At 47.8% G+C, this 72,089-nt stretch overlaps 1 protein-coding gene across 2 annotated transcripts; it reads right to left on the reverse strand.

Annotated features, from left to right (window-relative positions):
- Window positions 1-6,163: 6,163 nt before the first annotated feature.
- LOC119977633 (mesenteric estrogen-dependent adipogenesis protein-like) lies at window positions 6,164-28,532 on the reverse strand. Of its 2 annotated transcripts, none has more exons than XM_038818785.1 (5): window positions 28,107-28,532; window positions 20,345-20,454; window positions 11,950-12,062; window positions 10,037-10,193; window positions 6,164-7,575 (listed from the first exon to the last, which is right to left on the reverse strand). In XM_038818785.1, the coding sequence occupies exons 1-5, from the start codon at window positions 28,349-28,351 to the stop codon at window positions 7,421-7,423; spliced, it is 780 nt and encodes a 259-aa protein (XP_038674713.1). In that variant the 5' UTR covers window positions 28,352-28,532; the 3' UTR covers window positions 6,164-7,420. The 2 variants fall into 2 exon arrangements, with proteins under 2 accessions (XP_038674713.1, XP_038674712.1); XM_038818784.1 differs by having other exon boundaries at window positions 10,037-10,325.
- Window positions 28,533-72,089: the final 43,557 nt, after the last annotated feature.

Consider the following 72,089-nt stretch of genomic DNA (forward strand, 5'->3'; position numbering starts at 1 on the left):
TAGGGGGGTCCGACTTTGTTTTGTTATAATTTAAATGTAAATGTAGGGGGGGTTAAAATGTTTGTATTTTGAAAAATTCAATAAAAATTATTTTTAAAAAAAAATAGTGTTGTGTATTTCCGGGATCCTACAGTCTTCCTTCGAGTGTTAGCTAAACTGTTACAGCTGGGCACTATACATTGCATCCATCCCAAACGGCACAAACCTATGGTCCTCACAAATTGGTGACAGAAATTATATTGCCCCAATTGAAAATGCTGCCTGAAGTGGTTCCAAATTCTTGAGACACCACCACCACCAGGCTCGTAGAGAACCTGGCCGGAGAGAACGGAAGAGGGGCCGTAACCAACGCGCTTAGACATAAACCGACACAGGCCTCCTCCATCGCCCCCACCTTGGCCCCAGCTCCTCCATCCACCCTCACATTTTCTCGATGCGAGCCGCCCAGCAATAGAACGTCAGATTCGGTAACACCAACCCTCCCGATTACCACTCTCTCTGCAGGAAGTCTCTTTGAATCCTGGGAGTCTTACCTGCCCAGGCAAAGGCCGAGATTAGCTTATCAACTCTAACAAAAAAAATATTTAGGGACGAAGATCAGGAGAGACTCGAACACAAATAAGAACCTCGGCAGAATGTTCATTTTAACCTTCTGCACTCTCCCCTCCAGGGAGAGCGACCCGCCTCTTAAAGTCCCCCTTCACCCCCTCCACCAGACTGGCCAGGTGCAATTTATGCAGCAAGACCCAGTCATGAGCCACCTGAATCCCTAATACCTAAACCTTATCTTGGCCAGCCTAAATGGCAGCCTCCCCAAGTCCACCTTCTGCCCCAGGAGATTCACCGTGAAGATCTCACTCTTACTCATGTTGTAGGGAAAAATCCCTTGTGCCAGTGCATTCAAGAGGTCGAGTCTCAAGGCAAGGTTCAAAGCGTTTTTACTGTATTGTACAAGTTCTGAAGTCCTTCAGGGAGACCCACGCAGCCAGCTCCTAACAATGGCTTGACCACGGTGATCTCCCCGATATGCAGACGAGGTTCAATATTTATAGAGAGTACAAGCATTTGCAAGGTTTTGGCGGGCCTTTGCCGTTTAACATTTGAATAGTACAGATAAATAGTACAGATACATGATTTCCCGGGCTTCCTGACTCTGACGTCAATGTCTCGTTATCTGCTTGGTTTTAATAGATGTTCCCTTGACTTACAATGGGGTCCCATTATCTCTATGCTGTACCTTGATTAGGTGTTGAGTGTGGTTCCTGAGTTAACCTGGGAATATATTGTGTCAGCCTCCTGTTTGATAGGATTTGTGTCTGTGTGTAAAACTAGTCTAATCAATATATTTAATCCTTAGGTTTCTTTTGCCTGCCTGGGTCATTTTGGTTTTACATTTCATTTTATAACATTTCATTTTATAAGTCTTAGTTTTAATCAAAATATATATATATCTGCCCCACTGTCAGGGTCTTGACTCGCAGATATCCCGACCTTCTGGCCATGGTGCCGTTTTAAGATGCAGCTTCGTGCTGTTGCTAGGCAGATTATAGATTCTCCATTTTGTTCGAAAAAGGTTTCTCAGCTGTGCAAAAATGGGATTCAAACGAATGCCCATCCCTTTACATCATAAATGGTGCCAATCAGTCCAATAAATGAAGAATGCTTTGATGATGTAAATATTAATACGAATCCAATATAGCCTTAAAAAAATGTCCTACTTCACTCACATTCAGTTTGTACCGAGAAGGACCCAAACTTCCTCAACAGCTCCATTATCCTCCCCACACTACAGAGAGGATCTGAAACGGATAACAGCAGGTCGTCCGTGCAGAGGGGCACCCTATGCTCCTTGCCCCTTCCTTATACCCTTCCACCACCTGACAACCTAAGCACGATGACCAATGCTCAATCGCCAGTGCAAACAACAGGAACATGGGGCATCCCTGTTTTGTGGCCCTATACAATTGGAAGGACCCTAAGCTTACTGAGCTGGTCCGAGCACTAGTCGTGGGAGTGCTATACAGCAATCTCACCCAGGAGATAAACCCAAAGCGCCCCAAAGTCTCGAAGAGTTCGAAGAGATACCTCTACTCCACCCGATCAAATGACTTCTCTGCATCCATGGAATGATTACCTCTGAAACAATAGGACCACATTTAAAAATCTCTTGATATTGGCCGACAACTGTTGACAAACCCTGTCTGGTCTTCAGAGATCAACTCCGGCAAGAATTTTCCAGGTGTGTTGCCAGCACCTTGGCTATTACCTTTGCGTCGGCATTCAACTGTGGGATAGGTCTGTAAGACCCACATTGCACAGGATCCTTGTCCTTCTTCGGGATCAAAGATATTGATGCCTGTGCCAACGTGGCCCACAGCACCTCCAGAGACAGAGAGTCATTAAACATCCCCAATATGTGTGGTGCCAACAAGGCTACAAACTGTAGAAATCCACTGGGAAGCCATCTAGCTTCGCTACCTTCCCTGACTGCTTAGAACCAATACAGTCCGTAATCGGCTCCAATTCTAGCGGTGCCTCCCTCTCTCTTCACCCTCTCCAGTACCAGAGAGTCCAACCCATCCAAAAATTGCTCCATCCCCAAGTCATCCTCTGGAGGCTTAGATTTGTACAGCTCCCGGTAGAAAGCCTCAAATGCCCCAATAATCTATCCGGAACAGTCACCAGCTTTCCCCCTCTCATTTATAACCATGGGCTATCTCCCATGCAGCCGCTTGCCACCTCAACTGGTGAGCCAATAACCGACTGACCTTCTCACCATACTCATAAAATGCCCCTCGCGAGCGATGAAGTTGGCTCACCGTATTCCCCGTCGATTCCAGCTCAAACTCCACCTGCAGCCTCTTTCTCTCCGCTAACAATTCCACCATTGGGGCCATGGAGTATTGCTAGTCCACCTCCAGAATGGAGTCAACTAACGTCTGCCTTTCCGTCCTTCCAACCTTATCCGTGTGGGCCTTATATGAAATGATTTCCCCCCCTGACCACCGCCTTCGACGCTTCCCAGAATGTGGAAGGTGAAACATCCCCATTCTGGATAGCACAGCGGCGCAGTTGTTAGCACTGCTGCCTCACGGCGGTGAGGTCCCGGCTTCAATCCCGGCCCCGGGTCACTGCCCGTGTGGAGTTTGCAGGTTCTCCCCCTGTCTGTATGAGTCTCACCCCTACAACCCAAAGATGTGCAGGTTAGGTGAATTGGCCACGTTAAATTACCCCTTCATTGGAAAAAAAATATTAATTGGCTCTAAATTTATTTTTAAAAAAGAATCCTCCCTATTCTTGTTAAAACCTACATAGTTCCCGATGGCCGAGGCTACTCTTTCACAAAACCCCTTATTTGTAAGGAGCGCCATATCCGACCTCCACGGGGAGGGGGGGGGGGGGGCAGCGCTGGGTTTGGCTGAGCTCTAGCTATATATCCACGTAATGTGGGCTCTGGCCTGATATTACAATCCCTGAGTACCCAGCACCTCCATCCCGGGAGCAACGATTTCCCCGCCACAAAAATATGAGTTTGGGAGTACACCCGGTGCACGTGCGAATAGAAGGAAAACTCCCTCTCCCTCGGATCTAAACCTCCACAGATCCACCTCCCCCCCAACCATTTGCTCCATGAACACTGCCAGTTCCATCGCCATCCCTGAAGTTACAAAAGAATTGGCACTGGACCTGTCCATCCTCGAGTTCAATACTCAATTAAATTCTTCCCTCCATGATTAATTGGCACAAAACTAGCTCGGGATGGCCACCAACACCTTCTTAATAAAGTCCGTACATCCCAATTCGGTGCACATATGTTCACTAAAACCACCGGTGTGCCTGCCAACACCCCACCCACTATCATGCATTGCCTCCCGGGATCCGTCAAAATACTGGCTGCTGTAAAGGCCATTCTCCTGTTATCAACACCGCCGCCTCCCTCGTCATCGCTTCAAAATCTGGGCGGATCATCTGCCCCGCCAATCCCTTCCTTAGTCTGATCATGAACGCTCAAATGAGTCTCTTGCAAAAAGACTACATCCGCCTTCAAGCTCTTCAAATATACAAACATTTTAACCGGACTGTTTAACCCCCTCATGTTCCACGTAACCATCCTAACTGGGGTCTCTGGACCCTCCCCCACTAGAATCAGCCATACACCCTCCATGAGGAGATCTAACAGGGCCCTATTCTACCCCCATTCAAGCCTACCCAAAATGGCCACCGTCACCACCCTCACACAAACCCAGAAACAAAGAGACCTTCATTGCCAGCACACTAACCTTCTCCCACCCCCCCTCCAACAACTCTCCCCTGTCCCCATCCCTCCCTCCCCCAACAACTCTCCCCTGTTCCCATCCCTCCCTCCCCCTTCAAACTTTAGATAACCAACCCACGCAGCTCCAAAAATGCCCTCCCCCCCATCCCAAACAAAGAAAACCCAGCCAACCGAGACTCATTATCTTACCCCACTGCAAAACAGAACCCCCACCCCAGGTAACTAGCCGCAGCCCTCTCCCCCACTTCGCTCCTGTTGAATAGCATATCTGCTAGCAGGGTGACCCTCACTTGAGGAACAAGAAAAGAACCAAAGAAGAAAAATCTAAATACCGCCTTTTCCCAGTCCCTCATCTAAAAATCACACATATTGGGAAGAAAGAACCCGTACCCCACTTCAATGAAACAAGCAATCCCATTCTACTGTGGGAAGAAAAGGAACGAAAAACAAAATAGCAAAAACACAGAAAAAGGCTCGAAACATGAACGTAAACATGTAAAATTCAAAACTCCATAACATCCAACAACCACAATCAGATCCCCCTCACAAAGAAAGCTTAGGGCCTCTCCTACTGCGGACCCAGGTCCCATTTCCCAGTCGTGAGATCCTGCTAGCAGCCTATCCCACCAACGTGCTTGGTCTCAGCGGGCAGGTTTCAATACCCATTGTTATTTCTCCATTTTCCCAGACGGATGTGAAGTCGGATGCCAGTTTCTAAATGAAACCTGACAGTTTAAAATCCATTGCAGGGGAACTCGCCAGCGTGGGTTTCTGCTAGAAACACATTAGGTTTTGTTCTGCCAGCAACCTCGCCCTGAGTCCAATTGTCACTCAAACCTCATGTAGAGATTTAGGTTTATAATCTAGGTTAACGGGCAGCACGGTGCAGCAGTGGTTAGCACTGCTGTCTCACGGCGCCGAGGTCCCAGGTTCGATCCCGGCTCTGGGTCACTGTCCGTGTGGAGTTTGCACATTCTCCCCGTGTTTCCGTAGGTTTCGCCCCCACAACCCAAAGATGTGCAGGTCATTGGCTCCACTAAATTGCCCCTTAATTGGAAAAAATGAATTGGGTACTCTAAATTAAAAAAATTATAATCTAGGCCAGGGGTGGGCAAACTTTTCTGTGCAAGGGCCACATTCAGAAATTCACAATTTTAAAGGGCCGCATAGTATTAATAGTCCCGGTTGTAACCAATTAGCGTGCGGCATATACCTCAGCGCTTCCCCCGGCGGCATCCTGCCTTTAGCCCTCTTTATCTCTACTTTTCAAAAATGGCGCTTCACCCGGTTATGATTCTGGGCGCCTCATATAGAACATAGAACAGTACAGCACAGAATAGGCCCTTCGGCCCTCGATGTTGTGCCGAGCAATGATCACCCTACTCAAGTCAACGTATCCACCCTATACCAGTAACCCAACAGCCCCCCACATTAACCTTATAAAAAAAAAAAAAATTATTTAAAAAATTTAAAAAATTTTTTTAATGGCTTGATCTTGGTGGGCCGCATAAAGACCTTTGGCAGGCCGCATGCGGCCCGCGGGCCGTAGTTTGCCCACCCCTGATCTAGGCTGACACTCCAAAGCATTACGAGGGCACACTGTTCATTGACTGTGCCATTAAAATATGGTCATGTTTACCTGTCCAGGTAGATAACAAAGATCCCATTGCTTTGAGAGTCTTCTGAGATGTACTCGGGCACAATGTAAATACTAGTCTCACTTTCTTCTTTCTCGTTGTGCATGCTGTCAAGTGGAGTGTGTAGGCAGTGTAGGGAATGTCATTGAAAAGCTTGCATCATTAGGACCAGGCTCTGTATTCACATGATTCAAGGCCTTGTATTCGGTTTCCCCAAAGCTTGCACACAAACATGTAACTTCCATTTGGCAAATGTTCGACTCTCGTTTATATTCCCAATTGAATTTTCAATGTAGAAGGTGCGACAAAGATAAGACATACATATGTACAAACATACATCTGAATTAGGAGCTCTGCCATTCAATAACATGATGGCTGGTTTGATTGTAACCTCAACCCCACATTCCTGCTGACCCCAATAACCTTTCACCCCACCTCCTGTTAACCAGTAATCTATCCAGCTCTGCCTTTAAACTATTCAAAGACTCTGCTTCCACTACCTTTTGAGGAAGAGAGTTTCAGAGACTCGTGACCTTCTGAGAAAAGATTCTCCTCATCTCGTTCTTATACGAGTGTTCCCTTATTTTTAAACAGTGACCCCTAATTCTGGATTTGCCCACAAGAGGGAACATCCTCTCCAAATCCATCCTGTCAATACCCCTCAGGGTCTAAAAGGTTTTAATCAAGTTGCCGCTTGCTCTTCCAAACTCTAGCGGGTACAAACCTATCCTCTCCAATCTTTCCTCATAAGACAACCTGTCCATTCTTGGATTTAATCTAATAAACCTTCTCTGAACTGCTTCTAACGCATTTGCATCTTTTCTTCAAGGAAAGAAGTGCAAATTCATTTATGGCAACCCTTGGAGTTTCTTTCCTTCTCTAAAGTAGTAGAATATATTGTTCGTAAAATGAGCATAGTTCCTCAGAAGCATAACATTAGAATTTGTAAAACCCTTACTGTCCCTTGACTGATTCCATTGTTACCGTACGGTCAGTAATACAAAATGAAAACTATTTTTTTTAACCCACAGTGAAAACATATTGGAGTAACCTTTTGTCTCCATCACCTTGTATTAATCTGGCAACAGATTTTCCGTCTATTGTAACACTCGTCCCTCACTTATTCCATTGATTGCAGTGGAATGAAAATTGGGTAAATGCTAAAAGAGGGCAGGTGGTCTGCTCAGTTAGATTACTGCCATGGCAGCAAGACTGAAAACCTACTCCCTTAGAAACCACAGAACAACCATGTATGACGACAATGTAATGGTTAGTGAAAGATATGCCATTATCATATCAACCAACAGTGCTATACATTCCTCAAACCACACTAAATAAAACACTTACAAGAGATATACAAACAACCCAGGCTAATCCAAATATTAGGCAGTTTGAAAAGAGGTATATACACATCCTTTCCAAATACAGACTCTTTCAAGGTTATTGATGCGAGACTTTTCTTCTCAGTTGAAGGACTTGTAATTTGCTTTAATTTTCTTAAAAGCATTCATTCTATATATTTGGGCAAGTTTTGTGTAAACTGCAGCAAATATGATTTCTCATTCACTGCTGGCAGTTGTGTTGAAGACATTTTCTTGACAGGAGTCCTCTTAGCATCCGGTGGTGTACAAGTTGAACTGAACACTTCTTTCCCAGAAGAACCTGTTTTTTTTTAAAAAGAAAATATGATTTTATTTTGAATGCTTAGTAATTTGTAAAACATATGTTTATAAAGGAACAAATGCTGGCTGTACCCAACAATTAAATGGATAGGTCAATGTAATTATACAGTCCGTGCGGAAAGGATTTTTGGGACTGGGGTTAATCATTTAATTGAAATGGATTGTGGTGACTAAGCTGCTGAAATATTTCGGCATTGTAAACTAGATATTAGGAACTGAGTTCCAAACAGTGCATTGCTGCCCTAGTCTGGTACATTAAAAAGGTGTAATCAATAATATAATCTAGATAAATGCTTCATTTTAATTGTTAATTGCCTTAAATTCTGGTCAAAACCAAATACAGTGATGTTATAAAGGAAGGGAGAAACAAAGTTAATGTAGCGAGCTAGAAAGATCGAATTTACATTGCATTAAGTGCTCAATTGTTTAAAATGCTTGGATCTCTTTCACTTTCACTGTTAGGTACTCATGAAATACTTATCCATTCATTATCCCTGCTTCACAGTACTTTGCTCTAGTGCATATAAGATTTCACCTACTTTTCCTCTTCTAATTTTAATATTTTATCTGCTCATTGTGTAGCTTCCTGACTGTCTCCTCAGATTTAACTGTTCTTCAGTTTAACTTGATATCGTTTGCAAATTTGACCCGTTCACATTATATGGTATCTATAAAACACTTGAAACGCTGTAATAGCACAATAACGAGAATGTGAAAATGACGGATCGGAGACTGGACCATACATTGGCTGCCCTTGCATTTCCATTGAGGACCCATTGCTCAGATAATGTGAGTCAAAGCTTACAACACTTCACTTTCAACTTACTTGCCTCAGTGTTAACTGCCTCTGAGTCATAAAGTTATAGGTTCAAGTCGCTCTAGTCATGGAAAAATGGAAAATGGGCCATAGAAGTGGTTGATAGTAGGGTCAGGAAAGGGTCAAAGGCTGAACTGGGGGCAGAAGTTAGTGAAAATTGGAAATGGGAAGCCAAAGGGAAGTAACATTTTCATGGGGTAGGATTCAGGCAGTGGGACTTCCAGCAAAGTTGGCTAATGATATAGAGGTGAAAATAGGGGGTTTTAATGATTGTGCAAATGTGAGATTGGAAGCTCATTTCGAGGTCAAAGATGTCTTTTTCAGCCTCAGAGTGACCAGGGAGAGGGATCAAATCGATGGCAAGGGAGTGGAGTTTGAAATGGGGAATGAAACAATGGTTTTGATTTTCTCAACATTTATTTAGAGGAAATTTCTGATCAATTTGGATGGTGGATCAGCAGTCTGATCACCCAGAAACAGTGGAGGAGTTGAAAGAGATGGTGGTGAGGAAGACTTGCGATGTCATCAGCCTCGTGTGAAAACTAAGATTGTGCTTTTGAGGGCTGTCACTAGTGGTGTAGATGAGAAATAGGAGGGGGATTGATGCGACCATCAATTCAACCAGAGACACGAGTTGGAGTAAACTGTGGCTTTAATCGGCTTACAACTGAGCCTGCTTGTGACTATGCTGAACTGAAGGCGGACTCGCAGGACCGCAGCACTTATACTTCCTGAAGGGGGTGGAGCCGAGGGCGGAGCCCTGTACATGATCCTCATCTCCCCCTGTGAGCAGAGCCGCGCAACGGCTCACAGATGGAGCCCACAGGGACACAGTAATGTACAGTGTGAATTATAGTGGTTACACATTCACCACAGGGATAAAGATAGAATCTTGGGACATCAGCGGTAACAGTGCGAGAGCAGGAAGAGATGACATTGCAAATGATTCTCTGGCCATGATCAGGCAGGAAGGAAGCTGCTGAGTGCAATCCAAGTCAGCTCGAAGACTGTGAAAAGACTTTGGGCAGATTGAGATGGATGAGAAGGAAAGGTTTATCCTGGTCGCATTCCCGTTGGATGTCACTTCTGACAAGATGGGGGCTGTTTTGGTACTGTGGAAGGGCGGAAAACTGATGGAGGGATTCAAACATGGAGTTTCAGGGAAGATGGGAATGGATTTGGGAGTGCCAACAAGTCTGAGTACTTTACAGAGGAAAGGAAGCCTGGAGATCTGGCAATGGTTTGAATAAAGGGCGGCACAGTAGCACAGTGATTAGCACTGTTGCCTCACAGCGCCAGAGTCCCAGGTTTGATTCCCGGCTTGGGCCACTGTCTGTGCAGAGTCTGCACGTTCTCCCTGTGTCTGCGTGGGTTTCCTCCGGGTGCTCCCGTTTCCTCCCACAAGTCACAAAAGATGTGCTGTTGAGTAATTTGGACATTCTGAATTCTCCCTCTGTACCCGAACAGGCGCCGGAATGTGGCGACTAGGGGCTTTTCACAGTAACTTCATTGCAGCCTACTTGTGACAATAAAGATTATTATTTTTAAAAATGTGTCAAAAATATAATATACAGGATCTGTTTTATTACCGATAAAGCCAATATTAAACTGGATAAGTACATACCTACACAAAGTGAGGAAACTGCACCAAGATCCTGCTCAGATACACTGCCTATTTGAATGTTAGGCTCACCCAGCTTGTCCAGAAAAAATTTCACTTTGCATTTCTCATCTTCTGTTATGCAAGACAAGTCCATAATCTTTCCATTCAGTTCCTTAGTCTTTGAAGTGGACAAGTGGGAAACATCAAATGAATCATATTTAAGTTCACATGTGAAATCCAAACCAAGACCGTGTATCTTATATCCCTCTTTCAAACTGAAGAATGACTGGACTGTTTTTTGCAAGGTGAACTAAGAGAGAAAAAAAAAAATCACAAGCTAGTTAACCCGTTTTTTAATTACAAATTTGAAACCAGGATTTAAAATGCACCCAAGATTTAAGGGAATGAGTGAACACTGATGCCATACAAAATCCTTACTGTATAATCCATGAAACCAATTTAAATCAAAAATACTAAGTCATCATGCAGTTTCATCTTGAATATAAACCTCACTTAGGGGCTGCCATATTTTGGAATGTGCTCTACTTCTTCAACATTCTGAGCCAAAACTGCTGTTCCTGTTACTGAACAGTTTATGTGACACCAAATGCAATTGGCATACAGAATTTTATACTTCCTGTGCATTCAACCCAAAAAAATGGTTGGCAAACTTGGACCAAAATCCCTCTTGATCGAAGATGATTTATCAAATTTCAAAGGAGCTTGCACACTTGGCATGTGTTAATTTACCAAAAAAACGACCTGCATTTCTAGAACATGTTTAATGACCACCGGATATTTCAAAGTGCTTTTTTGCCAATGATGCACTTTCAAAGGGTGGTCACAGCTGCAATATAGGAAACACAGACACAAATTTGTACACAGCAAGTTCTCATAATGCAATGTTTGTGTGATATTGATTGAGGAATAAATATTGGCCAGGATGTCAGGGATAACCGCCCTGATCTTCTTCAAAATAATGCCATGGAATCTTTTACTTCCATCTGAGAGAGGCAAATAGGTCATCAGTTTAAAGCCTCCTTCAAGACATGAGTTAAGAACATCATGTCATTCCTCAGTTGCTGCCGTTTCCCACATCATATGACTTTAGATCTACACACAGTCTCACTTCCAATGATTTCTCATCAGGCGTGAAAACGTGAAATTGGGCGGACATTTCCTGCCCATCCCACCGGTGGGATCTTCCGGTGCTGCCCATGGCGACCCCCGCGACAGGTTCCCCGGCAGTTCGGCCGCCAAGGAACGCAAAACGCTATAGATATTGGTGGGACCAGATGATCCTGTGGCCAGCCAACGGCGAGCTGCGTCCACCACTGCGAAACATGGACCAGAATATCCCGCCCTGTCCACTGTATAGATATTGGGATTATTAGAAACATCTCTTTCAGCAAGCTTTTGGCCGCTATTCCACCATGTGTGTATATAAAACATCTTGGGGTATTTCTTTACTCTAACAGTTTTACATAAATTGTTCTCATTATATCTCATTTCACAAAGCAGAATGGACTGTCTCACAAACTCTTGGGAATCACTAATTTTAATATGGAACCAGTTGGCAGTTTGCCCACTTAACTGGAGGTGTATCTACCTGAAAGAAAAGTTACATGCCATCCCTTTGTGGCTTCCTTGTATCAGTACTGCCCAGTGTCTCTGTTTCTGATCAATTGCCAATCTGAAACCACTTTGTAAAATATCATGGAATTTAAACAAGGCCAAATTTCTACCAAAAAGATGTCTTATATTCAATCACACCACAATGAAGGCTACAATTACAGAGCACTATTATTGTGCAGAGTGGGTGATATTATCCACTAATAAAATCCTGAATCCAAATTAGGAAGGGGCTGGGGTATTTTCGGACTCCTAAAACAAAATACTGTCAAACTCCTCATCTCTATCGGAATAGAAATTACCTGGAGGACATAGGTTGTCCCCGTTCCTGGTGCAGTGACTTTGTTCATACTATCTTCAATTTCCTTTCTCATTCTGGGGTGACGTGTGTTCACAATGACTGCATAAATCATGTCTGCAAAAGTATAAACAAAACACATATTTGAGTACTTGTGAAAGGACAACAGGCTCGTTGCTAACGCTGTCTTGTTCTGGTAACATGTTGGTAAAATAGGAAGCAGATAAATTTTATATCAACTGCATTATGATAAAATATGCTATTTTGTTCATGGTTTACCATTTTCGTTCAATCTTTTCACTGTACTCATTTCCAGAAGCTAGTTTCCTGAACTACTCAGCCACAGGGACAAAAGTCATGGGGCACGATTCTCCGGAAAGATTTCTAAGTGTTGTAGCAAACGGGAACTGCCACGAGCTTCCCGGCACTTGGCCCAGCGAGGCCGGCCAACGCTATTCAAAGTTAATCGGTCAACTTAACAAGGCCTCACGGGCTTTCTGCCGCAAATGAAGGCTGGCCAACCGATTCGCCGGGACCGCGCTTGCCAGCCCCTCCCCCGGCTAACAAGATCGAGCAGCACTTAAGCTGCACTTACTCAGCCAACTCCAGCCAGCTCGCAAGAATAGCACCGAGGAGACCGTCCCCAAGATCCGGGGATGCTGACCTGGGGCGGCTCCTGGATGGGTAGAGGCCAGGAGGGATGTCCTATTCCCCCGAGGGTCCTAGTAATCTAGTCTAGTCTTTATTATTATTGTCACAAGTAGGCTTACATTAACACTGCAATGAAGTGACTGTGAAAATCACCTAGTCACCGCACTCTGCCGCCCGTTCGGGTCCTGGAGGGTGAGCCACAAGGCAGGCAGTGGGACGAGATGGTGTCAGCATTCAGCTCGGGGAGTGTGACCAGGAGAACTAGCCTTCAGTGCAGGAAGAAGGTCAACGACCTACATCGGTGGCAGCACGAGTGAGTAGACACCAATGTTGCCCCGAGACCTCCCCCACCCTCTCACAGGGCATCCACCCCTCCTCCAACTCCCGAACCCTTCATCCACCCGCCCCCCCCTTCAACACCCCCAACCCCTCCTTCACACCCCTCCCCCCCACTACTGCAACCACGAGTGTGGCTAACAATGCCCCCTCTGTGCCCCCTCAGGAAAAGTTCTGCCATAATCGGCGGGAGGGGGCCCAGACTGGCGGTGGGGTGCCGGACATCAGAATCCTCACCTCCTTCGAGGAGTGGAACCTGGAGGTGACTGGCGTGGCTGAGAACAGGGTGGTCACCAACGTGGAGGCTGGCGGACGTCGCAGAGGTGAGGAACTACCAGGATCAACCCGGAGGGCCTGTCAAACATGAGTACTGATTGCCATACTGACTGACCCATTCCGCCCACTGACAGACCTGCTAATCTTTCCCAACAGAAATCAGTATTCCAGATACCAAAAATCTGTATTTTGGCAGTAAAATCAGTATTTTAATTTGAAAGCAAAAATGCCGACCAATCTGAAGTGCAGCTTTACACCTTTATTGCAAAATTTAAAACACAAATGGAAAATACAAATCAAATGCTTTTACATATTGTACGGGCACGTCGATGCGAGACCGCGTGAAGGATCATAGAACATACAGTGCAGAAGGAGGCCATTCGGCCCATCGAGTCTGCACCGACCCACTTAAGCCCTCACTTCCACCCTATCTCCGTAATCCAATAACCCTTCCTAACCCTTTTGGTCACTAAGGGTAATTTAGTCTGGCCAATTCACCCTGGCCAGGATTCTCCGAGACTCTGCACCGAAACGGTGTTCAGCGCGGGATGGAGAATGGGGCCTCAGACCTGCGATCGGGTCCAACGCCGGGATGCGATTCTCTGGCGAACGGAGAATCGGCGCCAGTCACGCGCACGCGGTCGATGCGGCGCGGGTCGGGGGTCGTTGAAAAAGGCCCCCGCGGCGATTCTCCACGGTCGACCGGCCGAGTTCCCACCGGCGTGGTTCACGTAAGGTTCCACCCGGCAGGAGCTCGGCGTCGCGGCTGCGGTGGTCGTTCTGATGGGGGGGCGGGGGGATCAGTCTCCAGAGGGAGGGGGGCCTCCACGGCGGCCAGGCCTGCGATCGGGGTCCACCGATCGGCGGGCGCGCGCCATCTGGGGGGCCTACCTTGTTCCGCGCTAGCCCGCTGTGCAGCTCCACCATGTTGCGCAGCGCTGGCGTGTAAATGCCCACTGCGCGCATGTGCAGACCCGCGGCCGCCGCGGACCTGCGGCAAGCAGTGCAGGGCCGCATCCGGCAGCTGGAGCAGCGCGGAGCACCCAGGCATCGTGCTGGTCCCCTGTGGGCGACAAAATCGCTGGGCCAAAAGGCCCGTTGCCATCGGCATGAAACAGTTGGTGACGGCCATGGCTGAGGGTCTCGGCAGAATGTCTACCTTACTGGGGATGTCACCCAGTACCAAGCCGACCTTGATAAGGTTCTGCGGGACATGTCTTGCTCTCAGACGGGCACGGCCGAGGCGGTGCAGTCTTTGTCCCAGTCACAGGTGGGCATTGCCAGGGCACTGCAGAGCGTGACCCGGTCACTGGGGGATGTATCCCAGTCACTGAGGAGCATCGCTCAGGTCGTCAACACCATGGTGCAGATATTGGGGAGATTGGGGAACCGCTGGGGTTGGCAGAGCCGTATGATGCAGGGGTTGCCCCCAGAACGGGATCATACGATCCAGTGTTGACATGGTGGTGTCGCAAGTGGTTACTCCCGGTTGCCCCCCGCAGTGTCTCCCCCCCACATGGCGACTAACCCCTGTGGAGGGTCCCCCACCCCCAGCCAATGGTCCCCCTTCCCCGCCGAGCACTGGCGTGGCAATCCCAGCATACCCGGGCAGTTTGCCCTTGAGCAAAGGTGGCCTCTCCCGCTATTCAACGGTCTCGTTACGCTTGAGTAGGAGCGCAATGAGGCCGGAGAATCGCGCCCTTGATCCTAGGCTATCTGCATAAATTGAAACGGTTTCCCAGCTAGAACTAGCAGATATGAGCTGGGACTCTATTTGGTGGTTGGGAACACGACAGCCAGATCATTTCTGGGTCCCAACCCTGTGTCACATGAGTGTTACTGAAGGTATTTTAATCTACAGACCCCTAATTGAGATGGAGGTGAGCTCGGCACCAGTTGGTGGGTGCCATGACTGGGCTTGCAGTTACCTGAAGGAACAAAGCAGACAGATCAGATGGCCAGCAGGCGCGCACTTCAAATTAATGCCCCAACACTCAAGTCATCAGTGACTCAATCCACTCTGCTCAAACAATGGCCACTTTGTGTCATAAATAATTTCTTCTTCTTTCCAAAACTTCAAATCAGCAGTAACAATGAATAATGGTTCACTGCTACACTCTGAAAGCTGTGTACTAACATTCCCCAGACTGTGTCCTCTTACCTTTTGAAGATTTCAATTATTTTGATGGACCAAATGATCAAAATTAAATGAACTGACAGACAAATTAAAAGGGGCAGCCTCTTAAAGGGATATTGCCTTAAACAAATATAAATTATAAAGAACTTAAAATGGCAAACTAAAATGTTAAAAGGGTCAACACCTCTTAAGATTTAATTCTGTCCCTCTCCAAACCATTTACAAGCTCATCAATGAGCTTAACTGCCAGTTAATTAGAGGTGTGTATGTCATGATGATAGCTGATTGTGTGTGGACTTGAGTATTAGATACTATCTAATATTTGGATTAGTACTGTAAAATACATTCTGTACCACCTATCGGGTCACCTGACCCGGGGGGGGGGGGGGGGGGGGGCTGGTGGCAGGGTACTATTGAACGTCACATAACACATATTAGGGAGTTAGCCAGTTTGGCAGATTAAACAAAGTTGGTCTTGCTATTAAATCCATCACATCGAGTGCTGTTCTTTCAGCCTGAGATGTGACACTGGCGATGAGGATAAATACGGAGACATTTAGGATGGTGTCATGGCATTTGCTGGAGCTAATATGCCTGCAGTCCGGGGAACTGAACCATTTGATTCAGAGGGCGTTGCCAGTACTGTCAGCATGGAATGGAAAGCATAGCTGCAGGAGTTCGAAGTGTATGCTGACAATCAGGGTCTGTTTTTGGATGGGGCGACAGGGATGCAGAAAGCACAGCGAGGACCATAGTGTTGTTTAATATGGGTGCCCTGGTGAAGGAGATGAAAGTTTTGGACGACCATGATGTGGTGACGCCAAATACCAAATATTGGCAGACGAGACAGAAAGAGGGGGAAACAGGAGCACAATTTGCAACCCATTCGAGGCGGGCTTTGGAAAGGTGCAAATACAATCCGACAGATCTGAATAACCAGATAATGGATCAGGTGATTCAACATTGAAAATCAGATAAATTAAGGCATAAACTGCTGGGAAGAGGAGGTGATTTGATTTTGGATAATACTTTGAAAGCAGTAGCTGCATTGGAAGCAGTGGATGGACAATTTCGCAACATGAAACTTAGTCAAACCGCTGCCATTGGCAAAGCAAATGTTGAGGTTAACTGAGTGGCACAATGGCATCTAGGTACATGTAAATGCAAAGAGCATAAGTCTGAGAGACAGTGTTTCACACGTGGCAATTTAGAGCACTGTGGAAACGATGCCCGTTGTCTCGTCAAGGGAAAGACTTTCAGAAAATGTGGGGGCAATAACCACCTTGCCAAGAATTGCAGAAGGTGAACAGGGAGGGAAGCCTGGCAAACCACATAAAGGAAAGAGAGATAAATGGAGCACAACAGCGAGACTGGTGGAAGAAGATGCAGAGTAAAGACACGAATAGCAATCATGGATAACATGCTTTCACAACAGGAGCAACAAAGAGAAAATTCCAGCATTATTGTGGATGCAGGCAACGGCAATAATGTCATTGACAGAGCACTGCAGGAGGAACTGAAGGCAAAGAGAATCAAGTGCACATCTCAGAAATGTGCTGTGATAATAATAATCGCTTATTGTCAAAAGTAGGCTTCAATGAAGTTACTGTGAAAAGCCCCTAGTCGCCACATTCCGACGCCTGTTCGGGGAGGCCGGTATGGGAATTGAACCCACGCTGTTTAGCCCACTGTGCTAAACCAGCCCCCAATATCCTTACATCCTTACATATCTAACACTCCACTTCAAACTGTTGCATGCTTCCTTGTGGATGCGAGAGCTGGGAATGGGAATGTAGAGCCACATAGTGATTCAGGATGGTGACCCTCTTCTCTGCACAGAAAGTACCCAAGCTTTGGGGGTGCTGCACATTGGATTAAAAGTGAATTCTGTGAAAACCTATATAAAGCTTAGTGAGGAGTGTGGACCAGTTTGAGGAATTGGGAAGTTATACAACCGCCAAGAGTTAGCCATTGGCGAGAACGTGAAGCCTGTAGCTCAGCCTGCACACAGAACACCTTCTGGTCTGACAGAGAAAGTTGAGGAAAAGATAAAAGATGTGATTTTCCCGCCCCGCCACTGGCAGGCATTGTCGCAGGTAGGTGTGGAATATTTGAAAAGCTTTTGACTTTTAACGGCTCTCCAAATGTTCCTATCTGCCCTTGACGATGTTAGGCAGATATCAGGACTGGAAAATCCCGGCCCAAGGAACTGATCGAGCCAGATGAAAGACCAACACCGTGGCCGAGTCCTGTTTTGGTCATGCCTAAACCAAATGGTGACACCAGATTCTGTGTTGATATATGACACGTGAATGAAGTTGTTGTGAGTCAACCTCACTCAATTCCCACTGTCAACAAAATCTTTGAAGAATTATCAATGAGTAAGGTATTTCCAAATTCGACTTAAGGTGCGGCTACCACCAGCTGGAGCTTTATCCTGATTCAAGGAAGGTGGTGACTTTTGTCACTCATTGTAGACTTTATCGATGCAAAAGATTGGGCATCAAAGCAGCACCAGAGATTTATTAACGTGAAATCCATAAAGGGGCCCCAGGAACAGCCAATATCTCAGAGGACATCACTATTCCTGGGGCTAATAGAGAGTAAAGTAACTGAGATTAGTATTGACTGGACTGCAGTCAGCTGGGACTTGCAGTAAATGCAGACAAGGGCTTTCTGGGCATGTCACAGCTAATGTCCATGGAGCATAAACTCACAAGTGGGGTAATCAATCCCGCCAAAGACAAAATAAAAGCAGTTACAGAGGCGTGTGAACCACAAAGTGCCATGAAGTGAAAGGTTTTCTGGGACTTGTGAACCATTGTGTGAGGTTTATCCAAACTTCACTACCCTGGGCTAATCCATTGAAGGAGTTGACCAAAAGGATTGAACAGTTCAAATTAGATGAAGAGCAGAAAGCTTCCTTCAAAGATTTGAAAGACAGCTTGACTAGTGCTTGAACACTGGGACACTTTGATCCAAACACGGCAACAAAATATCGAAAGTCATAACAGATGCCAGTGCAGTGGGATTCGGAGCTGTGCTGGTGCATGCTGTAGGTCCAAGGATCATTGCTTAGCTGAGCAGATCTCTGCCAGATGTGGAGGGGAGACATCCTCAGATGGAGAAAGAGGCCCTAGGATTGGTGTGGGCCTGTGAAAGATGGCATGTGATCTACCATCAATTCAGACGAGCTGTAGAGTGAGTCCAAAACTTTGGCTTTAATGAGCTAGATGTTAACCCTGCAGTCGACTTACACAGAATGGCCGACTGCCAGGGGCGATGGTACTTATACCCCTCCCCGTGGGAGGAGCCACTAGCCTCTCGTCAGCCAATTGGCAGAGAGGCACATGACCAGCCAGAGCCAATGGACAGCGAGTCCTCTGCCCCAATAGTAGCACACCTCTTAAGGTGCTGCAAGGTCTGCTAGCCATACCACCACAGCATGCATGCTTATTTGGCATTGAGTTTGAATTACAGACAGGTCACAAGCCATTAGAGATGGTTTATTCTCCTGGATCCAAACCCATGACCAGATTTCAAAGATGGGGTTTTGAGTCACCAGCAATACAAGTACAAGGTGATTCACATTGCTGGAAAGATCAACATTACTGACCAGCTGTCACGACAACTGAGTGAGGGTCAAACACACACGTCCTCACTGGAGAAAGACGCTGAATCATTTTGTGGTATGTGATAGTTCAGGCTCCACCCACAGAAATGACAACGCAAAAACTCAAGAGATTGAAAGAGAGTCAGACAAAGATCCGAAGCTGGATGCCACCAGACAGAGAATCCAAGCTGGAATCTGGGAGATTTGTCCATTCAAAGCAATCATAGATATACAAAATAGAACCATGGAAAGGCCACAGCACCTGGTGTGCCAGTCAAAACAGAGAGGAAAAAGAAACTACCTTCTCATTTTAATCCCAGTTTCCAGCACTTGGTCCATGGCCTTGCAGATTCAAGGTCCAGGTCCCTTTCAAATGAGTTGAATGTTTCTGCCCCAACCACAGTTTGACCATTGAATTCCAGAAGGTCACCACCCTCTGAGTCAAACATGTCCCCTCTAATCCTTCTACAAATCACCTGAAATCAATGCGCCCTAGTAGTTAACCCCTCAGCTAGGGAAAACAAGTCATTCATGTCTACCCTATCTAGGCCCCGCATAATGTTGTGCACCTCAATAGGTCACTTCTTAACCTCCACTGTTCCAAGGAAAACAACCGCAGCCTATCCAACCTCTCCTCATTGTTGCAATTTTTAAGCCTTGACAACATTCTTGTAAATTTCCTCTGCATTCCCTCCAGAGCAATTATGTCCTTCCTGTGACGTGGTGACCAGAACTGACACACAACTCCAGCTGTGGTCGAACCAGCAATTTACACAGTTCCATCATTACATCCATGACTTTGTACTCAAAACCTTGCCCATTCCATATGAAAATCCACCCATTAGTGTTGTCAGTGTGCTCAAACTGAGTCAGAGCCTGATTGTTAAAACCCCCTCGGGGGCCAAGGACTCTGCTCTATAAGATTACCACAGAGTATGTACTCTCGGGTAATTGGGGGCGGGGTTTCCTCTTAACAGGGGGGAACCTTTCCGTATAAAAACCCTGACCTGGGTGCAGGTCGAGGAGGGTGGCCCCTCGGGGAGAGGAGTTGTTACTTTTGTAATTATTGTGTATACCGTAATAAACCTTTGTTCATTCCTATCCTACCGTGCCTTTCTTCCGTTGGATTCTACACTGGTCACACATATGCGCTCTGCAGCACCACAGCACAGAGATTAACCAATGAACTGCTGGAGGGGGAAGAGAATTAGCCTACGTAGTTATAATTCATTCATAATTAATATGTTTGTGATGAGATGCCTTTGCACTTTTTCTCCTCCTGTTAAAAGCCCAATTCTGAGGAAACTGTAGGGCACAACAAGGCTGCAATAATTAAACTATTAATAAAATATATTAATAAAAACCACAGTGATAACAAAAACATACCTTTTTTACAACCTTCAGTGAGTTTAACACTCGTGAAAAGGACCATCGGTTTGCTTAATATCGTCTCTTGAAGGCTTCTGTATTCCTTTAGAGACGCGAGAGTAATTTTTCTGGAAGTAAAAAAGGGAAAATCAGAATTTAGCACATAGTGCGGAAATTTAATTGAACCGATGCATATTCTTCAGTCTGAAAGACCTTGGGCGGGATTCTCCGAGCCTCAGCGTGAAATCGCGCTCGGAGCGCGGGCAGAGAATGGTGCATCAGATCCGCGATCAGGTCCGACGCCTTCCCGTGATTCTCCGCGGACCAGAGAATTGCCGCCAGTCGCGCGTACACAATCGACGTGGCGCCAGTCGGGGGCCACTGAAAGAGACCCCTGCGGTGATTCTCAACCGGCAGCTGGTCGAGTTCCCGCTGGCGTGGCTCCCTCATGGTTCCTCCCGGCGGGCACTTGGAGTGGTGGCTGCAGACACAGTCCGTGGCCGCTCTGGTGGGGGGCAGGGGGATCCGTCACCGGGGGGGGGGGGGCCTCCAGGATGGCCAGGGTTCCGATCGGGGGCTACCGATCGGTGGCCTTGCGTAATCTGGGGGTTGTCTATCTTATTGGGGCTGGCTTGCTGTGTGGGTCCGCCATGTTGCACGGGGCCCTGCTAGCCCTCTGCAAAACGGAGAATCACTGGACTTTCTCCAGGAAAGTCCAGAGTGATTCCCGCCTGATTTCTCGTGGGCGTGGGGCCATTATCAGAGAATTCTGCCACTTGTTACTGTTAATTAACAGCTTTTCATTAATAGCAGAGCCTCCAGCCTTGAACCCTATTCTTGAGAACTCAATGGTTGAATCCTACTCCCTTTCTGAAACACCATCAAATCTGTTTTAGGTCGTCACAGTGGCACAGTGGTTAGCACCGCTGCCTCACAACACCAGGGACCCGGGTTCAATTCCGTCCTCGGGTGACTGTGTGGAGTTTCCACGTTCTCTCCGTGTCTGCGTGGGTTTCTTCCGCGTGCTCCGGTTTCCTCCCACAGTCCAAAAATGTGCAGGTTAGGTGGATTAGCCACACTAAAATTGTCCCTTTGTGTTCAGAGGTTAGGAGTGGTTGCAGGGATAGGACAGGGGAGTGGACCTAATTGGGGTGCCTTTCAGAGGGGCAAGGGTAGGTGGATTGACCCTTAATCAGAAAAACTTTATTGGGTACTCTAATTTTTTTTTTTAATCTTTGGGTTGTGGGGGCGAAACCCAAGTAAACACGGGGAGAAAGTGCAAACTCCACACGGACAGTGACACAGGGCCAGGATTGAACCTGGGACCTCGGCGCTGTGAGGCAGCAGTGCTAACCACTGAGCCATCATGCTGCCCTCCACTGTGTACATTTTTGCTTGCCAGCATAGTCGTTTTCCTCAGGCTCTATCACCCTGCCCTTCAAATTTTGCATCATCACTTCAAAAAAGCTGTTCTCTGCATCTGTTGTACTATCTCCAACCTCTCGTTTTCTCAAAGGGGCGGAAGCATACTGTCATTATCCAGCTGCTCTGTACTCACCTCTCCCATCCCTATTTGTCCATTTAGTTCAGCTTCTGCCCTGTTTACATCACTGAGGTTGACTTGGTCAGTTGGCATCGGCTTGCTCTTCCCTGAGGTTCTTCAAGCCTTTCTTAGTCCCCAACTCAATGGTATCCACTCATTCCATTTTTCTCTCCTTCCTCTTCTGTTTTTACCCTCGATTTCTGCTTCAATTGTTGCCTGGACTAGGCTGTTGGGCCTTTGTTTCCAAAGTCCGTACTTGGCTATCTTCCTCTCTCTAAATGTACTTAGCAACACTTTTGATTCCTGAACTTTTACTCCTGGTCTAATCCACTCTTCTGTCCATCAAGCTGATTTGGAGCACCCTCTGTCATATCCACATTTCAAAACTAGTTCCCCTCCTCACATTCTCTTTCCTCAGAGTCCAACACTCACATCTGCAGAATGCAACGGTCCACACTAGTGACTATACTAGATATTTTTTTCGGCTTCATGCTGACGTTTAAGGGTTTGCAGACACTACTTGACACACTGATCACGCCCTTGCCCTGAAATCCATTCTTCAACATCATTTTGGTGTTTACCATCCAACCAAGATACTTGAATTTATCCACTTCCTCTATCCAGGTGCTTCCAATCTTGATTTTTCCATTGCCATTTAGAACTATAAAATTGGTCTTTGTCTCATTATATTTGACTCGGCCTACCATTTGGTCTAGTTATGAATGTGGTGTCGCCTTCATACCTTTACAGGTTATTTTACAAATACCGACAAGAAAATGAGGATCAGTCATACAACATAATACGTGTTGGTAAGAATAATAAGGAGATGCAAACTAAAAGGTGTAGTTCTAAAGGGAGTGCAGTCTATGCTGGATCACTGTGAGAGAAACTCAGCCACATAATAACATTAGAAATAGGAGCAAGATTCGGCGATTTGGCCCCTCCAATCTCCTCCACCATTCAGTAAAATCATGGCTAATCCGGTCGTTGGGTTAACTCCACTTTTCTGCCTGTCCCCCACAACACTTGCCTCCCTTGTAGATCAAAATCTGTCTAACTCAGCCTTGAATATATTCAGTGACTCAGCCTCCACTGCTATCTGGAGGAGTGGCTTCCAAAGATTAATGACCTTCTGAGAGAATCACTCACCTGCTGAAGGAGCTGCGCTCCGAAAGCTTGTGATTCCAAATAAACCTGTTAGACTTTAACCTGGTGCAACACTTCTTACTTCTCAGAGAAGAAATTCCTCCTTATCTCAGTATTAAACGGGAGATGCTTCATTTTGAAACTGCGCCCCCTAGTTTTTGGTTCCCCCATAAAGGGAAACATCCTCTCAGATCTAACCCCTGTAACGCTTCCCAAGAAACTTATATGTTTCAATACGGTCACCTCTCAATCTTCTAAACTCCAATGATTATAAGCCCACCTGCCCAACTTTTCCTCATCAGACAACCCCTTCCTCCCCTGGACTACTCCCCAGCCTTTTTCCCATAGCCTTGCAAGTCATTTTTCTTCAGATAATTACCCAATACTCTTTTGAAAACCACAATTGAATCTGCCTCTACAAAACTCTCAGGCAGTGCAATCCTGATCCTAATCACTCACTGCATAAAAAGTTGTTCTGATGTTTTCTCTGGTTGTTTGGTCAATCACCTCTTGGTTCTCTGCCCTTTTACCAAAGGGACTATTTTCTCTCCCTCATGACTTTGAACCCTCTATCAAATCCCCTTTCTCCCTGCCCTTCTCCAAGGAAAACAGTCCCATCTTCACCAATCAATCCATGTAATCGAAGTCTCTTATTCTCGGAAATCTTTTCTACACTCTCTCCAATGAATTCAATCCTTCCTAACGCGTGTACCCAGAACTGGACGCAATACTCCCATTGAGGCTGAAATTCTGTTTTATAAAGGTTCACCATAACTTCCTTGTTTTTTTAGGGTGGCACGATGGCGCCGTGGTTAGCACTGCTGCCTCACGCCGCCGAGACACGGGTTCAATCCCGGCCCTGGGTCACTGTCTGTATTGAGTTTACACATTCTCCCAGTATCTGCGTGCGTGTCACCCCCACAACCCAAAGATGTAGGTGGATTGACCAAACTAAATTGCACTTAATTGAAAATTCTTTTTTTAAAACCTTCTTGTTTTTGTATTCTGTGGTTGGGATTTTACCAGGCCTCAGGGAGTGGGCTGAGAGAAGGACGAGATTGGGGGGAGGGGGGAGGGGGGGGGGGGGCCTCCTTGTTGACTCAGTGATGGGCTGGCTTCCTGTTGTAGCACCCTGTGGTCCGTGAAGAAACCCTAACCCTGTAAAAAATCCTGGCATTGTTCGGACTGAAGAGGTGCCTGCCCTGATTAGCTGGCAGCTCTTGGAGACAGGACCTCTTATGGTGATTGGAGACCTGATACTAAGCAGTTAATTGCAAATAAAATCCTCCCCCTCCTTTCTCTAACTTTACCCCAATTGTTATTTGTGTAATTAAAGTTCCCCAGTAACACCATTCTATATTTGTTGCATAAATCTGTGATTTCCCAATAGATTTGTTTCTCTCTCTCTCACTATTTGGAGCTAATAAAATACCTCAAGTAGATTGACCATATCCTTTCTGCTTTTCAGCGTAGTTTTTAGTTAAACCACAATGATATAACTTGGCATGAGAATAGCGATCTATGAGGTATTCTGGTGCAAGGAATTCAGTAAATGGAGGAATGCTACCCCACAGATAATGTGATATGTTTTGGGTTGGAGGCGGTGGGGGTTTGTCTGCAGAAGACTTATTTTGACAGTAGCTGGAGCCTGAGGCATGCTAATCCATTCACTCCCCATGTTTTTTATTCAATCACAGAACATGGGCATCACAAGCAAGGCTAGGATTTATTGTCCATCCCTAGTTTTCCAAAAGACAGTGAGAAGGCGATGGTGAGCCACCTTTTTGAATGCACTGCAGTGACTCGCTTGGACATTTCAGAGGGCAGTTAGGAGTCATAGAGTCAGAGATGTTTACAACATATAAACAAGCCCATCGGCCCAGCTGGTCCGTGCTGCCCAGTTTCTACTCCCACTTGCCTGCATTTGGTCCATATCCCTCTATACCCACCCTGCCCATGTAACTGTCTAACTGCTTTTTCAAGGATAAAATTGTACCCACCTCCAATACTGCCTCTGTCAACCCGTTCCAGATGCTCACCACCCTCTGTGTGAAGAAATATTCCCTCTCACCTTAAACCTATGCCCTCTAGTTCTAGACTCCTCTGCCTTTGGGAAAAGATGTCGACTATCTACCTTATCGATGCTCCTCATTATTTTATAGACCTCTTTAAGTTCACCTCTAAGCCTCCTACCCTCCAGCGAAAAAAGTCTCAGCCTATCCGGCCTCTCCTGATAACTCAGACCATCAAGTCCTGGTAGCATCCTTGTAAATCTCTTCTGCACTCTTTCTAGTTTAACAATATCCTTCCTATAATAGGCTGACCAGAACCGAACACAGTATTCCATGTGTGGTCTTACCAATGTCTTGCACAACTTCAACAAGACGTCCCAACTCCTGTATTCAATATTCTGACCAATAAAACCTAGCATGCTGAATGCCTTCTTCACCATCCTGTCCACCTGCGGCTCCACCTTCAAGGATCTATGAACCTGTACTCCTAGATCTCTTTGTTCTTTAACTCTCTCCAACTCCCTACCATTAACTGAATAGGTCCTGCCCTGATTGAATCTATCAAAATGCATCACCTCACAATTATCCAAATTAAACTCCATCTGCCATTCATCGCCCACGGCCTAATTGGTCAAGATCCTGTTGCAATCTTAAATAACCTTCTTCACTATCCACTATACCACCAAACTTGGTGTCATCTGCAAACTTACTAACTATGCCTCCTCATTCTCATCCAAATCATTTATTTTTTAAAATAAATTTAGAGTACCCAATTATTTTTTCCAATTAAGGACCAATTTAGAGTGGCCAATCTACCTACCCTGCACATCTTTGGGTTGTGGGGGCGAAACCCACACAAACTCGGGGAGAATGTGCAAACTCCACACGGAGACTGACCCAGAGCCGGGATCGAACCTGGGACCTCGGCACTGTGAGGCAACAACGCTAACCACTGCGCCACCGTGCTGTCCTGATCCAAATCATTTATATATATCACAACCTACCATGCGGTACCTTGTCAAAGGCCTTGCTAAAGTCCATGTAGGCAACGTTGACCGCACTGCCCTTATCTACCTTCTTGGTTACCCCTTCAAAAAAACTCAAGCAAATTTGTCAACTGTATTGCTGTGGAATCGTACATAGGCCAGACCAGATAAGGACAGCAGATTTCCCTCACTAAAGGACGTTAGTGAACCAAACAGGCTTCTATGAGAAGGATGCTCATGGCACCATTACTGATACTATCTTTCCAGTCCAGATTTTGATGTAATTAACAGCATTCCCAGCTACAATGGTGGGACTTGAACTCACATCATGAATCAGTAGTCGCTGCTTCTGTATTACTTGTCCAGTAATATAACCATAATCATACCATGCCCAATGAGGGTATGAATGTATGAAGGTATACTTTGGATCATAGAAGGTGTGCGACTGCATATAAAGTCACCTTTCGACATGAGAAGTTTCATTCCCTGACGGTATAGAATAAAAGAATAGCTACTACTTGATGCGACCATCAATTCACTCAAAGACACGAGTAGAAGTAAACCAGCTTAGAACAGTGCCTGACTGCGACTGGTACAATATCGTGATCCGCCTAAAGGTCAAGTGCTCTTTATACTTCCTTTCAAGGGGAGGAGCCATGGGCAGAGCCTGTACATGCCCCAACATATCCCCCTGTGGGTGAAGCCACACAATGGCCCATAGGTGGAGCCCACAAGGTCAATAACATAACATAGCTGTAACACAATGGCAGAACATGATACTAATACACTGGTGAATTACTAGTACTATACATTCAACACACTACTTAATGAAACCTAAAGTTTCTCCATTTGAAACTAATATTTGTGGTTATCTACCTTATGGCATTGAACAAATAAGGGAATGTTGGTGCGTTTAATACCCACTTGAAGAAACTGGGCTGATGAACTGAAGGGCCTTTTCTTGTACCACATTGTGAATTTTACGAAGAATAATCTTTGATACAACGGTCTGATTTCCTTAGCATTCACAGAAACTTCAAATTGCAGTGCTGCTGATAATCAGCACAAGAGTAAACATTGAGGCAGCTCCTAAATTAATCAGTGTGCGTTTAGCTTAGTTGGCAACACCCTTGCTTCTGAGGAGTCCGATAGTGCATTCAAGGCCCTGAGCAAGTAATTAAGGTTGAAGGTCTGAGAGCAACAATGAAGGAGAGCCATATTGAAGTGCTGTACTTCAGATGAACAAGATTCAAACCAGTATTAAAGATATCAAAAACAATATTAGAAGAGCATTGGGTTCTCCTGATGAACATTCTTTATAATAATAATAACCTTTATTAGTGTCACAAGTAGGCTGACATTAACACTGCAATGAAGTTACTGTGAAAATCCCCAAGTCGCCACATTCACTGTATACTGTGGGAGAATTCAGAACGTCCAATTCACCTAACAGCACTTGTGGGAGGAAACTGGAGCACACGGAGGGAACCCACACAGACACAGGGAAAACCTGCAGACTCCACACAGACAGTGACCCAAGCCGGGAATCGAACCCGGGACCCTTTTCTTCGCCATTGCAAATTAACCGGCTGTTCATCTCAATACTCTATGTAGAATCTTCCTGTGCGCAAAATGGCTGAGACATTCCAACATGGGCTGAGATATTCCCCCCATTTAAGACTGATTGCACATTTTTTTCCCTGAGAGATGTGAGGTTCTCTTCTTTCAACTGGTTTATTTAATTTTCCCAGCACGACAACATCGCTCAATGTGAATATACTGTCGTTGATAAGGGAATAACCCTTTGTATAAAACAAACAGCTAATATTTTTGTAACCTGATTCCATTGACTTAAAGGTATAAAATGAGAAGAACCTAGAAACACTATTGAGCCATGGCTTTTCTAATAAACTGTGTTTTTTCAGGAGATTAAAATTCAAATCGCCCTAACAAACTTGCATTTAATGATCCTGCTGTCCCAAATCCAAAGAACTGAAGCCCTAACTGCAAATAATTGAAGCCTTGTACACAGCCAGGTTAGCTCCCCACTGCTCACGCAATGGGACTGTCCCAAACTTGCTGCAGATTCTCACCTCGGGATGCAGTTGAGCAGGTTGCACTGCTGCCCATCCACTTTGACCTGTCCATTGGAGATCACGTTGTATCCGGCTCCCGGCCCCTTCCTGATCTCAATGTTGTTCTCCACCACAAGGAACTGTGCTCGCTGGAGGCTGAGTAGCAGCTCCAGGGGCAACAGCGCCAGCTCACAGCTCGTGGCAGAGGGGGAGGCAGGCGGCGGAGGGTCCCTCACCGCAGAGTCGGGGAGGCTGGTGGACATGTCCACGTCTACAATGAACCCACACGTGCTCGACTGCGATCCGCACAAGGGCTTCCAAAAAGGGAACGCCTGGCGCTGTTTGTGACCTGGCAGGACTGGATGTGAGCAAAATGAGCTTTATTCTCCAGTTTAAACGTGCACTGAAGGAGAGGAATGCTAATGAGTCATCACGCCCACGTTAAACAGCCATCACCCGGACAGACTCACCCTTCAACAGCCGTTCCCTGCAGAACCAGAACAAGCGGTTTAAAGCTGGCGGTGACAGACAGGGTGCTGTCTGTACTCCAGTGTGTCTGTATTTGCCTGCGGGAAGGGCAGGAGGCAATGTTGCAAAAACTTTCCCCGGTAGAGTAACTGCTGGGATAGAGTTATAGTCCATTGTGAGGAGAGTGGGCTCTGGAGGAGATTCACCCACTTCAGCAGAAATAAGGCTGCAATGGTTAGTTAATAATCATGAGGAAAGTTAATAGGAGCGGCTGCTAGATATCACTTTATTTTACCAGAATAAATTCCACGGTAGCTATGCTCATTGAGTGGATTGGAAAGTTGGATTCAAATCAACAAATATCAAAGGTAAATTGTAGTTCCAGTAACTTTAAACAAATACTGCTGTGTGTCATTTTGAAAAACACCCATTAAACTAATTTGCAGTGCTGTTGAATACTGCCTTGGCATCGCACTTTCTCAAAAGAATTCATTGCTAGGACAAGAAGCAGAAAGCACATTCTCCAGATCAGTTCAGTAGCCTGGAGTTTGTCAGTGTGAAGGTGTGGCCTCTGGATGTAGCAATATAATGGGGGGGTGGGTGATGTTGCCAATCCAGGCTCTGGGAGAATTGGAAGTGAGATTCTTGACTTCCAGGATCAGATATTGAACTCATTATCCAGAGATGCATGGCAACAATTTCCTTTGGTATGATGCTGTTGCTCGTTCTGGGTGGGTGTGCTTTACACTCAATTTGGCTCTGTTTCGTTCCTTAGCTGTGGAGTCACCAGGTATCGTTAAGATACCGCCACAAGTTTCAAGTTCAAATCAATAACTCCATACACCAGTTAGTAAGTTCAAACAAGACACGTTTATTATAATACAGTAATCTACTAATCATGCATATAAAACTATAAGACTAGGCTAATCCTACCACTAATAGGCCAAATACTTTTCTGGATAAGGGGACTGCCGGATCAGGGAACAACGGCCTCTAGCTTTGTCCTGGGTCCGCAGGCTTCCAGTAGTTATGGACTAAAGCGGGTCAGGAGTGTCTACTCTCGTAGCGTGCGTTGTATGACACTTACGTGATGGCGGCTACTGTCCAGGCCTCTCCTTCTCCAGGTTCTTCTGCTGCAATGGTGTTGTGCTGGGAGGACTGGCTGGTCAAGGAGAGGCTGGCAGAGAGAGAGAGCTGGGGTCGCGGTCTCTGTCTTATACCTCTCTCAGGGTCTCGCGCCCACCTGGGCGGACCCTCTATACACTCACAATCGATTGCGTCACTTCCCAATCGATTGATTTGAATTCCCCAATAACGGGGCAGTCCCTCGATAACTGGGCGGTTCTTGGGGCTTATTGTTTTGGACTTCTCTTGCCGCCGAGAAGTCTGGCCTTCCATTCAATGTATCGATTTGCGTTAACTTGTTTCCATTGTACCTGGGAAATCACCCGGTATCACCTTATTAGTATGCTAACTTGTTTTCTTTCACAGTGCTGTCTGGTTTCTGCAGCAGTCAGAATACACAAGTGCTTTTGCAAGCTGCTTGCTTTTGCAATATGTCCATTTTCCCTGCATTCCTTGTAATCTTCCATTTTGTGTTGGGCAGTGGCCACCCCAGGTGGGAACAATGCCAGTTTCTCAAGCTGTGCAATACATAAAGAAGCCCTCCGAACCTGCTGCGGTGATCAGTACAATTTTGGGTGATCCTGGATCCAACTCCCATTTCCAGCCACTCCCCATATACCATGAGAATCTCAGAGCCAAAGATTTATCAAGATCAGCTTTTTTTTTTAGAACAGTACAGCACAGAACAGGCCCTTCAGCCCTCGATGTTGTGCCGAGCAATGATCACCCCACTTAAACCCACGTAACCCGTATACCCGTAACCCAACAATCCCCCATTAACCTTACACTACGGGCAATTTAGCATGGCCAATCCACCTAACCTGCACATCTTTGGACTGTGGGAGGAAACCGGAGCACCCGGAGGAAACCCACGCACACACGGGGAGGACGTGCAGACTCCACACAGACAGTGACCCAGCCGGGAATCGAACCTGGGACCCTGGAGCTGTGAAGCATTGATGCTAACCACCATGCTACTGTGAGACATACACAACTGAACATCCACAACCCTCTGGGGCAGAGAAATCCAAAGATTCACAGCCCTTTGAGTGAAGAAATATCTCCACTTCTCAGGTGGAAATGTTGTTTCTCTTCCCACACCTAATAGTGCAGAAGGCAGACTTGCATCTGTTCCCAAAGCGAGGTTTCCCCTGCAGCAGGTCATTAGTCTGTGACCACTCTGCTCCAAGTATGGATGACCAGGAGTCCCTCCCGCTCTTCCCAACTGCCATTGGCATGTTGAAAGGATTTCACAGGAAGATACTTGGCCTGTTTGGCTGCGTTACTAATGCCCCTTCCTAGGCCATCAGGTCCTGGCCTGGAACCTGAACCCAGAGATTCAGGCTCAGAGGCAGGGATGCTAACCAATGCACCACAGGACCTCCAGGTGGAAGTAGCTGACCCCGCATCTTGAGACTATGGCTGGGATTCTCCAATCCCGGGTCGGAGAATCGTCGGTGAGATGTGCGAATCCCGCCACACCCCTCAGACACTGGGCCTCCAATTCTCCAGTGACCAGAGAATCAGTGCCAATTGCGCCGGCGTGGTCGCTGCGAAGCCTGTCCGGGGCCGTTGAAAGCAGCTCCCCCGGCGATTCTCCGCGCTTGACGGGCTGAGTGTCTGCTGAGTCTCGCCGGCGTCATTTGCGTATGGTCCTACCCAGCGGGACCTCGCCGTTCTGGCTGCGGGGAGCCGTCCTGGTGGGGGGGGTGGGGGAGCCGACTCCGGGGGGGGGGGGGGGGGCTCCATAGTGGCCAGGTCCACAATCGTGGGCAACCGATCGGCAGGCGGGCTCATTCCGGGGGGGCCTGGCATATGCGGACCTGTGGCAGGCCGGCTTTGGCGCCGGAGCAGCGCACAGCACTCCGGCCCCTTCTAGCCCCCGAGGAAGGGGTGAATGCCTGGGCCTGAAGGCCCGTTGATGCCGGCGTCGTTGGCGCCGGTTTTGAAGCTGGCGTCAACACTTGGCCGAGATTTCGGAGATACCCGGCCCATATCTCTGTGCTCTGTATTCTCCAATCAGGGAAAACAGTCTCAGCAGCCAACTGAATAAACTAATTCATACCATGAATTTGTCAGTTGTTAAAGGAGTTTCTCCTAATTTAATCTCTCCAATTGATCTCACTCACACTCTGATTTCAGCTCTAATTTGGCAATAAGTTGGTCAAATGTAGCATTTCACTCCATTGAACTGTTACATTTGTGCTGGAGAATGGAACATGCAGCATCACATCCTAACCATTATGATTCTGTCTGATCCACAGAGAGTAACTCCGGTTACTGCCGTTTTTGCAGTTTCCCTGAGCAGCTATGCTACAGCCTTGCTGAGAGAAATTGCAATTTTGTGGAACTTTGACTCAAGTTAGGGGAAATTTATGAAAACATCCAAGCTCATTTCACACAAGTCACATACAGACAGAGGTGGAAGTTCAGTGAATTATCCAGCCTCCCTGAATAACCAGCATGTGGTACAATACGTACAATACAAAGTATTGCACTGCAATTAGAAAAATATAGGGCAGGGCCTTCCCAAAAAGGAAAAAATCCCCGTGTTAAGCCGTGTCTTTCCCGGCACTTGCCACGCCAAGAAACACATAACTTTTCAGTATGACTCTCGCTTAATGCTAGGGGCCTGAATGGGTAACCGGCGGCTGAGGCCGCACATAGCCCTGATTTTACAATGGGGTGCACCGCTTGCCAGAACTTCCCATTGTAGTGAGAGATGGTATCTCAATCTCCGGGGCCCCAAAAATAATCCCCGACCCCCCCCACCCAGCCCAAACGCAACATGGGAGGGTCCCCTCCCCAAGACCCACACCGGGCAACTCCGGCCCGATCGCACGTGTGCAAATAATGCCAACCTGGTACCCTGGCAGTGCCCCTGCCAGTGCCACCTGGGCAGTGCCACACTGGCACCCATGTAGCAATGCCAGGATGGCAGTGCAAGGGTACCCAGGTGACACCAGCAGTGCCAGGGCACCACCCTAGGGTCCTCCAATCCCCTTGGAGACCCCCACAAGTGCTGTTCTGTTTGGTCCCCATTTGTGGGGGCCAGTATCAAATGCCGTTCATCCGAGATCCCCGAGGCGAAGGGATTGAATCCCAATGCCTCAGACACCTTGGGAATTTGCACATTCGACTAAGGCTTGCAGCCGTGCTCTAATATTCAGATTTGCTAAAAACTGATCCCGCCCTGCGTGTGTCGGCCCGCGTGGTTGTTTAAGAAATGTTAATGTGTTAAACTGTGAAAATTACAAATGCTTCAATAAAATATTTTCTAAAAAAAAACTGATCCCGCCCATTGTGGGCAGGGTGCCCCTTGCAACAGCTCACCAGATTGCATTGAATCTCACGAGGCGTTGTGAGCCGGGTCGATCCTAGGAGCGGGGTCTCGCGGCTTTCATTGGCCACACTGTGCTGCGCGGCGAGATTCTTTTCCAGCACAGTCTGGCTGGAGGATCGCGCCTATAAGCTGGATTTTACTGCCTCCCACTGGGCATATTTGCAGCCAACATATTCCCTGCGGGAGGGGCATGGGAAAGGCACCCACTTGGACGCAGTTAAGATCCTCAAACCGCCTCCACTGACATAAAAGCTGGGTGTGATGTCTGGTCAACCATAGTTCTCTGGGCTTATAACTCCTTCCTATTACCCGAGAGGGAACATGTTCAGACTGTACCCTCCCCATTTCCTTTTTGAACGGCCCCACTGCTCTTCTGTAGGTTTTACCACAACTCTTTCCAGTCTACCTTTGCCAGATCCTGCCTTATTTCACTAAAATCTGCCCTCCACCAATCCAAAACATTTTTTCGCAACTTGTCCATTACTTTATCCGCAACAAACTTAAATTGTACCATGTTGTGGTCACTATCACCAAAATGCTCCCCCACCAACACATCAGCCACCTGTCCAGCTTCATTCCCCAGAATTAGGTCGAGCACTGCACCCTCCCTTGTTGGACCCTCTACATCTTGAGCTAAATAGTTCTTCCGTATACATTTTAAGAACTCCACTCCATCTAAGCCCTTAACTCAGTGACTATCCCAATTAATGTTGGGAAATTTGAAATCACCTAGTATAATTACCCATTGATTATTTTTACACATCTCTGCAAATTGCGCACATATTTGTTCCCCAATTTCCCGCTGACTATCTGGGGGTCTATAATAAACATCCAACAATGTGGCTGTCCCATTTTTATTTCTAACCTCTACCTACAAAGCTTCATTTGATGAAATGAAAATCGTTTATTGTCACGAGTAGGCTTCAATGAAGTTATTGTGAAAAGCCCCTAGTTGCCACATTCCGGCGCCTGTCCAGGGAGGCTGGTACGGGAATCGAACCGTGCTGCTGGCCTGCTTGGTCTGCTTTAAAAGCCAGCGATTTAGCTGAGTGAGCTAAACCAGCCCCTATATGATGTCCCTTCCTAGGTATTACCTTGCTTTACTGCAATAACCGACTCCTGAACTAATAATACAATGTCTCCTCTTCTTCTACCCAATCCTCTGTCGCACCTGAAGATTCTATATCCTGGGATGTTGAGCTGCCAATCCTGCCCCTCCCTTGACATTGTTTCCGTGATGGCTACTATACCACAATTCCCCGTGTCAACCCTCACCCTTAACTCTTCCATTTTAGAACACAAGAGGTGATCGTCTCCCTGGACGCAGAAAAGGCCTTCGACAGAGTCGAATGGAAATACCTCATAGAGGTACTGGAGCGGTTCGGGCTTGGAACAGGGTTCACCGCTTGGGTAAAGCTCCTATACAACGCTTCCATGGCGAGTGTACGGACCAACAATACCAACTCCCAATACTTCCAGCTGCACAGGGGCACCAGACAAGGATGCCCACTGTCCCCGCTGCTGTTCGCACTAGCAATCGAACCGCTAGCAATCGCGCTCAGGGCAGCAAAAAATTGGAGGGGGATCCGAAGGGGAGGTAGAGAGCACAGAGTCTCACTCTATGCGGATGATCTGCTCCTCTATATCTCGGACCCACAAAGCAGCATGGACGGAATCATAGCGCTCCTGAAAGAGTTTGGAGCCTTCTCGGGCTACAAACTCAACATGAGCAAAAGTGAGATCTTCCCAGTACACCCGCAAGGGGGAGGGGGGGGGGGGGGGGGGGGTGCAGCACTAAAGGGGCTGCTGTTCAAACAAGCCCGAAATAAATTCCGCTACCTGGGGATCCAAATAGCCCATGACTGGAAAGGGATCCACAAATGGAACCTCACCAGCCTGACGGAGGAAGTTAAAAAGGACCTGCAAAGATGGAACACACTCCCGCTCTCCCTCGCGGGGAGAGTCCAGACGATCAAAATGAACGTACTGCCCAGGTTCCTTTTCCTGTTTAGATCCATTCCGATCTACATCCCCAAGGCCTTTTTCAAAGCGCTGGACAAACATATCATGGCGTTCGTATGGGGGGGTAAAAATGCTAGGATCCCAAAGAAGGTCATACAAAAAACAAAATCCAGGGGGGGGCTAGCCCTCCCGAATCTACAATTCTACCGAGCGAGTAAGGGGATGGATCCAGGAGCCAGAAGCCGAGTGGGTGCGTGCGGAGGAGGCCTCCTGCATGGGAACCTCCCTCCGGGCCCTCGCCACGGCAGCACTCCCATCCCCACCCAAAAAACACTCCACCAGCCCAGTGGTGACAGCCACCCTCCAATCCTGGAACCAACTGCGGCAGCAATTTGGCCTGTACAAAATGTCGGACAAGGCTCCCATCTGCAACAACCATAGGTTCAAACCAGCACTGACCGACGCCACCTTCAAAAGGTGGAGGCAGGACGGGGGGACACTGACAGTCAGGGACCTATACACGGACGACAGGATCGCAACACTGGACGAACTGACAGAGAAATTTCAGCTAGCTGGGGGGAACGAGCTACGGTACCTGCAGCTCAAAAACTTCCTACGAAAGGAGACAAGGACGTACCCACAACCGCCACGACAGACACTATTGGAAGACCTACTGGACGCAAGTATCCTAGAGAAAGGGAACTGTAGTGACATGTATGACCGACTGGTAGATAGGGACGACACCGTACTGGACGCAACAAGAAGGAAATGGGAGGACGACCTGGGGATGGAGATAGGGTGGGGACTCTGGAGCGAAGCACTGCATAGGGTCAACTCCACCTCCACGTGCGCAAGGCTCAGCCTGACGCAACTAAAAGTGGTACATAGAGCCCACTTAACGAGAAACCGTATGAGTAGGTTCTTCCCGGAGGTGGAGGACAAATGTGAGCGGTGCCAGAGAGGCCCGGCCAACCACGCCCACATGTTCTGGTCTTGCCCCAGACTTGTGGAGTACTGGACAGCCTTCTTCGAGGCTATGTCCAAAGTGGTGGGGGTGAGGGTGGAGCCATGCCCGATAGTGGCGGTCTTCGGGGTTTCAGACCAGCCAGATCTATTCCTGGGGAGGAGGGCGGACGCCCTTGCCTTTGCCTCCCTGATCGCCCGCCGTAGAATCCTGTTTGGCTGGCGGTCAGCAGCACCGCCCAGAGCTGCAGACTGGCTGGCCGACCTCTCGGAATCTCTCCAAATGGAGAAAATCAAATTCGCCATCCGAGGGTCGGACGACGGCTTCCACAGAACGTGGGAGCCATTCATGCAACTGTTCCGGGACCTGTTTGTGGCCAACATACATGAGGAAGAATAGTCGGGTGGCCAAGAACCAGGGGAAAATGGACGGGAATCGGGGGAAGGTAGCCGGGGGGAGGGGGGGGGGGGGGCTACGGGCTCGGTACGGGGGTTTGATGGCAAGCCAAGGCCCAAAACCAAACTATAAATAAATGCCTATAAACATGTGCCTCGGCCATATTGGGGAATGTAAAATATGTATGCTGGCTAAAGGGGGCGGCCACAATTATTGTTACGACGATGCTTATCTGTAAATATTCATGTTAAATTTTTGTGTTTTCCTTTTTTTTTTTCTCTCTCTCTAATAACTTGTAATTTGTCATATATAAAATATGAAAACTCAATAAAAAAACATTTATTAAAAAAAAAACTCTTCCATTTTACCTGTAATACACCTGCCATTAAAAGAGGCCATCCAGCCTTGTCTTACTGCCTTGGAACTATTACCACTGACTTGATTGCTTTTCTGTGTTATGCTGTGTCCCAATTCTGCTAACAGTCTGTGTCCCCTCCCCCTGCCAAATTAGTTTAAACTCCTCCCAACAACACTAGCAACCCACCAGAAAAGATGTTAGCCCTGCTCCGCTTCCGATGTAGACTGTCCCGCTTGTACATGACTCACATTCCCCAGAAACGGTCCCAATGTCCAGGAATCTAAAACCCTCTCTCCTGCACCAACTCTTAATCCACGTATTCATCTGCACAGTTCTCCTATTTCTGTACTCTCCAGTTCATGGCACTGGGAGGAATCCAGAGATTAGAACCCAAGAGGTTTTTAGCCTACTACCTAACTCCCCAAATTCTTGTTGCAAGACCTCACCCCTCTTTCTACCTGTGTCATTGGTGCCAACATGTACCATGACCTCTGCCTTATCACTGATCCCCTTCAGAATACCCCATTCCCATTCAGAGACATCCTTAACCCTGGCACCAGGGCGGCAACATGCCATCCTGGAGTCTCTTTCACAAAGGTGCCTATCTGTGCCCATGAATATAGAGTCCCTATAACTGTTGCTCTTCCATGCGTTGACCCTCCCTGCTCAACAACAGAGCCAGCTGTGGTGCCACTGCTCTGGCTGTTGCTGTTTTCCCCGATAGGCCAACCCACCGACAGTATCCAAAAAGGTATACCAGTTACAGAGGGGGACACCCACAGGAGATTCCTGCACTGACTGCCTGCCCCAACCAGCTATCTGCCTACACTTTGGGTGTGACCACATCTCTAAAACTCCAGTTCAAGTGCATCCAACTGCTGCTCCAACCGATCCATGTGGTCTGTGAGGAACTACAATTAGGTACACTTCTTGCTGATGTAGTTATCCAGAACGCTGGAAGTGTCATGAATCTCCCACATTTCACAAATGAAGCATTTTACCCCGCCAGTTGACATATCTAGCACTAATTAATTAATTTCAAATAAATACTTATCAAATTAGAACATAAGAACTAGGAGCAGGAGTAGGCCATCTGGCCCCTCGAGTCTGCTCTGCCATTCAATGAGATCATGGCTGATCTTTTGTGGACTCAGCTCCACTTTCCGGCCCGAACACCATTAGTTTACCTTACCGAATACCTTAATCCCTTTATTCTTCAAAAAACTATCTATCTCTATCTTAAAAACATTTAATGAAGGAGCCTCAACTGTTTCACTGGGCAAGGAATTCCATAGATTCACAACCCTTTGGGTGAAGAGGTTCCTCCTAAACTCAGTCCCAAATCTACTTCCTCTTATTTTGAGGCTATGCACCCTAGCTCTGCTTTCACCCGCCAGTGGAAACAACCTGCCCGCATCTATCCTATCTATTCCCTTCATAATTTTATATGTGTCTGTAAGATCCCCCCTCATCCTTCTAAATTCCAATGAGTAAAGTCCCAGTGTACTCAACCTCTCCTCGTAATCCAACCCCTTCAGCTCTGGGATTAACCTAGTGAATCCTCTGAATCCCTCCAGCGCCAGTACGTCCTTTCTCAGGTAAGGAGACCAAAACGGAACGCAATACTCCAGGTGTGGCCTCACTAACACCTTATACAATTGCAGCATAACCTCCCTAGTCTTAAACTCCATCCCTCTAGCAGTGAAGGACAAAATTTCATTTGCATTCTTAATCACACGTTGCACCTGTAAACCAACTTTTTGCGACTCATACACTAGCACACCCAGGTCTCTCTGCACAGCAGCATGTTTTAATATTTTATCATTTAAATAATAATCTCTTTTGCTGTTATTCCTACCAAAATGGATAACCTCACATTTGTCAACATTGTATTCCATCTGCCAGACCCTAGCCCATTCACTTAACCTATCCAAATCCCTCTGCAGACTTCCGGTATCCTCTGCACTTTTTGCTTTACCACTCATCTTAGTGTCGCCTGCAAACTTGGACACATTGCACTTGGTCCCCAAATCCAAATCATTGATGTAAATTGTGAACAATTGTGGGCCCAAGACTGATCCCTGAGGGACACCACTAGCTACTGATTGCCAACCAGAGAAACACCCATTAATCCCCACTCTTTGCTTTCTATTAATTAACCAATCCTCTATCCATGCTACTACTTTACCCTTAATACCATGCATCTTTATCTGATGCAGCAACCTTTTGTGTGGCACCTTGTCAAAGGCTTTCTGGAAATCCAGATATACCACATCCATTGGCTCCCCATTATCTATCGCACTGGTAATGTCCTCAAAAAATTCCACTAAATTAGTTAGGCACGACCTGCCCTTTATGAACCCATGCTGCGTCTGCCCAATGGGACAATTTTTTTTTTCATAGAATTTACAGTGCAGAAGGAGGCCATTCGGCCCATCGAGTCTGCCCCGGCTCCTGGAAAGAGCACCCCACCCAAGGTTAACACTTCCACCCTATCCCCATAACCCAGTAACCCCAACACTAAGGGCAATTTTGGACACTAAGGGCAATTTGTCACGGCCAATCCACCTAACCTGCACATCTTTGGACTGTGGGAGGAAACCGGAGCACCCGGAGGAAACCCACGCACACACGGGGAGGATGTGCAGACTCCGCACAGACAGTGACCCAAGCCGGAATCGAACCTGGGACCCTGGAGCTGTGAAGCGATTGTGCTATCCACAATGCTACCGTGCTGCCCTAAATTTCCATCCAGATGCCTCGCTATTTCTTCCTTGATGATAGATTCCAGCATCTTCCCTACTACCAAAGTTAAGCTCACTGGCCTATAATTACCCGCTTTCTGCCTACCTCCTTTTTTAAACAGTGGTGTCACGTTTGCTAATTTCCAATCCGCCGGGACCACCCCAGAGTCTAGTGAATTTTGGTAAATTATCACTAGTGCATTTGCAATTTCGCTAGCCATCTCTTTTAGCACTCTGGGATGCATTCCATCATGGCCAGGAGACTTGTCTACCTTTAGCCCCATTAGCTTGCCCATAACTACCTCCTTAGTGATAACAAACATCTCATGGTCCTCACCTGTCATAGCCTCATTACTATCAGTCACTGGTATGTTATTTGTGTCTTCCACTGTGAAGACCGACCCAAAAAACTTGTTCAGTTCCTCAGCCATTTCCTCATCTCCCATTATTAAATCTCCCTTCTCATCCTCTAAAGGACCAATATTTACCTTAGCCACTCTTTTTTGTTTTATATATTTGTCGAAACCTTTACTATCTGTTTTTATATTCTGAGCAAGTTTACTCTCATAATATATCTTACTCTTCTTTATTGCTTTTTAGTAGCTTTCTGTTGCCCCCTAAAGATTTCCAAGTCCTCTCATCTCCCACTAATCTTTGTATGCTTTTTCCTTCAGTTTGATACTGTCCCTTATTTCCTTAGATATCCATGGTCGATTTTCCCTCTTTCTACCGTCCTTCCTTTTCGTTGGTACACACCTTTGCTGAGCACTGTGAAAAATCGCTTGGAAGGTTCACCACTGTTCCTCAACTGTTTCACCATAAAGTCTTTGCCCCGAGTTTACCTTAGGTAGCTCTTCTCTCATCCCATTGTAATCTCCTTTGTTTAAGCACAAAACACTAGTGTTTGATTTTACCTTCTCACCCTCCATCTGTATTTTGAATTCCACCATATTGTGATCGCTCCTTCCGAGAGGATCCCTAACTATGAGATCATTAATCAATCCTGTCTCATTTCACAGGACCAGATCTGGGACCGCTGGTTCCATCGTAGGTTCCATTACATACTGTTCTAGGAAACTATCGCGGATACATTCTATAAACTCCTCCTCAAGGCTGCCTTGACCGACCTGGTTAAACCAATCGACATGTAGATTAAAATCCCCCATGATAACTGCTGTACCATTTCTACATGCATCAGTTATTTCTTTGTTTATTGCCTGCCCCACCATAATGTTACTATTTGGTGGCCTATAGACTATTCCTATCAGTGACTTTTTCGCCTTACTATTCCTGATTTCCACCCAAATGGATTCAACCTTATGCTCCATAGCACTGAAGTCATTCCTTACTATTGCCCGGATGTCATCCTTAAATAACAGAGCTACACCACCTCCCTTACCATCCACTCTGCCCTTCCGAATAGTTTGATACCCTCGGATATTTAACTCCCAGTCTCGACCATCCTTTAACCATGTTTCAGTAATGGCCACTAAATCATAGTCATTCACGATGATTTGCGGCATCAATTCATTTACTTTATTCCAAATACTACGAGCATTCAGGTAAAATACACTTATGTTGGCTTTTATACCACTGTTTTGAATCTTAACACCTCGATCAGTAACCTTTCCTAAGTTATATTTCCTCTCAACTTTTCTCCTAATTTTCCTTGTCATGTAACAACCTGCCGCATCGCTAACCATTTACGTTTTTACTTCCCGTTTTATTCCTTTTAGTATTACTGGGCCTATTGACTGAGCTCCCCTCAGTCACTGTACCTTGTACTGTCACCCTTTTTGATTTTTGACTATGGCTTCTCTGCCTTACACTTTCCCCCTTACTGCCTTCTGTTTCTGTCCCTGTTTTACTACCTTCCGACTTCCTGCATTGGTTCCCATCCCTGCGAAATTAATTTAAATTAAGTTACAATTACTATATGGTCACTAATGCTTAATTTCCACTATAAGTATTAAATGATAAATACATTAGTCGCCTCCCTCCAGTTTAGTTATCCCTTTTACTTCATTAATTAATTACGTTTAATTAGATTTTCAATGATATTGGCTTCCTTCTGCACTGTGGTGATTTCACACACACAATTTACAGTGCAGAAGGAGGCCATTCGGCCCATCGAGTCTGCACCGGCTCTTGGAAAGAGCACCCTACCCAAGGTCAACACCTCCACCCTATCCCCATAACCCCACCCAACACCAAGGGCAATTTTGGACACTAAGGGCAATTTATCATGGCCAATCCACCTAACCTGCACATCTTTGGACTGTGGGAGGAAACCGGAGCACCCGGAGGAAACCCACGCACACACGGGGAGGATGTGCAGACTCCGCACAGACAGTGACCCGAGCCGGAATCGAACTAGGGACCCTGGAGCTGTGAAGCATTTGTGCTATCCACAATGCTACCATGCTGCCCTATGATTCCATGTGATTCTATGATTCTATTATATGATTCCAGGATTTCTTTTCTTGAACAGTCTGTACCCCCAAATCCAGCCCCATAATACTGACTGTTTCCCAATTAAATCAGCTTCAAAGCAACAAAGATCAGAAAATTAAAAAGCAGAAGGGTAGAATAGGACCTTTGGAAAGGAAAGTCGCAGGATACATGAGTTTACAAATTGCTTAATTGCTGCTTCAACCTGCTTTACTATCCCTGACAGATCTTATTATTAGACTGTGTTGGGAAAAAAATAATTGCTTATAAGTACCGTGAATGAATATATCTATTTAACATATACCATATATGCTTGATACATTGAAAAAAATGGATCTGGGCCAAGAAAATACTCCTTTGTATTGTTTTTGTTTAACCTTCAGTGCAAACCTTGGAAACCTTTGATGTAACAGGGCATGTATTGATTAAAATCAATTCCTTGCTGATGCCTCGAGCAGTCTGGGTGATCCTATCTTAGTGCAAATTCGTGCTGTATTTCTGTCAGAAAGGGGCCCACAGAACTATCTTACATTCATTTGGAATTCTTTAAAGTTTTTTAAAAGAATAATTGTCAGCTATTCAGTGTTTCTTTGCTGTTGGTTTCACTAATCTTTAGAAGCACCAGACAACACTCTAAATTGATTTAAAATAAGAATGTGTCCCCAGATACATAACACCCCTCCCTCTTTACTTCATTAGTGAACAACAATTAACATTTATACAACAGATCACCGATATGTTATTTCTACACATATATACAATTCAAAATACAATATACAAAGACAGTCTCTGTGGTGGACGTCTATTCCTTTTTTTTTATAAATGTTTTTTATTCAGTTTTCATGTTTTATATTGAACAAATTACAAATTGTTAGAGAGAGAGGAAAAAAAAAACACACAAAAATTAACATATATATTTACAGGTAAGCATCTTCGTAATAATAACTGTGGCCTCCCCCCTTTAGCCGGCATACATATTTTACATTCCCCAATATGGCCGAGGCACATGTTTATTGGCATTTATTTAGTTTGGTTTTGGGCCTTAGCTAGCCATCAAACCCCCGTAACGAACCCGTAGCCCCCCCCCCCCCCCCCCCCCCCGGCTACCTTCCCCCGATTCCCGTCCATTTTCCCCTGATTCTTGGCCACCCGACTATTCTTCCTCTTGTACGTTGGCCACAAACAGGTCCCGGAACAGTTGCATGAATGGCTCCCACGTTCTGTGGAAGCCGTCGTCCAACCCTCGGATGGCGAATTTGATTTTCTCCATTTGGAGAGATTCCGAGAGGTCGGCCAGCCAGTCTGCAGCTCTGGGCGGTGCTGCTGACCGCCAGCCAAACAGGATTCTACGGCGGGCAATCAGGGAGGCAAAGGCAAGGGCGTCCGCCCTCCTCCCCAGGAATAGATCTGGCTGGTCTGAAACCCCGAAGACCGCCACTATCGGGCATGGCTCCACCCTCACCCCCACCACTTTGGACATAGCCTCGAAGAAGGCTGTCCAGTACTCCACAAGTCTGGGGCAAGACCAGAACATGTGGGCATGGTTGGCCGGGCCTCTTTGGCACCGTTCACATCTGTCCTCCACCTCCGGGAAGAACCTACTCATACGGTTTCTCGTTAAGTGGGCTCTATGTGCCACTTTTGGTTGCGTCAGGCTGAGCCTTGCGCACGTGGAGGTGGAGTTGACCCTATGCAGTGCTTCGCTCCAGAGTCCCCACCCTATCTCCATCCCCAGGTCGTCCTCCCATTTCCTTCTTGTTGCGTCCAGTACGGTGTCGTCCCTTTCTACCAGTCGGCCATACATGTCGCTACAGTTCCCTTTCTCTAGGATACTTGCGTCCAGTAGGTCTTCCAGTAGTGTCTGTCGTGGCGGTTGTGGGTACGTCCTTGTCTCCTTTCGTAGGAAGTTTTTGAGCTGCAGGTACCGTAGCTCGTTCCCCCCAGCTAGCCGAAATTTCTCTGTCAGTTCGTCCAGTGTTGCGATCCTGTCGTCCGTGAATAGGTCCCTGACTGTCAGTGTCCCCCCGTCCTGCCTCCACCTATTGAAGGTGGCGTCAGTCAGTGCTGGTTTGAACCTATGGTTGTTGCAGATGGGAGCCTTGGACGTCTATTCCTTTTTAATAGAATTCGGTGTTCTCAAATTCAGCTACTTGCTACCTCAGAAGTGTCCTCATTCCTTTCTGTAGATGGTACATCTTGAGTAGTTATTTCAGTATTTGTCGCTATAGGCATTGGAAAGTCCTCAGAAACAGAATCTAAATTCTTCATTGTCTCTGGTCTCTGTTCCAAAGTATAGCTCCCGAGATCTTCTGAGGGTAGAACCTCTCGAGAGGTTTCTGCAAACTCACCAAAAATGGGTGTGTATGGGTCAAGTGGGAAGTAAAGATACTTACTTCCTGAAGCCACACCTTGAACCCACCCACTTCTGGTCTTAACAAAGGTCGGATGGCGGATAGGCGACCAACCTTCTCCCAAGAGGCAGGGTCCTTCAGTTAAATATTCCAATCAGGCTGCAGACTTTAGATTGCTTTTGTTTAATTTGAACATTGGGTGGGTCAGGAAACCTGGCACCTGAAGGGAGGGGAGGACTGCTGTGTGGAATAAGTGCTTTTTCAGCACACATTGTGGGCCACAAGGGGCAGACAATCTTCCCCTCATCGTCCACCAAACAAATCTTAACGGTAAATCAGGCTGCCTCATGCTCCCCAGCTACAGTCTGATACCCACTTAATGTCCACTGCCGACTCCATCCTTCCCCTACTTTCCCCTGTTGTAACTTGAAGCCACAGGCCTTCCCATTCCATAGCTGGCCAGCCATCCTCTCAATCTGGCTGGCAAAGGCCATGAAACAGATTTCCTAAATCATAGAATCATAAAATTTACAGTCCAGAAAGAAGCCATTCGACCCATCGGATTCTGCACCGGCCCTTGGAAAGAGCACCCGACTTACGCCGACACCTTCACCCAACCCAGTAACCCCACCTAACCTTTTGGTCACTAAGGGGCAATTTAGCGTGGGCAATCCACCTAACCTGCATATCTTTGATGATCAGCCGTGGCGGTAAATTCAGCAGGACATATGGCAATTCCAAAATTACACACTGCTCCACCTCCCACACACAACCCACACACTCGTCCCCAGCTCCCGCACCTCCTCCCTGTACATAACAGGCCATACTAATATAAGACCCTCTTTAATAACATACTAACCTTAATCATATCCAGTTATGCCTGAAACATTGACAATGAGAAAATATTCCTGATTGGCAGTTCCAAAAACAATCACAATCACTAAAAAACACCACACTTCAAATGGTTTCTTTCCGACACATAATGCAAATGTGAAATTAGACTGCCATCAATGCAAAGATGCACAATAACGATCAAAGATATTTTATGACAACTAACTGTGTAGAAAAATATGAAATTAAAACCTGTGTGCGTATAGTTTTTTCTTGGATTTTAACTTCTTAGCACAAACTCTCCTCTTGAAGTTTGAGTCCTGATATATTGAAACCAGAAAAAGCCGAATGATAACATACTTGTAATCTAAAATGTTCTTGTATATTTGCAATGCACAAAACCTTCTTGACTTGGAACAATTTTTGGCTCATGATTAAGATTGATAGATAGGTGTGGTTTTTCCAATTTTAAAGTACAGCAGCACAATTGCCCTGAGGAGGGTACACAGCCAGTAGGAGCAGGAGTAGGCCATTTGGCCCCTCCGACTCACCCTGCCATTCTAAGATCATGGGCTGGATTCTTCGTTTGGGAGATGAGGGGCTGGATTCTCCGCCCCCGTAGCCAGCAGCTAGAATTGCGATCGGGCAGAGAATACTGGGTGATCTAAAAATCGCGATTTGTGCCCGGCACCAATTCTGACGCGCTGCTCTGGTCCCCTGCTGGCCGTGGCAGTGACGTTTGCGCCCCGTGAAGCGGGCCCATGTAAACCCGTCATTTGTAATGATTTGAATGTCATTAGCGGGTTGGACCCCTCTGATAGAGCTACCATGCGGTTTTAGTAGCGCTTTGCGATTACTAGAACTCAGTGGAAATTTAAGTTAAAACTTCTCAGGTGCAAATAAGAATTGTTTTATTTGTCTTCTATTGATTACAATCGAAAGTCATTTAAAAGGAAATTCAGAGACAATTTGGAACTTTCAAAGAATCACAAAAATGATCTTCTTGCTTAGGCAAACAGCTCGCAATAACTTTTGAAGTCAAAGTCTGAAAATGAAATATGATGACAGGGAGACAGTGAATAGTTCAGATCAAAGTATAGATGATTCATGAAGGAGAGAGAAATCCAGCTAATGATCCAGCTCCAGCTAAAAATGGCCGACCAAAACTTCACAGTTATTTTGTATCATATCTGTCTTTAGCCATCTAATTACACCCCAATATAATCCTAATTGGTTTGGCTCAAACACATCTGATTTGACGGCAAACCATCCATTTTTAATATGCAACATTAGTTTTAATAGTTTTGTGTCTGCATTCTTGTGTATGTTAAGGAATGCGATATTGTGCTGTTATCAAGACCAGTTTGAACTGGTCTTTTGCTTACTTCGCTGTTATAACAATAGAGACTTCATGTTACTGTGTCTTTGCTATGCTGTTACTATAGAGCCTGCCCTGTCCTTGGACACTGTCTTGAAAAAAATATTCATTAGTTCAGTTAAAGTGTTTGTTTTAATCTCTACTGCTTTTGCATGTATCAGTTTCTTTTTGTGTTTCTGTTGCTTTTATGTTGTACTGTATTGCTAGAATAATGGAACTTAGCCAAATGAATTATGCTGTGTTATGCTGTTTTGTAAGCTGTATGTTTTGAGATGACCTGAGGTTATGAGAGTGTTGAAATCCTTAATTTAAAATGGGTAAACCTGGGGCTTAATGTTTATCCTAAATAGCTATATTTTACCTATCAGGTGTGTGAGGAAATAGTTGACTTCTACACCCTCTCAGGTGGGAGTTACCTGGGTGCGAATTGGTGCAAGTATTTACAAGCCGATCTTGGCACCATTGCTGCTGAGGGAGGAGCGAGAAACAAAGAAAACTCTCTAAACCTGTCAGGCTTGCTGGATGGTGGCTGACTGAGTCACACTGTGTTTCGGGGAATAACTTGGTGCCAAGACCTTTGCACACGGGATGCCCCCTCAGGATCCGGGTGGCCTGGCTCAGCCATTGCTACAGTATGTTCTTAAACACCCTTTTGGTGCTACCTACAGGTCCCCGGCTAGTCACATTGCTGACTGCTCACCATGTCCTGTAAATGTTCACACGCCTCTGGTCATCTGGGGCCCTACCCAGGCCCCCCCCCCCTCTGGAAACCCTAAGACACCAGCTGAATCATCAATGAGATGGGCGTGGCCAAGCACAATCAGTGACACACCAGGTGCTGCCACTCCTCAGTGCACTCATCAGAAGCTCAGCCCCACTGCAGGGGAATAGCAAAGCTCATCCCAAACAAAGGACACGTGCACCGTGGCCTCTGGCACCCTCCCTGGCACACAGCTCCTCTCAGGGTGGAAGCTTCACCAGTAACACTATCAGCAACCCCTCAGGATGATGGGCTGTCTCCAAGCCCTGCCTGTCCACCGCGCCCCTGCTCCTACCACCCTACCCGACCAGGAAACATGGCCAGCTCTCTGTCACAACCTGCCAGTTACACCCAGGTCCAACATCACACTGTAGCTAAGGTCGCAGCAAGCATACACTTCCCTTGCTCACCCCCGTCTGTCGGACCTGCCTGCACAGTGGCCTCTAAGCATGATTGGTGACACTTGCAACCTTCTCCACCAGACAACCAGGTGCCACCCTGCTGGTGGGATAACACACGGCCCACTCAATGAGGAGACCCACAGTAGACCCCACTGGGGGAAACAGGACAGTGACCGCAGAAACTATCACTGACAGGTGTAGCGGCAGCCAGCAGTAACTCTGTTGACAGGGACTGGTGCTGAGGTTAAAGGCTCCCCACATCACAGGCCCGATGCCAGTCACTGATGGGGGCAGGGGTGCAGTGCGGGTGACAGCAAATCAAAGTTACCAGGTGAGGATTGGGGGTGGGTTGGAGGTGAGGGGACCTGTTAAAGATGGCACAACAGTACAACATAGGGTCACCAAGTAACCTGGCGGCCTTGGATGGTCAAGGGAATACGCATCTTGCTAGCATTCTCTATCTGCCAGATTGCCTATGCAGTGCCGACTCTGGCTAACCAGGGAGACTGTGCGCCACCTGTGCACAACCAGGTGGCCCTCAACGTGACGGTTGCCTTGAACGTCTATGTCTCCGGGTTATTCCAGTGTTCGAGGGAGGAACTGTGTGGGATGTTGCAAATATCTATACGCATGTGCATTCGCACTGTAGCAGATGCCCTATGCACCTGAACATTGGATTATATCACCTTCAATCTGGACCAGGCCCACCAGGATGCCCGGGCAGCAGGATTCACTGCCATCGTTGGAATGCCCCAGGTCCAGCAATGCATGTCCCCTTCTGAATAACAGTTCAAAAGGGTGTGCCCTTCATCAATAGGAAGGGCTTTCACTAGGGCCGCATGGTGGCACAGTGGCTAGCACTGCTGCATCATGGGGCCAAGAACCCGGATCAATCCTGACCCTGAGTCACTGTCCACGTGGAGTTTACACATTCACCCCGTGTCTGCGTGGGTCTCACGCCCACAACCAAAAGGTATACACAGTAGGTAGATTGGCCATGTTAAATTACTCCTTCATTGGGAAACTTTAAAAAAAACACGGGCTTCCACTCCCTGAAAGTGCAGTTCTTGTGAAACCACCAGCTGCATGTCAGGCATGTCTGTGCCCCGATATCAAGGCAGCGTGCACGATGCATACATCCTGGTGCACTCTGAGGATCCCGGCACCTTCGAGGCACTTCCTTGTGTTAGTGGTGGCTCTTGGGCAACAAGGGTTACCCGCTGAGGTCATGGCTGTGACACCTGATCGGAAGCCCCTGACAGAGGTGGATACCCATTATAATGATGCCCATGCAGCAACCAGGTGCATCATTGAGCGGTGCATTTGCCTCCTCAAGATGCGCTTCTGATGCCTGGACCACCCTGGTGTGGCTTTCCAATATAGCCCAGGAGGGTCTTGAGCTTCAAGCTGGCCTGCTGCATCCTGCACAAAGTTTTGTAGCAGAGGGGTGACATGCAGGAGGTGGAGGAAGAATGGAAGGCCTAATCTGATGAGGAAGGTGTCTAGGGGATCCGGGCATGGAGCTGAGCCGACAGGGCAGGCTGCCCAACATGTGATCCAGGGCTGCCGCTGTACACTGGACCACCTCATCACCTCCCAATTTACCAACTAGGAGACCTGACCTCTGGCAGCTCTGTTATTGGCCAAGTTCAGTCAGCGCCCAGCCAATTCTCTTGATGCCCTCAGCCATGACCCTTTGTGACTGCGCCAAGCTGTGGAGTGCCACATCAATGTCCATGTGGGCCTGGGACATATCTGCCTGTGGCTGGGCTCCCCTGGACAGCACAGTGTGCCCCAAGCCTTGGACGTCCTGACCCATGGCTTTGACCTCATGTCCTAGGCTTTCCACTGCGGACGCCACACTTCCAGTGTTGGCCTGATGCCATGCATTTTCGGCACCATCTCCTGTGCCTGAAGGTGGTTGGAATCCCCCAGCTGTACCTGTCGGCACTGGAAAGTTGCTGACACCCCTTCCTGTAAATCTTGGCTCTGTGGCAGCATCGGCATCAATGATGGGATCATACTCTCCAGAAACGTGACACCCATCTTGAATACAGCTGTTCCCTGGGATCGAACAGCCCTCTGACCACCCATTATGATTATTATCCATTTCGGCCGAAAAAAATAGTAAGGCAAATTATTATCTAAATGGAAAGTAGATTCAAAATGGACGTGGGCAGAGGGATCTAGGTGTCTTTGTTCATGAATCACAGAAAGTCGGTATGCAGGTACAGTGTTGCAGGTGTCAAGAAACACTCCTCTAAATGCACCCGAAATCAGATATGGAAATGTTTCGGTTGAATCGTGCCGGAGGAGAATTTTTCTCTCAGAGGGACATTAGAATGTGGAATTCTCTTTCTGAGGACACAGTGGAGGTTGGGCCTTTGAATTTATTCAAGGTTGAGTTCAATAGATTTTTGAACAGCAAGGGGGTCAAGGGTTATCGGAGCAGACAAAGGTTATAGGGTGTAGAGTTGAGGCCACAGTCAGATGAGCCGTGATCTTATCAAATAGCAGAGAAAGTCCGAGGGGCCAAATAGCCTCCTCCTGCTCCTAGTTTGTATGTCATGCAGATAACCAAACTGTCTGTCAGGTAAACACTTCAGTAACATGGGTGAGTCATTGAATTGCATGGGCTGGGCTGAGATTTAGTTTTGGATAAACTGGCTTTGCTAAGTAAATTGATTTGCCTTATTTATCCAGCTCAAAGTACAATCCATTTATAAACAGAGCTGTCCAAATTCAATGCTTTAACAATCAATCAGGTGGTTCACTCATCATGATATATAAAAAAATTTCATTCTCTGGGTTTCATAATTTTCACTACCTCAATCTTATACTTACTAATGTGTGTAAGAACGAAACAACTGAAAAGGCTTTTGAATCAATGTTCAACATGACTCGTGTTGGCTGTTCATCGTAAGAACTGCCCGCTTTCCATTTCCACTGCCCAAATGCAAATCTGTGGGCAGAAATTTACAAATTCTTTTCTAAGTGTTTGTCCAGCGGGAAAGCAGAGGGCTGCCTTGCTGGGTTTTCCCACCGGATTTTCCAAAGAATCCCTACAGTGTAGAAGGAGGCCATTTGGCCCATCAAGACTGCACCGTCCCTCTGAAGGAGCACCTGTATAATCAAACTCCCCCTCCCTATCCCTGTAGCCCCGCCTGACCTTTTTAAAAAAAAATAATTTTTATTCAAATTTTTCAACAACAAATTTTATCACAACAAAGAAAAACAGTAACCCCTCCCCTCCAATACAAAAACAATAAATTAACAGTAAGAAAAATAAATAAGCATAAAACCATGAGAAAAAACCCCCGTAACAAACCCGTAGCCCCCCCCCCCCCCCCAATCCTCCCCCCCACCCCGGGTTGCTGCTGAAGTTGACCACCCTCTAATGCTCCACCAGGAAATCAAGAAAAGGCTGCCACCGCCGGAAGAATCCTTGCACCGATCCCCTCAGGGCAAACTTGACCCTCTCCAGTTTAATGAACCCGGCCATGTCGTTAATCCAGACCTCCGGGCTCGGGGGCTTCGCGTCTCCACTGTAAAAGAATCCTACGCCGGGCTACTAGGGACGCAAAGGCCAGAATACCGGCCTCTCTCACCTCCTGTACTCCCGGCTCCGATGCTACCCCAAAAATAGCGAGCCCCCAGCCCGGTTCCACCCTGGAACCGACCACCTTGGACAAGGTCCCCGCCACCCCCTTCCAGAACCCCTCCAATGCTGGACACGCCCAGAACATATGGGTGTGATTCGCTGGGCTCCCTGAACACCTGCCACACCTGCCCTCTCCCCCAAAGAACCGGCTCATCCTGGCCCCAGTCATATGCGCCCTATGCAGCACCTTTAGTTGGATTAGACTAAGCTGTGTGCAAGAGAAGGAGGAATTCACCCTCCCCAGGGCGTCCGCCCACGTCCCCTCTTCAATCTCCTCCCCCAACTCCTCCTCCCACTTCGCTTTCAGCTCTTCCACCGAGGCCTCCTCCCCCTCCTGCATCACCTGATAAATTGCAGAGATCCTACCCTCACCGACCCAAGTCCCCGAGAGCACCCTATCCTGAACCGCCCTTGGCGGCAATAGCGGAAACTCCGCCACCTGCCGCCTAACAAAGCCCTAATCTGCATGTACCTAAAGGAATTCCTTGGGGGGAGACCCCACTTCCCCTCCAACTCCTCTAAGGTCGCAAACTTCCCGTCGAGGAAGAGGTCCCCCATCTGCCTGATACCTGCCCTGTGCCAACTCAGAAACCTTCCATCTATCCTCCCTGGTGCAAACCGGTGGTTCCCCGTATCGGGGACCAAACTGAGGCCTTCACGTCCCCCCTATGCCGCCTCCACTGCCCCCAGATTTTGAGGGTAGCCAGCACTACTGGACTCGAAGAGTACCTTGCCGTGGGGAGCGGCAACAGGGCCGTCACCAGCGCCTCTAAACTCGTGCCCACACAGGACGCTGCCTCCATCCTCTTCCATGTGGCTCCCTCCCGCTCCATCACCCACTACGAACCATTGCCACGTTCGCAGCCCAGTAATACCCACACAGTTTGGGTAGCGCCAATCCACCCACTTCCCTGCCTCGCTCCAAGAATACCCTCCTCACCCTCGGGGTCTTCTGCACCCACACAAACCCCGTAATACTCCTGTTAACCCTCCTAAAGAAAGCCTTCGGGATCATAATGGGTAAACACTGGAAGAGGAACAGAAACCTCGGGATCACCATCATCTTAACCGACTGGACCCTGCCCGCTAGGGAGAGTGGGAACACATCCCACCTCCTGAACTCCTCCTCCACCTGCTCCACCAGCCTCGTGAAGTTTAACCTATGCAGGGCCCCCCAGCTCCTGGCTATCTGGACTCCCAGGTATCTGAAGCTCCTCTCTGCCCTTTTCGGCGGGAGCTCCCCTATCTCTGTCTCCTGGTCCTCCATATGCACCACAAACAGCTTGCTCTTCCCCACATTGAGCTTATAGCCAAAGAAGTCTCCAAACTCCTGCAGAATCCTCATCACCTCTGGCATCCCGCCCCGCCGGATCTGCAATGTACAGCAGTAAATCATCCGCATACAGCAACAGCCGGTGCTCCTCCTCTCCCCCCCCCCCCCCCCCCCCCCATACACCTCCGGACCCGCCCACATACCTCCTCGTCCGACAGCAGCCCCACCTCTAACCTCCACAGCGGGCGTTGGTCCTTCCCCTCCCCCTGCTCCAGGGCCACATGACTTTAATGTATGGTAATGGGGTTCCCGACCTTACATGGTGGGACCCCAATTACATCATTGGCAGGGGAGTGGCGACAATTTGAACAGGAAATCACCAGCTTAAAAACCATTTGGGGACTCGTGTTGGAATCCCTGCCCCCATCGGTTTTACCCCCCGCCAAAACCCGGGGGCTGAAAATCTCCCCCTGCAGCTTCAATCCTGGCCAACTGATCTGCGATGCCAGTTTACAGCCAGGTGGCAAAGTGAAAATCTACTCTATTAATATACATATTGCCTGGATTTTAAACAGACTCCTTGAAGAGTGGAGCTTGTAAATCACGCCAGGGTCATGTGCAACAAAGCTGACATGTGACAGAGAACAGAAGCTAAGCTCTTCCAGCTAATAGCCCACTTGGATGGACCATTTTCAAAGTTGAATCTGAAGTGAGGTGATGCATCTTAAGGCCCGTTTGCATAAAACTGGCTTAATTACAGGTTTCATAAACCAGGGTGCACTTATGAAATGAAATGAAAATCGCTTATTGTCACAAGCAGGCTTCAAATGAAGTTACTGTGTGTGGTGAACGTATTATGGTAACCATTCACCACTGTACTACATTGTGCTATGCTGTTGCCCATGTGGGCTCCACCTATGGACCATTGTACTGTACTACACTCATTGTATCACGTTGGTGCCCTTGTGGGCTCCGCCCCTGGCCCCGCCCCCTTGAGGGGAGGTATAAAGAGCAGCTGCCCTGTAGGAGGTTCTCAGTGCAGAGCAGTCGCAGGCAGGCACTGTTCTAGCTGATTAAAGTTCACTTCAACTCTCTGTCTCATGTGAATTGATAGTCTCATCAATTTAATCAGCTACAACATCGGGATGGAAGCAGCCCTCAGACCTGACCAACTGGAACTCGACCCACTAGCCACTGAAGCCAAAGGGATTTTTTCACACTGGCTCCGATGTTTCGAGGCCTACCTCGCCGCCTCCTCCTTGCCGACGAACAGAAGCTGAGCCTCCTCCACGCCCGGGTGAGCCATCGAATCTCCATGCAACTCGAGGAAGCGACCACATATGCAGATGGCCTCGCGATGCTGAAGCGCCAATACGTGAGGCCGGTGAACGAAGTGTTCACGTGGCATCTCCTCACCAGTCGCCACCAACGGCCCGGGGAAATCGCTGGAGGAGTACCTACGTGACCTCCATGTTCTCGCGCGAAGCTGCAACAACAAGGCTGTCATGGCCTCCCAACACATGGAACTCTTCGTCTGGGATGCCTATGTGGCTGGAGTCCAGACCAACTACGTCAGACAGCGCCTGCCCGAGAAGGGCGCCCTCGACCTAGAAGAAACGGTGAAACTAGCCACGTCCCTAGAGTAGCGTTCCAGAGCCTCAATGCTTTCCTCTCCGATCAAGCGACCCCCTCGTGGACTCCCGACCAGAGAGTACCCCAGGCCTGTGCTGCGCTGCTGCCCACCCATCCCAGGGGGCTGCCCTGCTACTTTTGCGGCTAGAGCCAGCACCACAGGCAGCGTTGCCCAGCTCGGAATGCGAACTGTAGCAACTACAGCAATAAAGGACGCTTTGCCAAAGCTTGCCTGGCCAGGTCCAAGTCCTCCAAACCACAGGCCCGACTCACAAGCCTCAGACCCCGCATCGTGGCTGCGTGCTTCCGGCTCCGCCCCTTTCGGATGCGTCACCCACCTCGTGTTGTCCATGGGGACAGCCATCTTCGACTCTACACAACACGTGCGACTCACGAGGGCCGCCGTCTTGGCCAACCGTCTCCCACGCGGGCCACCATGTGTGACTCATGGGGGCCGCCATCTTGGCCACCATCTTCACCGCCGCCCGATATGTGCGACCGACGGGGGCCGCCATCTTGGCCGCCAGCTTCACCGCCGCCGAACACATGCGACCGACGAGGGCCGTCATCTTCGCCGCCATCTTCGCCGCCCGACACGTGTGACCGACGAGGGCCGTCATCTTCAAAGCCGCCCGACACATGTGACTGACGGGAGCAGCCATCATGGGACCACCCCACCACCCCTGACCATGCCGGCTACCCGCAAGTCGGCATGGTCACCCTTGACCAGCCACGCCCAAAGCACCTCATGAACTCCATGATGACTGTCCAGGGCTGTCCGGACTGTCCAGCACTGGGGCTGGCTTAGCACACTGGGCTAAATCGCTGGCTTTGAAAGCAGACCCAGGCAGGCCAGCAGCACAGTTCAATTCCCGTACCAGCCTCCCCAAACAGGCGCCGGAATGTGGCGACTAGGGGCTTTTCACAGTAACTTAATTTGAAGGCTACTCGTGACAATAAGCGATTTCCATTTAATTTCAAAGGGCACGAAAGGCCCTGCCTGTTTGACTCCGGGAGCATGGAGAGCTTCGTTCACCCAGACACGGTAAGGTGCTGTTCTTGCCAAATCTCCCCCGCCTTTCAAACAATTTCCCTCACTTCCGGATCGCACTCAGTGCAGGTCCGGGGGTATACCGTCGCAAACCTCGCGATACAGGGCGTCAAATACGCTAACTTTAAACTATATGTACTCCCTGATCTCTGTGCTCCTCTTCTGTTGGGACTGGACTTCCTGCGCAACCTCAGGAGCCTGACCCTAAAGTTCGGTGGGCCCCAACCCCCCCTCACCATTTGTAGCCTCACAACTCTGAAGCTCTACCCTCACCTGCTATTCGCGAGTCTCACTGCTGACTGTAAACCCGTCGCCACCAGGTGCAAGCGGTACAGTATCCAGGATAGGACTTATATCAGATCCGAGGTCCAGCGGCTCTTGCGGGAGGGAATCATCGAGACCAATAACAGCCCCTGGAGAGCCCAAGTGGTGGTCGTCAGGAGCGGGGAAAAGAACTGGATGGTTGTAGATTACAGCCAAACCATAAACCGGTATACGCACCTTGATGCGTACCCCCTTCCCTGGATAGTGGACATGGTTAATCAGATTGCCCATTACCGGGTGTTCTCCATGGTAGATCTGAGGTCCGCATACCACCAGCTCCAATCCGCCCGGAGGACCGCCACTACACGGCTTTTGAGGCAGACGGTCGTCTCTTCCACTTCCTCCGGGTCCTCTTTGGCGTCACCAACAGGGTCTCGGTCTTCCAAAGAACGATGGACCGAATGGTGGACCAGTATGGGCTGCGGGTCACATTTCCGTACTTGGACAACATCACCATCTGCAGCCATGACCAGCAGGACCATGACGCCAACCTCCAGAAGTTTCTTGAAACCGCCCACGCCCTCAATCTCACTTATAACAAGGAGAAATGCGTTTTCCGTACAACCTGACTGGCCATCCTCGGCTATGTCGTGGAAAACGGAGTCCTAGGGCCCGACCCCGACCATAAGTGCCGCCTCCTGCAACACCCCCTTCCCCACTGCCCCAGAGCCCTGAAAAGGTGCCTTGGGTTCTTTTCCTATTATGCCCAGTGGGACCCCAACTATGCGGAGAAAGCCCCGCCCACTGATCAAAGCCACCATCCTCCCTCTGACGGCTGAGGCCCGCCTGGTCTTCAGCCGCATCAAGGCAGATATTGCCAAAGCCACGATGCACGCCGTGGACGTGTCCGTCCCCTTCCAGGTGGAGAGCTACGCGTCAGAGGTCGCCCTCGCCACCACCCTTAACCAGGCAGTCAGGCCAGTAGCATTTTTCTCCCATACCCTCAACGCCTCTGAAATTCGACACTCCTCAGTCGAAAAAGAAGCTCAAGCCATCGTGGAACCTGTACGGCACTGGAGGCACTACCTCGCTGGTAGGAGGTTTACCCTCGTTACCGACCAACGACCATCCTTCATGTTCGACAATACACAGCGGGGCAAGATCAAGAACGATAAGATCTTGAGGTGGAGGATCGAAATCTCCACCTATAATTACGATATAGTATATCGTCCTGGGAAGCTCAATAAGCCCCCAGATGCCCTGTCTCGCGCGGCACATGCACTAGTGCGCAAGATGACCGACTCCGGGCTATTCACGTTGACCTCTGTCACCCAGGGGTCACCCGGCTTCTCCAATACATCAAGGCCCGCAACTTGTCCTACTCCACCGAGGGGGTCAGGGCCATGACCAGGGACTGCCAAATCTGTGCGGAGTGTAAGCCACACTTCTATCGACCGGATAAGGCCCACCTGGTGAAGGCAACCCGGCCCTTTGAGCGCCTCAGTATCGATTTCAAAGGGCCCCTCCCCTCTACCAACCGCAACACATATTTCCTCAACGTCGTTGACGAGTTCTCCCGCTTCCCCTTTGCAATCCCTGCCCTGACATGACCGCGGCCAACGTCATTAAGGCCCTACATAGTATCTTCACTTTGTTCGGTTTCCCCACTTACGTCCACAGTGACCGGGGCTCCTTGTTTATGAGCGACGAACTGCGTCAGTACCTGCTCAGTAAGGGCATTGCCTCGCGCAGGACTACCAGTTACAACCCCCGGGGGAAACGGACAGGTGGAGAGGGAGAACGCGACGGTCTGGAAGACCGTCCTGCTGACCCTACGGTCCAGGAATCTCCCAGTTTCCCACTGGCAGGAGGTCCTCCCCGACTCTCCACTCCATTAGGTCACTTCTTTGCACAGCCACGAACAAGGCCCCTCATGACCAGCTATTTGTTTTCCCTAGGGAAATCCACCTCCGTGATCTCACTTCCAGCCTGGCTGAAGACACCGTGGCCCTACTCTGGAAACACGTAAGGAGCCATAAGTCCAACCCCCTGGTCGAGCGGGTCCAGCTCCTTCACACTCATTGGGATTGGAAGCTCAGCTCAGTATTCCAGTGAAGAAACAGCAACACATTTCCAAATTTAGATGGTGAGTGACTTGGACAGGAACTTGCAGGTGGTGGGGATCCCACATACCTGCAGCCCTTGTCCTTCCAGATGGTTGCAGTCCTGGGTTCAGTAGGTGCTGCCGAAAGAGCCTTGGCGGGTTCCTGCAGGGCATCTTCTGTGAAGACAAGAGCACATTCATTAGTCCCTATTCTATTTGGCTCCTCCCTGTGTCCAACACATTTCATGTCTTCTCCCATCTAGGTTTGCCTGCCATCTGACCTAGTCCTAAAGTCTCCTTTGCCACTAGAACTGCTCACATACCACCTTCCAGCCCCATCAAAAGCATGCCCACCTAGACACAGTCATTCAAAATTCAAATGGCTTCCTTCCTCACCCTTGCAGACAGAGAAGATCATTCATCCTCCTCTGACATTACACCTCGGCCTTACCCGTGAGCCTGTGGCCGCTCACTATCGCCGCTAATCCTGCCCAGACTTTCTTGGTTAGATATGGAGGATTCCTCTTGCCATCACCTGGCACCAGTATCTCCTGTCGATCATTGACTGTCTGCAGGAGGACCCACAAGCAGCCATCATTGGATACGAGGGTTGTTTGCATTTGGATGTTTCCATTGTCACTGGCTTGGTTTTGTCTTCTGGTCACCATGACTACTCAAATCCCTTTAGAAGGTGTTCCTGCTTGTGCTGCAGGATAGCAGAGATTGGCTTCAGACCACTGCCACTGCACAACATTCCAAAATTGTTCCCTTGGTCTTCCCAAATCGTGTCTCAACACTGGATGCCCTTTTAAACCGTGCACCCACATCCAGTGCTGGCCTTTTGAGCAAGAGACTTTCATGCTGGCCGAGTGTTAATGAGTGGGCTCAGTGCATGATTGCTGTCGGCTGCTGGTGTTGGGCGGGAGTGGGCACTACATCTGAGTAAAAGTTCAGATTTGTTTTGCTATTTTTCTAAGTCTGTGACAGCTCTATCTTGTCATCACAACTATACTTTATTTTACAGTATAACTGTTTAAGAGCACCTACACATACCTTGGATGAGCAGTCCACCACACTTTAATGAACCACTCATACCTCATTGCTTGCTGAATGACTAACCATGACTGTGTCCCTGCAACTTAATCTCTTTCATGTACAATGGATCCTAGCTTTTTCCAGCATCTTCTCACCGTACAGAAATTGCAGCTACCAGCCCAAATCTTACTGATCTGTGGTACACCAATTTGGAGCTATAAAACACTGCAACACTGTGATATTCCAAAAATAATATTTTGATGTGTGGGATGACAAACTGCCTTTATTTTGTTATAGTACAGTTTACTACATCCGTGTAAATTATAGATACTACAAGGTATCCTGAAACATAAAAGGAAACTGCACCGAAAAATGATCCATCAACAAAGTCAGATTATTTTCAATTCATACAAGACCTTAAATTTTATGTATTTCCAGTGTTTTTGATAAGCTGGCTGAGAAATAGGCACATTTATTGAACAAATAAATGAAATTGAGCATTTTCCTATATTTAAAATAATGGGGATAAAAATGGCAATATTTTTGGACATAAAACAAGTGTCAAGTGCACCAGCTTAGCAGACATCATTTGAATGGCTAACTTCAGAGGGCCCATTGTTTAAACGTCCTGGAACCTCAACACTGCAAATGAGGATCGCATTCTTCAGGAACCAGGGTTCTTCAGTGACCACTCTCGATTGCCAGTGAGAAATAAATGCTTTTAAAAATGTTCAAAACGAAGCCGTTCCTGGGAGTGCCACATTTGGCTTCACCACAATCCCGAAGACTATTACAAGCCCTTGCTTGGTCCCCTCCCAATCATTTCTCACCTCTTCCATTTGCCTTTGCCAATCACCTCTGCCCTCCCAGGGGCAGCCTGAATACAGCAGCCTAAATTGATGTCCACTCCTCCAGTGAGTTCTGTGCATGTGTCTGCAGCTCACTGACCTTATTGAAATTTAGATCAGGCTTTGGGCATTGAGCCTTGCACCTAAATCATACCAGCAGCTCTGCAATCTCCACCCCATAATCTCCCCTAAATTCTGTTCTACATCTGTTGTTTATTTTTGGGCCATGGATTCACAATTACTTTTGAAGTTTTATTTATTTTTTGTCTGTGCTTATCTTTTGAGTTTTGTATTTTGGTGCAGGCCCAGTTGCGTTGAGTGTCTGGAAATTGCCACCTAATAGACAAAGCCAAGGATATCGTCGTCATGGCATTTTGTCATGGACTCCATCAGATCATAAGACGTGGTTAGCACTGCTGTGTCACGGCGCCGAGGACCCGGGTTTGATCCTGGCCCCCGGTCACTGTCCGTGTGAAGTTTGCACATTCTCCCCATTTCTGCGTGGGTCTCACCCCCACAACCCAAAAAGATGTGCAGGGTAGGTGGAATGGCCACGCTAAATTGCCCCTTAATTGAAAAAAAAGAATTGGGCACTCTAAATTTATTTTTTAAAAGACCATAAGGCATAGGAGCAGAAGTAGAGCATTCGGCCTATCGAGTCTGCTCTGCGGTTCAATGAGATCATGACTGATCTGATATGATAATCCTCAACTCCACTTTCCCACCTCATCTCCATAACCCTTGATTCCCTTACTGATTAAAAATCTGCCGCTCTCAGCTTTGAACATACTTAACAACAGGGCTACAGCAGCCCTCTGAGGTAAAGAATCCCACAGATTCACTGTCCTCTGAGAGAAGAAATTCCTCCTCAGCTCTGACTTACATCGGCAACTTCTTACTCCAAGATTATGCCCTCTGATCCTAGACTCCCCCACGAGAGGAAACATCCTCTCAGCATCTACCCTGTCAAGCCCCCTGAAAATCTTATATGTCTCAGTAAAGTCACCTCTCATTCTTCTGAACTCCAATGAGTACAGGCCAATCCTACTCAACCTCTCCTCATTAGAAAATCCCTCCATTCCCGGGATCAACCTCGTGAACCTTCTCTGGACTGCCTCCAATTCCAGTATATCTTTCCTTAGATAAGGGGACGAAAAATGTTCACAGTAATCCCGGTGTAGTCTAACTAGTGTCAGCAACTCCAGGTGTAGTCTAACTAGTCTCTTGTATATTTTTTTAATTAATAAATTTAGAGTATCCAATTCATTTTTTCCAATTGAAAAATGAAAATGAAGATTGCTTATTGTCACAAGTAGGCTTCAAATGAAGTTACTGTGAAAAGTCCCTAGTCGCCACATTCCGGCGCCTGTTCGGGGAGGCTGGTACGGGAATTAAAGGGCAATTAAAGGGCAATTTAGTGTGCCCAATCCACCTACTCTGCACATCTTTGTGTTGTGGGGGCGAAGCCCACGCAAACACGGGGAGAATGTGCAAACTCCACACGGACAGTGACCCAGAATCAAACCTGGGACCTCGGCGCCGTGAGGCTGCAGGGCCAACCCACTGCGCCACTGTGCTGCCCTCTGCCTTGTATATTTGATTTGTTTACGTGGGAAATTATTTTCTGATTTAATTTTACTGCTTGACTGTCATTTCTTTCTCCTTATTATTTGTGCACGTTCACACAACTTTAAGCATTTGTACAGGCAAATGGAAAGGTGGGGCCTGGGGAGCCCTAAATTAACCATCGCAGTAGAGAAATGGAGCTTTCAGTGTGCTACGTATTAGTGGGTGTGTCATTCAACAAACTTCTGTCGTCAAAGAAATGAATACATGGCAGCAGTCAATGCCCTGTCCAGTCAGCACTACATTAATGGTCATGCTGCTGGGGCACGTTTTTAATGTGTTTATAAAACCATTCCTTTTAAAGAATTTGTACTTTTAAAGCTGCATACAAGCTCATATTCCTATTCAGTTCTGTATAAAGTATAATGTATGCACGCAACACAACCTTAATACAACTACTCCGAAATGTGATCTACACCCTGAAAAACTGGTTCTGCAGTGTCATCAAAAGAGAAGGATGTTCTCCTGAATGGCTTGATTATTATTCAATGGTACAAAAGCATTTACTGCTACTTTTTTGTTGTTACCATGCTGGTTACAGAAAGCTAAGCAGCATCTCTTCAATATGACATAATGAATTCTGCTCCAGCAAATTTCACTTCCATCCTCTTTTGAGTTGTTGATCTATTTTGAGGTAGTTAACAGAAAAGTCTTTTCTTAAAGGCTTTGGGCGGGATTCTCCGTTCCCCGACGCCAATTTCGTAATCGACGATCAGGCGGAGAATCCCTTTTTACGACCGAAACAGGGGCGGCGCCTACTTTCGGATGCTCCGCCCCCTCCAAAACAGCATCATCGGGGAGCACGCCGCACGCCGTTGGGACGGCTTTAAGACGTTATCTGAAGGCCCTCCCCCAATGCTCCGCCCCTGAAGGGCCAAGTTCCCGACTGCGCAGTTGACTCATGGTCTCAGCTGTCAGGAGCCTGGCGTGGCATCTGCGAACTGTGTCCAGCATTGCCAACAGTTGGGCGGAAGCCTTGCTGCTGGTTGGGGGAGGGTGGGGAGGGGGTTCGGCGAGGGCTGGGGGGACTGGTGGGGGTGGTGAGGAGATGCGCTATCTGGCAGGTCGGTCCGCACATGGCATGCGGGATCACGGACCTAGCAATTCTCTGGCCGTTTATATCGGGAAGGCCATGCGTTTTAAGTGACGTGGCTGCTAGCCCCTCACTAGTCGGACGATCAGTGCTGGGGCCTCGGTGATTTTTCCCACGTAAAACTCCACGAATCCAGTCCCGTATTCATATTTTAGTCCATCACAAGAAAAATGATATTTAAATTCTGCTCCAGAAAATCCACCAGTGTCCTTTGAGACCTATTCCACCACATTGAAAAAGTCAAAGGAGCGTTGTTACCTCCCTTTTTTCCCTCTGTTTATGCCCCAGTCAGCATTACATACGAGTGGCAATCAAAGCTGCCTTGAGGTCGATTCCATACATAAAAGGTCATGTTTCTATGCTGCTACTAAAGGTTTGTGTTTCTTAGCAGCTTAGTGAGTTGTTTTTAGCACTTGAAGGTTTGAGTTAGGATTTATGCTGTTAATCTTATTCAGCTCCGCTCAAGCTTCTGCCTTGCAGTTTACACATTAATTCCTGCAAATTAATTCATTTATTTTTAAGTTATGAAGAGAAGGTTAAAGACACGGAAGAAGCCAGTTCAGGCTTTTACAGTCAGGCATTGCTGGACGTATCAATTGCCTGTATATAGATACTCACTCACCAGGGATCAAAGATCCCGGGGCAGCACGATGGCACAGTAGTTAGCACTGCAGTCTCACGGTGCCGAGGTCCCAGGTTCGATCACAGCTCTGTGTCACTGTCCGTGTGGAGTTTGCACATTCTCCCCATGTTTGTGTGGGTTTCGCCCCCACAACCCAAAGATGTGCAGAGTAGGTGGATTGGCCGCGCTAAATTGCCCCTTAATTGGAAAAAATGAATTGGGTACTCTAAATTTATTTGTTAAAAATCAAAGATCCCACTTTGGCAGCCCCGTGGCACAAAGAGGGTCCTCAAGAAGGAGGAAGTGGACGATCCTGCCTTGGAAATATATCACCACTCCTTCACCGTCACTAGGACAAAATCCTGGAACTCCCTTCCTAACAGCACTGTGGGTGTACCTACAGGACAGGGACTGAGTGGTTCAAGAAGGCAGCTCATCACCACCTTCTCAAGAGCAATTGCAGATGAGCAATATATGCTGGACTAGCCTGCGAAGCCCACATCCCATGAAAAAGTAAGAAGATAGAGGTTACTGCGGCAGACATTTCCCCCACAGACCCCACCCACGGGCAATGTCAGCCCCCCATACATATGGGCATTACCCCATCCTCCCAAGTGGGGACATCCTGTCTTCAGGCCTTCCCATGCCTCCTTTCGGGTCCCCCCCTTCCAGGACCCCCATCCTTCACCCCTCCCAACTTCCGGAGGCCCCTTCATACCCACCCTTCACTCTCCCCATCCTTCGTACTCCCCTTCACCCCTCCTTTCATGGGCACGGCTCCCCTCAGGCCCTAACCCTTGCAGTGCCACTCTGCCACTGGCACCTTGACAGTGCTCCTGTCAGTGCCATTGGGCATATTGACAGTGCCAGAGTGGTGGTTCTAGGGTAGCAGTGCCAAGGTACACACCTGGAAGTGCCAAGGTGCCTAGGTGCCAGGGATAGAGCCAGGGGCCACCCTGCCATGTCCCTGACCACCCAGGGACCTCCAACAGCCTGGAAGACCGCCCAGGTGCAGTTCCGCCTGGTCCACGTTTACAGGGACCAGCCGGTTGGGGTGTCCATGGGGGGGGGGGCCAGTAGGTGTCAGGTGCTGGTTAGATCTGGCGTTGGCGTGATTAAGCAGGTTCTCAAACCCACTTAGCCATTTGAGACTATGGTCAGGACCCAGATTGCGATGCCGCCCAAGATCTGGTTAGATCTCACAAGGTGCAGTGGCCGTTGGGAAGACCAGGAGACGCTTCTCCCGGAATCTACCGGTCCTTTCATGCCCCGATCAGGGGACGTTGCCGGTAAATCGGCCCATTGTCTTTAGCCTATTGCTCAAAGTTATCAGGTGACTGAACATAAAGGCTTTCACTTTCGAAGAACCTGTTTCAAACCTTACTCCAACAAGTGGTTCTAAAGTGCAAAACATAAACAAGAAACTATTGAATGACACCAGTTATGGTACAGTTACCTCCCTTTCTAAGTCAGTCGACTATGTGGCAATTCAATTGAGCACACTTCCTCTTTAAAAATACACGTGTTGCTCACACATTGAACATATGATCATTGTGCTACTCCCATTGGATATAGGGAAAGAGCAAGGAAAGGATATTAAAGGAGAAAATTCCCCTTAAACTAGCAAAAATGAGCATTCTTATCATCGATTACTCATTTACCTCAGTCCTTATCCTGCTCTATTCCAAAACGGCCATCACATTCCTCTGAAGAATGATCTATCTCAAGCCCGTATCACATCCAAAGCCACCCCAGCTCCCTTTACCTCCTTGTGTGTCCTGAAATTTGTCAGAACCTGTCAGCTCCTCTGTCCAGTTTCATGGGATAGCCTTTGTTGAGTTCACTCCTAACTGTTGAATGGATCCAACTCCCACACGGATCACACCATATTGGCCCAAGGATTTGTTCTGCGGCCCCTCACCTTCTTGCCGACACAGTACCTCCTCGTAATGTTGTTCACAGTCATAGCATCTGTTCCATTTGTAAATTGTTGACACCAGTTCTATCTCTTCACCACCACCCTCTTACCCACGAGTACATTTGTTATGGGTGAACTGTCCTGGATGAGTCAACACCTGGCTCCAATGAACATCAGGGGGCTGGATTCTCTGTTTGAGAGACTAAGTGCTGACCTTACTGAAAGGCTGGTGTTCCACATCCCAATGGCAGCGCTGGTCCCAAAGCAGTTCAGGACATGAAAATGGGCCAGCGCCACGTGGAACTAGTGCGACTCCAACTCGCGCCGGAGTGGGATTCACTGTGGTCGGGTTTGGCACTCGAGAGCCTGACAAGTTGTAGCTGCTTCTAGGCACTCCACTCCCCACACACTCTCATTCCAGCCAAGGAGAAGCCACCCCGGAGAGTAGCCGTGAGATTCCCAGATCAGAGCTGGAGATATTGCTGGATGCTGTGGAGGAGTGGCGGGACACCCTGTTCCCCGGGGCGGGAAGGTGGCTTCCACCTGCCGATATCAACTGGGTCTGGCGCAGGTGGCAGAGGCCATGAGCGTCGTAGGCCCCACTGCAAGAACCAGGCAGCAGTGCCGGGAAAAAGCTGCATGAACGTCTCAGGGCGGCCCAGTGAGCCATGACCTTTGTGCCCCTGGCACCACCCCCGTCCCACATCCCCCCCCCCCCGCAGAGGGAGCGCATCCACAACAGTTCATCACAATGTCAATCTGTCTGGGGGTTTCTGGGTCTCGTAGACCACGTTAGTCCACCATTTGGCTCCTTTAACCCGGACACCACAATGTTGTCATCCATGGAAGATTGTCTCTGAGATTTGACCACTACAATGGGAAATTCCCTTCTCCAACTTATAGAATAGAATTTACAGTGCAGAAGGAGGCCATTCGACCCATCGAGTCTGCACCGGTTCTTGTAAAGAGCACCCCACCCAAGCACACACTGCCACCCTATCCCCATAACCCAGTAGCCCCACTCAATACTAAGGGCAATTTATCATGGCCAATCCACCTAACCTGCACATCTTTGGACTGTGGGAGGAAACCGGAGCTCTCGGAGGAAACCTACGGACACACGGGGAGAATGTGCAGACTCCGCAGAGACAGTGACCCAAGCCAGGAATCGAACCTGGGACCCTGGAGCTGTGAAGCAACTGTACTAACCACTATGCTACCGTGCTGCCCTAAAAGATATCATTTTTAATAGAATTTACAGAGCAGAAGGAGGCCATTTGGCCCATCGAGTCTGCACCGGCCCTTGGAAAGAGCACCCCACTCAAGCACACACCTCCTCCACCCCATCCCCTTAACCCAGTCACCCCAATTAAACTTTTTTGGACACTAAGTGCAATTTAACACAGCCGATCCACCTAACCCGCACACCTTTGGACTGTGGGAGGAAACCGGAGCACCTGGAGGAAACCAACGCACTCACGGGGAGAACATGCAGACTCCACACAGACAGTGACCCAAGCCGGGAATCGAACCTGGGACCCTGGAGCTGTGAAGCAACTGTGCTAACCACTATGCTACCGTGCTGCCCAAAAGTAAACTTACCCGAATCTCAGATGACCATAGGCTGCTTGGGTTTCCCTGACTGGCTTGGATTTCCCTGACTGGCTTTGGTTTCCCTGACTGGTGGTGATTTAACCGGAGGGTCACCACACCTCAGGCGAGGGACCAGGTTGAGAAGGCGGAGCCTTCACAAATAACCTCAGCCGGTACGGGAATTGAACCCACGCTGTTGGCCTCGATCCACGTCACAAACCGACCGTCCAGCCAACCGCGCTAAACCGGTTCTACATCCCAATTGCAGCACCTCCTCCTGGGTTGTCGACGGGGCCCCCTCAGAACTCCGAGATTCTTTCTGTTCTGGCTCCACCACAAGAGTACCTGTGCTGCCTGCTGGCTCCAACTGTTCCAAGATTGGGGTTGTGGCCCCCGACTTCTTATGCGGTCAACATACATCCACACTGCCCTGCTGTTCAAATCCCCATGTACGAGACTGGGACTGACTTTGGTGCAATTCTGCCTGGTAGCCAAGGTGGGCCTGAGGCAAACAAGGCCCGCCATTGTACTCTAGCAGAGGAAATTGGTGGTATCAGCTTGTCTCTACGGAGCAGCCCCAACAGAGGCTTGTGATCAGTTATTATCGTGTAGTGTTGCTCAAAGACTTATTGGGGAAATTGCTTGACGCCGCAGATTATGGCAAGGCCTTCTCTCTCGATCTGTGTGCATTTTTTTTGTTTTATAAATTTAGGGTATCCAATTTGTTTTTCCAATTAAGGGGAAATTTAGCGTGGCCAATCCACCTACCATTTCCAAGGCAGGATCGTCCACTTCCTCCTTCTTGAGGACCCTCTTTGTGCCACGGGGCTGCCAAAGTGGGATCTTTGATTTTTAACAAATAAATGTAGAGTACCCAATTCATTTTTTCCAATTAAGGGGCAATTTAGCGTGGCCAATCCCCCTACCCTGCATATCTTTGGGTTGTGGGGGTGAAACCCACACAAACACGGGGAGAATGTGCAAACTCCACACGGACAGTGACCCAGGGCCGGGATCGAACCTGGGACCTCGGCGCCGTGAGACAACCGTGCTAACCACTTGCGCCACCGTGCTGCCCTGTTCTGTGTGTATTTCTACTCGGCATTGAAAAGAGTTCTAGAGGAGAAGGCAATTGTTCTCTCTGAACCATCTTCCATTTTATGTGACAGGACCACCCCTATTCCATATGGCAATGCATCGCAAGTTAAAATGATTGACTTACCCGGGTCAAAGTGAACCAATAGATTCAATGAGTGTAAGGACTGCTTGACATGTTGGAAGGGCTGCTGCTGCAATTCCTTCTAATTCCAAAGCTGGTGTTTTCTTAAGAGCAAGTGTGTTGGCACCAACATCATTGTTAGGTTGGGGATAAACCGATCCTAGTAGTTTACCACCCCTAGGGAGGACTTTAATTCTGCCACGTTCTTAGGTGCCGGGACTTCACTTATGGCTCTGACCCTGTCTTTGAGTAGGTGCAGGTCTTTTGAGTCCATTTGAACCCTTGGTAAGTGACCTCATTAGCTTGAAAAGTGCGCTCTTGCATTTCAATCAGATTCCAGCATCTCTAAATCTTCTCAGCACACCCTCTAAGCTTGCTAGGTGCCCTTCATGTGATTCCTGTTACTAGAATATCATCCAAGTAGACCACATCCTTCAGGATGTCCTGGAGCAGATTCTCTATTGTGCGTTGGAACATCGCACAGGCTAAGGAGATGCCACGGGTATTGAAACAGGCCTTTATGCGTTTCAATTATCACAAGCTTTCGAGAATTTAAATCTAGTTCTAACTGTAAATAGGCATGACTGAGGTTGAGTTTGGTGTACGTGAGGCTCCCCCCGCCAACTTCACGTAAAGGTCTTCAATTCGTGGATTTGGGTATACCTGGGGTGCCTAATTTTTCGTAAACTTGTAATCCCTGCATATTCTAACTGAGCAGTCCAGCTTTAGCACAGGGACGATGGAGGCTGCCTATTCAGAAAACTGCATGGGTTTGATAATCCCCAGCCCTTCCAGGATTTTAAGTTTGGCTTCCACTTTTTGGTGTAGGGTTTATGGGTCTTCCACCGAAGAAATTTGGCGTGGAATCAGGGTTGATGTAGATCTTGGCCTTTACTCCTTGTATTCAATCCAAATCATTCTGAAACATGTCTTTATATTTATATAAGGTTTCCTGGAAAATACTGTGTGAAATTTTGAAGGTCTTCAACCAGTTCATCTTGATTTGGCGCAGCCATTCTCATCCCATGAGACTTGGCTGATGTCCCTCAAGAATGATCATAGCTTACTGGGCATCCTGTTGCTAATACAACACTAGTGGCGTGGTTGTTCCCAAAATTGTCAGTGCTTCCCCTGTATATGTCATCAGTTTTGCCGTTATGCTCCTTAGGTTGAAGACTGAACTCTCTCCTGAAGATATTTCAATGTTTATTTGGCCACACGTCCTAGCGTCAACTTCCATCTTTAGTGTCTTCGATTTACTGCGAGGACTATTTCAGTTGGGGCTATTTTGTTCATTTTCACCATGTTTAACCTGTACGTTTCAGGTTCTTCGTCTGAAATCCTCTCCACTTTGTTCACAGGAGTCATGATTTGTTGTTTAATTTGATTTGGCACATTCTGCCTGCACGGCAACGTGCCTGGATATGGCCCTTCCTATTGCACTGAAAACAAATAAACTCTCTGCAGTGACACACTTTGAGGGGGTGGTCTCCCCCACATCAGTAACAATCATCTTGACCCATTTTCTTCCCTGACTACTGACTACGATCCTGGTCCTAGGATCACAGCTGAACTTCCTCTGTGCCTGTCAACCTGTAGTCATACCACCCTACAACTAGTTCACCTCACCCTCTTGCACGCTTTGAGGTTCAGACTCTCTCTGTGCACTCGGCTGCCTGAGCAATTTCAATCCCTGCCTAATCTTCGTTTCGGCCAAAAGCTTCTTTTGCACACTTATGTTGTTAACAAAGCATACTAATTGGTCACGCAGCATGTCACCAAGTGCTGTGCCAAACTCACAATGCTCAGCCATTTGGTGGAGTCTGGCAACAAACGTGAAGATTGTCTCTCCTAGATCCCTGACTGATGAATTAAACTTGTATTTCTGTATGATTGAGGGTCTGGGGTTGAAATGCTCCATAACCAACCAACTGGTCGAGTGACTTTGTGCCGGAAGCCTCCACGGACATCAAACTCCTTATGAGGTTGACGCGACCATCAATTCACTCGGAGACTCGAGTCGAAGTAAACAGTGGTTTTAATCAGCTTACAACTTTGCCTGCCTGCGAATGGTACATTACTGAAGGCGGTCCCACAGGTCAGCTGCTCTTATACTTCCTATAAGGGGCGGAGCCATGGGCGGAGGCCGTACATGCTCCACATCTCCCCCTATGGGTGAAGCCACGCAGTGGCCCATAGATGCAGCCAACAGGGTTAATGGCATGGCATAATGCAACACAGTATACTGGTGAATTACTAGTGCTTATACATTCACCACAGAGGTGACTGGTTTGGGGCCCACAAACCTTTAATAAACCTTCTGTTAAGCCTCCCCCATTATTTTGTTTGCTGCAAAAAGTAATGGAGTCGCTCAATATACTGGCCCCAGTGTTTGGCCCCCTGGTAAAATGGGTCAAGCTTCCCAGTCATAGGTATTTTTCACTCACTGTTTTATGATGCCGTCACACTTTCCAATTTTTCTGTTCATGTTGGAGGCTTCTCCCTACCCCCTCGAATTCAACTGTGCGAGCTTGCGATCGATCCGGTTTATACTCGTCACCAATGTGGTGGCTCGAGGCAATACCCCAGTCAGGGGGGGTTTATTGGTAACAAATAAAGGTAAATTATACACAGACACAGAGTCACTGAGCAGGGTTTCATTCTCTGCCTTCTAGGGCCCACTCTGCCTGGGACCCTGTGCCCAGGGCCCCGTGGTTTTTCGCTATTGACCGTGGTTGGCTCACTCAAGCCCGATATTCCCGAAGCCAGTCACATGGACCATGAGGCCCCCCCCCCCCCCTAAAGGGCCGCAGTACAACAGTTGGTGAGGGCAAATGGGATATAATCACCCAGTGCCATTGAGGGGAGGGGGGGGGGGCTTTCTTGAACAATAGAGTGTCCAATCATGAGGGCCCACTGAGCTTAGAAAAGGCCACTGGGGTATATTTGCTGGTCTACCTACTTGGCAGAGGCCCCAACCACCACTAATAAAATACCAGTGGTGGTGAGAAGAGGTCCATAATTGTCCCTTAATTGCCCAGTTATGGGCTTCCACTGGCCTCTGGATGGGATGGCTATCCACTATTATCCTTGTCAATGGTAACATTCCAGTATGGCACCCTCCTCCCAGCAGGCTCTGTAAAATTCTTATCACCATTTCAGGCCGATGCTGTCTAGCCTGCTGGGAAGTACGAGCATTTTCTGTTTTGGTCAAAATGTCATTCACCCCTATTCTGTCCTATATTAAATCCTACTCAGCCATTTCCTGCGTTCTGCAGTGATTGATGCATAGGTATGTGGTCAGGTGACCCATGACCTCCAGGATTAATACAGAAGTATTGATATTTTCTTTTCATGAACACGGATTAAAACTCGAAATGTGGAAGCCAAGTTTAAATGTAGCCAGACCCTGCAATTTGCAAACTGCAGAGTTGGAACAGTCACTATTCATGAACCAGACCTCAGATAATCAACTTCCCATCGAAGGGCGGCATGGTGGTGCAGTGGTTAGCACTGCTGCCTCACGGCACCGAGACCCTGTTTCATTCTGGCCCTGGGTCACTGTCCTTGTGGAGTTTGCACATTCTCTCCATGTCTGTGTGGGTCTCACCCCCACAACCCAAAAGGATGTGCAGGGTAAGTGGATTGGCCACGCTAAATTGCCCCTTGGTTGGGAAAAAAATAATTGGGTACTCTAAATTTTTTTTTAAACTTCCCATCGAAACCAGACAGGCCTGGGACATTGTTTCAGAATGAATGGTTGTTTACATCTCCAGAGAACCTGCTTCATTAGGAGAATACTGCTCAGACTTAGTGGCACCCAGCTCCGTAGGGGGGTCAGAAGCATGGCGTGACCAGAACAACACCTGATGGTTGTAGGTTCAAAACCCTGTTCTGTGACCACCAGATATGGAGAACAGCCACCTCATTGGACCTTCCCGCCCCCGGCTGATGATGATATTGGACACAGTCCACAGAATCTTTGAGAACACGAAGAGGGGTAAAGAAAAAAGGACAATCTAGAACCCATCTCTCTTTTTACCTTTTCGCCTTCTTCAATGGCACCTTGTGAGAGATCACCCCGGTGAGACAACCCAAAGACCCAAACACTGTTTATTTATACAGAGTTTGATCATTGTTTTTTATAATAAATTGTTCAATAAAATTGTGTTGGGCGTTCTCCTGCCTCTTGTCTCCTTTGTCTATGTCACGGCATAATGCACCCGAGTTAAAAAGGGTTACTGCAAACTAGTCAAGGTCAGTCAGGGTACATTTACCCCCTTTCACTTTACAACAGGTTGAAAGAAAATGATTGCTGGAAATGTGTTGACGCAACACAAGGCATTCAATTTAAATCTTCATCGTCAAATTCCTCCATGATCTTGTTCTGTCTTACCTCAGCCTTATATTGCATTCCACAATCTGCCGCGACAGTAATCATCCAGCAAAACGTACTGTCCTGTTGGCTCTATTGTGCAGTCCCTTATTCTTATCACTGGGTGTCTCTATAATACCATCCATTTGATTTGG

This window comes from Scyliorhinus canicula, chromosome 14, assembly GCF_902713615.1.
Source record: "Scyliorhinus canicula chromosome 14, sScyCan1.1, whole genome shotgun sequence".
Classification (NCBI taxonomy): domain Eukaryota; kingdom Metazoa; phylum Chordata; class Chondrichthyes; order Carcharhiniformes; family Scyliorhinidae; genus Scyliorhinus; species Scyliorhinus canicula.

Bases quoted from the DNA above. Each gene is read 5' to 3' on its own strand.
- LOC119977633 (XM_038818784.1), bottom strand. From the start codon at position 28,351: ATGTCCACCAGCCTCCCCGACTCTGCGGTGAGGGACCCTCCGCCGCCT. The intron at 12,063-20,344 runs GTATGTTTTTGT...ATACTTTTGCAG, and splicing joins CACTGAAGGTTGTAAAAAAG to ACATGATTTATGCAGTCATT. The intron at 7,576-10,036 runs GTATGTACTTAT...AAAAAAAAACAG, and splicing joins AGTTTCCTCACTTTGTGTAG to GTTCTTCTGGGAAAGAAGTG.